This window comes from Lupinus angustifolius, chromosome LG05 (assembly GCF_001865875.1).
Source record: "Lupinus angustifolius cultivar Tanjil chromosome LG05, LupAngTanjil_v1.0, whole genome shotgun sequence".
Classification (NCBI taxonomy): Eukaryota; Viridiplantae; Streptophyta; class Magnoliopsida; order Fabales; family Fabaceae; genus Lupinus; species Lupinus angustifolius.
This window is the reverse complement of record NC_032013.1, coordinates 1,175,375-1,247,463: the sequence shown is the minus strand read 5'-3', so window position 1 is coordinate 1,247,463 and position 72,089 is coordinate 1,175,375. Positions and strand designations below refer to the sequence as shown.

General features: G+C 29.4%; 6 protein-coding genes and 1 long non-coding RNA gene across 21 annotated transcripts in view; 2 read left to right on the top strand and 5 right to left on the bottom strand.

Moving 5' to 3' along the window:
* LOC109347348 (NAC domain-containing protein 92-like) lies at nt 3,951-6,386 on the bottom strand. Of its 2 annotated transcripts, none has more exons than XM_019587132.1 (4): nt 6,368-6,386; nt 5,929-6,125; nt 5,346-5,623; nt 3,951-4,807 (listed from the first exon to the last, which is right to left on the bottom strand). In XM_019587132.1, exons 2-4 carry the CDS (start codon nt 6,122-6,124, stop codon nt 4,142-4,144), a joined length of 1,140 nt encoding a protein of 379 aa, XP_019442677.1. In that variant the 5' UTR covers nt 6,125; nt 6,368-6,386; the 3' UTR covers nt 3,951-4,141. The 2 variants fall into 2 exon arrangements, with proteins under 2 accessions (XP_019442677.1, XP_019442676.1); XM_019587131.1 differs by lacking the exon at nt 6,368-6,386 and adding an exon at nt 6,252-6,343.
* On the bottom strand, nt 21,682-44,990 carry LOC109347347. Its single transcript, XR_002107594.1, has 3 exons — nt 44,462-44,990; nt 34,440-34,447; nt 21,682-21,692 (listed from the first exon to the last, which is right to left on the bottom strand). It is a non-coding gene; the product is annotated as an uncharacterized LOC109347347 (long non-coding RNA).
* On the bottom strand, nt 37,431-42,448 carry LOC109347344 (KH domain-containing protein At4g18375-like). 8 transcript variants are annotated; one of them, XM_019587126.1, is made up of 9 exons: nt 42,329-42,415; nt 41,444-41,518; nt 40,890-41,350; nt 40,182-40,610; nt 39,799-40,056; nt 39,438-39,704; nt 39,264-39,328; nt 38,467-38,535; nt 37,431-38,291 (listed from the first exon to the last, which is right to left on the bottom strand). In XM_019587126.1, the coding sequence occupies exons 2-8, from the start codon at nt 41,466-41,468 to the stop codon at nt 38,487-38,489; spliced, it is 1,554 nt and encodes a 517-aa protein (XP_019442671.1). In that variant the 5' UTR covers nt 41,469-41,518; nt 42,329-42,415; the 3' UTR covers nt 37,431-38,291; nt 38,467-38,486. The 8 variants fall into 8 exon arrangements, with proteins under 8 accessions (XP_019442671.1, XP_019442670.1, XP_019442672.1 ...); XM_019587125.1 differs by having other exon boundaries at nt 42,259-42,329; XM_019587127.1 differs by lacking the exon at nt 42,329-42,415 and adding an exon at nt 42,259-42,307 and having other exon boundaries at nt 41,444-41,501.
* On the top strand, nt 43,993-48,792 carry LOC109347346 (reticulon-like protein B16). 2 transcript variants are annotated; one of them, XM_019587129.1, is made up of 6 exons: nt 43,993-44,130; nt 44,997-45,059; nt 46,645-46,825; nt 46,916-47,057; nt 47,758-47,827; nt 48,464-48,792. In XM_019587129.1, the coding sequence occupies exons 2-6, from the start codon at nt 45,023-45,025 to the stop codon at nt 48,628-48,630; spliced, it is 597 nt and encodes a 198-aa protein (XP_019442674.1). In that variant the 5' UTR covers nt 43,993-44,130; nt 44,997-45,022; the 3' UTR covers nt 48,631-48,792. The 2 variants fall into 2 exon arrangements, with proteins under 2 accessions (XP_019442674.1, XP_019442673.1); XM_019587128.1 differs by having other exon boundaries at nt 46,913-47,057.
* LOC109347343 (cyclic dof factor 2-like) lies at nt 49,813-53,796 on the bottom strand. The gene is made up of 2 exons (XM_019587118.1): nt 53,482-53,796; nt 49,813-51,542 (listed from the first exon to the last, which is right to left on the bottom strand). The coding sequence occupies exons 1-2, from the start codon at nt 53,665-53,667 to the stop codon at nt 50,232-50,234; spliced, it is 1,497 nt and encodes a 498-aa protein (XP_019442663.1). The 5' UTR covers nt 53,668-53,796; the 3' UTR covers nt 49,813-50,231.
* On the top strand, nt 59,469-60,740 carry LOC109347342 (uncharacterized protein At5g19025-like). Its single transcript, XM_019587117.1, has one exon. It carries the CDS (start codon nt 59,810-59,812, stop codon nt 60,512-60,514), a length of 705 nt encoding a protein of 234 aa, XP_019442662.1. The 5' UTR covers nt 59,469-59,809; the 3' UTR covers nt 60,515-60,740.
* The window catches only part of LOC109347339 (ubiquitin carboxyl-terminal hydrolase 14-like), a 9,088-nt gene continuing 2,820 nt past the window's right edge, over nt 65,822-72,089 (bottom strand). For 2 of the 6 annotated variants that reach the window (XM_019587110.1, XM_019587113.1), the window contains 15 exons: nt 71,933-72,066; nt 71,792-71,848; nt 71,620-71,697; nt 71,225-71,279; nt 71,103-71,144; nt 70,736-70,816; nt 69,237-69,435; nt 69,087-69,144; nt 68,884-69,006; nt 68,581-68,669; nt 68,391-68,480; nt 67,456-67,620; nt 67,232-67,350; nt 66,994-67,123; nt 65,822-66,346 (listed from right to left, as the gene is read on the bottom strand). In XM_019587110.1, the coding sequence (XP_019442655.1) occupies nt 66,168-66,346; nt 66,994-67,123; nt 67,232-67,350; nt 67,456-67,620; nt 68,391-68,480; nt 68,581-68,669; nt 68,884-69,006; nt 69,087-69,144; nt 69,237-69,435; nt 70,736-70,816; nt 71,103-71,144; nt 71,225-71,279; nt 71,620-71,697; nt 71,792-71,848; nt 71,933-72,066 (1,599 nt within the window). In that variant the 3' untranslated portion in view covers nt 65,822-66,167. The remainder of the gene's footprint in view (nt 66,347-66,993; nt 67,124-67,231; nt 67,351-67,455; nt 67,621-68,390; nt 68,481-68,580; nt 68,670-68,883; nt 69,007-69,086; nt 69,145-69,236; nt 69,436-70,735; nt 70,817-71,102; nt 71,145-71,224; nt 71,280-71,619; nt 71,698-71,791; nt 71,849-71,932; nt 72,067-72,089) is intronic. The other 4 variants (XM_019587111.1, XM_019587114.1, XR_002107593.1 and 1 more) reach the window with 3 other exon arrangements.

Below are 72,089 nucleotides of genomic sequence, written 5' to 3'. Positions count from 1 at the left end.
TTGTGATATTTTATAATATTTCATCATCATTATCATTTTCTTGATGGGTTTTTTTATATTTTTTTGTGGGCTATAGGCTATTAAACCCATAATGATTTAGCAAAATTTTTAGTAATAATGTTGCAAAGCTTATAAACATATTTTTTTATTGTGTCAATTCCCAATTCTTTAGTCACTGAGATTTCTTGGTTATATGATAGATTAAATATTAATTCTCTTTTTCTTCCTTTTAATGTACAATATGTCACTCTTTTTATCTGTTTTTCTATTCTTATAAGGAATATTTTTCCTACCTTATTGAACCTATGACGACTTACCCTCAAAAGATGTTTCAGTATCAATTTTTTGGGTATTTGAAAGAATAAACAATTGTATATTGTCACACTATTCATGCATTTTTATGTTTTTCTCTCTATCTACTATGCCTTGCGATTATTTTGGTAATTATTTTATGTAACTACTTTGCTTTCATAAAGTGTGAGGACCATTATCTGGTGATTCAGGTTGATATGTAATTTAATATCCATGTCAAAATTAAGTGATTCATAAATATGAGGTATTATGGGTAAAGTTGGTAAGTAGTTCTTAATATATTAGGAGATGGAGGACTTATAAATGATTATTTATATCACAAGAAAGTCATTTTTGTTATTGACTTTGAACAGTGGTGAAAATAAGATACTAAAAATAAAATAAAAATGATTGGTAAAGTAAAGAAATGTCTAATTACTAATCTAGAGTGTGTTGCAATATCAACGGTTAACAATGAGAAATTAAAATTGACTTTAAACTTGATAAAAATGACATTAGATTGCATGGTTCTACATAAGTTTATGGTTAATTATATCAAAATGTATGTTTGCTGAAAACTGCAGAGAGACATGTCTAATTTTTTTATATTTTATTTAAACTTATATATTTCTCTTAAATTTGAGTTTTTATAATTTTAAGCTTTATTTATTTGGTGTCATTACAATTTATGAGATTTGAATTTTCTTTTTAATGTTTTATGGTGGTGAACTTTGATATTTTTATATGTGTAATTGTTTATGATTTACTAAGAATATAAAATGAATTAGAAGATCATATTTTTTCTTCCATTGAATCTCATGTGAGTAAAAAGTCAGTGTTTGGTTAATGATCTCAATTGTTTGTCTTCAAGTCATAAGTACTTATATTTTAAACAAAACATGGCTCATAGGTTTTTAATAGAGGTTGCAATTGAATGAGTTTGGATAGATTTGGATCCTAATATATGGATAGAAAACTATCCATCAATTCATATAAATTCATCACATCACATTTTTAAATATCCAATCCATCCATGTATTCATTTTAATAGATTGGATGATGAATATCCAACCCACTTTTTTTAATTTGAACAAAATATTTTTAATAAAGCAATTTGAAGAAAAAAATTCTTTTAAAAATTATTATTTAATAAGCATTTTTAAATATCAGTTTTAAAAAAATAATTTTATGAACAAACACTTTTAAAAAGTGCTTTTTTTGATAAGCAATTTTAAAAATGTGAATTTGTGAAGTTTTTTATAAGCACTCTTATTGACAAGAATCTTTGATGCAACATAATTGGTAGGAGTGTAAAAGGTCGGTTTAGTTTTTGATGCAATTTAGTGACCGAACTAAACACGAAGATATGGTTCGGTTCTACTCGATTAATTGCAAATTTTATTTAGGAACCGAACTGAACCATTCATTAATATTTCAGTTCGGTTCCGCGGTTTTTCAACTTATTTAAAGAAAATCATTTAAGAAATAGTTGAACAAAATTTGTAAAGTATAGAGTCAACTAAATGAATACTAATACATTAATAATAAATTGTTTAATACTCTTTTTAGTAAAACAATAATAATTCAACATCTCAACGCACTATAAACTTGAAATTTTAGTCCACAAAATCTTCGACAATGTCCAACAAAATTGAAGAATGACAAACTTGGTACCATTCTTTAGTCCAACAGTAACACGTAATACTCCACATCATTAGTAATGTCCTCAAGTTCTTTCTTTATTTTCTTTTAGTTCCTTAATTTCTTTACTTAATTAATTTCATATCTAAATAGTGACAAAATGTACACTAATTTTTTAGTTTTCTTTCTATCTTCTCAATGAATAATAGATATTTAGGTTTATTTACTAATTTATTTTTTCTATTTGCCTCTTATTTATAGCATATATGTATTAATAATCATAAATTCTTAATCATATTTTATCTCCTAACTTTAAAGCTTAATCATCCAAATATAAAATAAAATTATTTTTTAATATGCCGTTCAGTTCGGTTCTAACGGTTCCAAAATTTACAAAACTATGAACCGAACCAAACTTAAATGGTTCCAAATAACTGAACCGAACCGCAAAACCGAACCGAACCGCATTTTATGGTTCATTTCAGTTTCATCAGTTTTATGGTTTAAACTGGAACTCGTTACACCCCTAATAATTGGGACTTCCACAAGTTGAATGCAATTGTCCATCATCCTGAAGTATTTCATTTTGTTATTATATTATCATATTAGTCAATAACCAAAATGATATATTTATAATTTGCATAAAGATGTTGTGGTAAAGGCCGAAGTCGTTTATACTTTCTTGATAAGCACTTTTTAAAATCACAATTGCAATTTTCAACTTTTGTAATGTGTGTGAGATTGTTCTTAGAAAGGTGAGAGATATTTTTTATATTAATATTGAATTAATTGGAAAAAAATTGTTTTTATTTTTATTTTTTTGGATGGATTGGATATCCATCCCAATGAATATACCCATGAATATATATTGGATATAATGAATGGATTTGAACCCATCCGTTATCAATACAATCAATTGAATTATATCCATTTAAATTCATTAGGTCTAACAGATAGATCTGGATGAATTTAATTTGGATAGATTTTGGATTATGGATAATTTTGTCACCCCTAGATTTTAATTGATATATTTGAGATATAACATGTATCAATGTTTTCTATCTGAAAGTTGCTATGATATATTGTGGAGAAACGTCCAAATAATATATGAGTCGATATTTCTTTATTATTTTTGGTTTGTTATACTATATTATAAGAGCGATTTAAACAATATTTCTTTAGAAGTGTGGATGCATTTTGTAACAAAAAATAATAAAGATACATTGATTTGTATATTATTCAGACTTGTCTACGCAATATATCATGTTTTGTTTAACTTAATTGCATTTATCACATTTTTTGTTTAAAAGATTACACTTATTTCTTATGCAAGGGCGGTCAGCGTAATGAAAGTATAAAAACTATGGGAGGTTTGTGTAGGTGTAGAAAAGTGATGGGTGGTTTGTGTAATTTCACTAAAATTCAGGGGTGTCAGTGTAATTTACTATTTAATTTTTCACATATCAAGTCTTTACCTTTTTTTTTAAAATATATTGAAAACAAGTTTTAACGTTTTGCTTTCTTATGCTTGAAGAAATAACCGTGAAACAAAGTTTCTTTACTATTTGCCTTATTTTTTTAAATTGATATTTATTTTATTCAAAAACCATACAATTTATAAATTAAAATTTATAAAACTGCAGGTATAAAATTGGAGTTGTTAAGATATTAGAAATTTAGAATAATAAAAGTGAGAAGGGCGTGGAATTGGGAAGGTGAAATAATTTAAAAGATAATATATACCTCATTGAGACATTGATCTCATAGTTAAGGGGCCAATTTTTTTATACTTATTTTTAATATAAATCTATAGTAATTCTTCTATATAAGAAAATGCTTAGATAGTGTTGTAGTACATAGCAACTCAAGCATGTACAAACCATACTTATCAGTGCATTAATCTTTGCAATTTCATATGCCAAATGAAAATAACTATTTTATTTTATAATCAACGGGCTAAGGCCCAAAATTACAATAATTTTATAACATTGCTACAATGCAACTATAGAAACTATGCATAGAAAGGGGAAATTTAATCTATAGTAAAACATCCATAACCTATAATTTCTAGTAATAATATAAAAAGGTAAACTATATATATTTACATGTAATAATACCAATGCATATACTTTCTAGTAATATAAAAAGCTGCAAATTATATATTTTATTTTTCTTACACCACATAGCATCCTATAAAACTTCTTATTATTCAGAAATTCCACTTGAACCCAGTAGAATCCACATGCCCTAAAGAAGCAGATGAACATCCCTTATTCCCAACAGAAGATGTTGGAAACATTTCATTGTTGTGAACCACAGAGGAATTGTCAGCATCAATGTCACTTTCCTTAGCTTTTTTGTTGTTATTATCGTTGTTGTTGTCGTTGGTGTTGTTGTTGTTGGTGTTGTTGTTGTTGTCGATGTTGTTGTTGTGCATTGTACTTGATCCATGGTCTTCCATCAACATACTCATCATGGATTGATCTTGGTTCATGAAATAAGCATCATCTGAGTATTGTGCATTATTCCCAACTTGATTGTTTGCAAATTGTGTAGGAAGGGTAGTGTTGGTAAAATCCCATGTAGAAGGGAAAATTTCAGAATTGTATGGAGAATATGAAGGTGGTGGCAACATAGGAGGAGTTTCAAAACTATCAACTATGATGTCATTATTTTTTGCCTTCATATCCTCACTTTGATTTGGACCAGAAAAAGTGTTCACATTGGTCACATAAGATGATTCTCCAATTGCATTTGTTGTCAATGGAGGAGGAAGAGGAGAATCAATCACTGGAGAAAGTTCTGATAACATTGGAACATGCATTCTTTTGCCAGTGGAAATCTTTTGAAAAACTCTATACACAGCCCAATCTTCCTGAAAGGAAACCAAAACATACTACCATATTAACAAATGATCAAATCAATAATGTTATATCTACACCTAAACTTCAATTATACAATGTTACCCATCTTTTAATTATTGGTCACAAATGTTTATCTTTGGTTAACCTTTATTATTAATTGTAAAAAAAAGGTTAGTGACAATGAGATAGAAGATTTTTATTTACTTGGATAAAGAAGAATAGTACTTTATTTAAGAGTGTCAAATTAAATAATTAATATTTTTTCAAAAAGTGTTTTTTACTTTAAAAAATTGAGGTAGCCATTATTATTAATTGCACAAGTGGCCGGAGGGTAAATACTCTGCAATACTGGACTATTACAAAAAATTAATGATTCAGACTTTTAATTATTTTTAAATTAAATAATTGAAAAACTTATAAATTTATCCTTGATCACATTTTAGTATTAGATAGTCCATTAATAAACACAACATTAATGTATTTCAAATTAAGCTTGTGCCATGGCAGAAAAAGAGGCAAAAGAAAAAGATAGAGAGAAGAAAGTTTGACCTTAGAGGATTTAGATAGATTGTTCATAGAGTTTTCTCCATCCAATCTATATTCATGCATGACCCAGTTAGTTTTTTCACCTTTTGGAGCTCTTCCTTTGTAGAAAACAAGAGTTTTCTTCATTCCAATCAGTGCCCTTTCCTGATATATATCTTTGTCTTTGCCTGTGGCCTTCCAGTACCCAGCATTAGTAGCCCTATTAGTCCTTTGACCAGTTGGGTATTTCTTGTCTCTCACACAGAAAAAATACCATTCTTTTTCACCCATTTTGGCCATACCTACATTCAACAATTAAAATAAGGTTAATATATACATATATATATATATATAAAAAAAAAAAAAGAAGTCTGATTAATAAGGAAGTTGTGAGTTCGAGTCTCACCCATAAATAGCAAAAGAAAACAAAAGTTGATTAGTAAAATAAAGCAAGGTTTCGGAATTGCGGCCATATATGGTTAATGCAGCCATACTTACGGTTATGATATAGTTTTGGTGATTCCGAAACCTTTTAAGGATTAATTTATTGTAGACTCAAATTTAAAACCTTATTGAAAATAATTAAGAAGAATTTTAAATGACTCACTGGGCAATTCCCATGGCTCACACTTATTGAGATCAACTTCTGCAATGGCTATAGAACTGAAGTTGTTGTCAAGAACCTTCTCAGAGAGGTAGTAAATTATGAGTTCTTGATCAGTTGGATGAAACCGAAAACCTGGTGGCAATTTAGGCACCTGATCTTCCTGCATGTATCTACAAACTTTTCTCATTGCTTCCATTCTGCAATGAAAACAAAACATTAATCATTTCTCAAGAATCAATCAAAATACTAAAAAAAACATAGACACACATGAAGGATTATTATAATTGTTTGATTATTTTTTGAGCTAGAAAATCCAACCATACTAGGATATTCAGTTGAAGAAAAGAAAGGTTCCTAGGTTACAAGTATTCTCAGAATGTATATAAGTAAAGGGTAGAGAAGGAATGAAGCTAGAAGGTAGAGAAAGGTTTTGAGGTACCTCAAGTTGTTGTTATGAGAAAACTGTGTTGTGAGAACACATATCCTTAAATAGTGAAAAAAAATGTTTTTTATTTTATTTTTTTTTATTTTTCTAGAATCAATAAGACGTTGGTCTAGTGGTACAAGAGGCCCAAGGTCGATGATTTGATTTATGTGAGTGACACTTGATAGGAAGGAACAACTAAAACCCATAAGAGATTAATTCTTTGTCCAAGAAAGTGAGGAGATAATCTTAGTAGCACCCAAAAAGATTCATAAGAACCGTGGATTCTATAACAACTTTGTGTTGTTTCATGCATTTAGCAGTGTCTTTTTTTACTTTTGTGAGATAAGTTTCAAGTTGAACTTGACTAGGAGCACCTCACCAAGTTAGCCTGCACGTAACTTTTAATGCACCGCGTTCTCTTATTAGTTCTTCGCAGTACAAATAGTTATCTCATTTTTTCACCTTAAATGTTATACCTTTGATTAACAATGAACCAATTATTGGTTAGGAAAATATTATCTCATACCCATTTTCTAACATCTTTTTTTACACACCATTTATCATCTACCAATGCTTGATTCTCAAGTTTTAAGTCTTTTTCCTAAAACCCTTTATTGCCACTTTTATTGAAGCTTTTATAATTTCTTGTACATATGGTATTATAATTAAATAAATAAATATTTTTTTGCCGACAACACTTATTGACTTTATTCTCGTTGGAAAATTTTGTTTTTCTATAAACACGCTTTTGAATTTTAGAATTGAAACAAATTAGAATTCTTAATTCTGTACGACGTTGGGGGATAAAATATTTCTCAGGAACGAGCAAATCATAATTATCTTTTCTTTCTTTTATATTATTTTGTGATCTCTTAAAATGGTTTTATCAAAAAAATTCTTATCAATAGGATCTTTTTCTGGACAGATCAATGCGGTTGTAGGGTTGGTGTGGAAAAAATTAAGGTGATAATATTATCATTTGATTTAGGACTGACAATAAATTGAACTATTCAAAATTAGTTTATGACTTAATTTGTTATTTAGTTTAATAAATTTGATTTAGTAAACAAATATATTAAGATTGAATTAAAAATAATACTAAATAAATGAGATGAACTTGGGTTAATATAAATGGATTTATTGATGATACAATAGTTAATAAATATAAATCATATGGGATAATACATTTTATATGGATAATATTTTCTGCCGTAAAGTTGCTTTTTGTGAAGAAGGTTGTCAACAGCTAAATATGAGAAATTATAAAGGCTACTACTAATTCAAAACTAAATTATAATATCTTCATAAAAAAACCTCAAATTGGTTGTAGATATATTACTGAATAAATAGTTTATCTTGAATCATTTTTTGAAATATCTAATAAGTTGAAATCATCTTTATTTTATAAAACTGAACCAGTAAAACTAAACCCCAATTGATCAATGGATAGAGGGGCAAAGCCTCAATATCTTATTCTAGGTTCTAAATCTATTAGAATGTCTTTCATAACTGTTTTGAATATGTTCTTTAATTATCGTCACACTCTAGTACTATCTTTTAATTTTTGCCGACAAAAAAAATTAAAAAAGTAAAACTAAACCGCGTATAGTTACATTTTATATATGTTACAATAAAATTATACAATAGATTTACTTTGTTCTTTTATTTATATATATGTATATATATCATTGACTGGTTTTGTTTTGTTTTTTATTTGGATATATTAAGTATTTCTAAAGTAGAAAAATTCACCATATTATATTTTTTTATAATTAAATATAAATTTAGTACATCAGCTCAAACTATTAAATCCTATTTTTTTTAAATTGAATAATAAAAAATTGAAGCACAACTCGGAGCAATTTTAGTATTAGGTTGAATTCTAACAATCCTATGCAATAAGGATTAGTTTCCAAATTCAAGTGCAACTTCTCAAGAATATTGTGTTTCATTTTAATCTTAATCCAGGCAAAAGCGTTAAATTTAAAGGGGAAAAGGTGATATTATAGTAAAAAAGACAGTTTTATGTGTCTTGAAAATATTGTTATTAACAAGAGTCTCCATAGAGATATGTTCAATAATCTAATTGCCAAATATGCTTGATTAAATGTCCTCTTCTCGTGTTTATGGTTTATGTGACACAAATTCACTCTTTTAAGTGCTTTTTTCCAATAACTAAAGAGAAATGTGTTGTGATACATAAGATGAGTACATGCAAATAGCATATACATTAACCCTAATTCATAATATTATAATGTTACTTTAAACCATGAAACCCCCATACCTTTTGGTGAACGTCATATTTATCCCAATAAAGTATTATTTTAATTAATTCGCCACATTTATGCCAAAATTCCACCTATTTTAAAGGCTTTCAAGAGGTTTCTCATTTTATTGTAACAAAAATTCGTCCATAATTTTTTCTTTTCTTTATAACTTTTTTGCATCGTCTATGTGAAGGATTCAAAATCAATTGACAATAATAAAAAGACTTTATTATTGCATTGTCCATAATTTTTATTTTAATTACCTTTTTTTTAACTTTATTTCCTTCTTATTAATCTATTTCCGTCAGTGCCTTGCATTCTCGGTTTATAAAAAAAAATCAATAGAAAATAATAAAAATAGATTGAGCATATATTAAAATCATTTCTAACACAATTAGTTAGGCAATGTGAGACTTATTGCTAAACAATGATTGGTTTTAAAGAATGAATGAGATGACTTGAAAGTGATGTAAGAACTATATGTCATGATTGCAAGTATTTCTCTTCCTTATATTACTCTCTAAAAATCAATTCGGAAATTGATTCTTACTATCTATTTATGAGTTTGGTTTAGGTGAAGAAGAAAGAAAACAAATACTTGAAAATTATAAAATACACTAACTAAGATAATTCCGAAATTTTTATTTTCTATTTCTTTCCCTCTAAAATCCAACTTATGACGATACAGAAATAGAAGCAGATAAGGTCGGAGATAGAATGATGTGTACATGACACCTCTTGAAAGAGGTTCCGCAAATCATTGTAACAGAACCTGAGATTCTGCAATTCGTTATTATGGAACATCAACTTCCACCCACGTTTCATTATGAATGCCTACGTATTTTTTCATGCATCAACTCTTTACTTTTTCAACTATTATTACATATAACGTTATCTTTTATGTTCTTATGCTTCAATAAACAACGTGAGACATTGCTTTTTTTTTCTTTCATTAAAATGCTTATTTTATTATTTTACATGCACAAAAATGTAGTCTTTAACTTCAAACACAATCTTCTACAAACTTAACTTATACAGGGAAGATTGAAAACTAACGGTCATGAAATCTCCCTTAAACTCAGGGTCTCAAAATTTAGATTATTTAATAGACCTTGCATTACCAAATGATAGCCATTTTTGTTTAATTATAGTAATTAACAGACTAATAATTAATTTATTGATCTTATTAGAATGTATAGACAAGGTGATATATAATTGGTAGACATTATAAAAAATTAAATCAATTAAAAAACATTATATTTTCAGTAAATAAGAAGTAGAGCTTTATATGGAAGATTGATATTCAATATAATCTTCCTTAAAAGAAGAAATAATAAATATGACAAAGGTAAAAGTCGCTAGTAATTAATAGGGACAGTTTTAAAAACCAGTAATAGATATTTTATTATGAGGATATGTTCACAGCTAAGTTAAGCTACACTAATTATACTCAATTTCAATTATTCATTTTTTTATATTCAACAGACCAAATGAATGAAACTTAAAAGTTATTTAAGATTTCTCTTTTTTTCTCTCATCGTTTATTTCACTTACTCGTCTAGTCCGATGGATTAAGAAAATGAATGGCTGATAATTAGTATAACTATTGTAACTTAACTTAGATGTAAACAGATCTCTTATCTTTTAATCCTAACCATTCGTGATTGGTTTTAAGGCCAAAATTTATTGTTTTCACAATTTTTATATGAAAATTGTTCTCACTTGAGTAAATCCATGTATGTATATATCCTCTAAAAGCAAGTAAAGTTGTCTAATATTGTTATTTCTTTGTTAATTTAATTAAATGATATCAAATGTCTGAATGCAAAATACATGATATAAAGTAAAAATTAATGTATATGAGCCTTTATACCTCCATCAAATGTTACAAATGTATAATTGAGGTGTTACAATAAAAAGGATAAACCGATTTTTCATTTCTAACGTGAAGGGCTAAAATATCTACTATTTTATTATACATTCAATAGGCTGATGGGAATACAAAGATAGATATTTTAAAATTTTGACATTTGGATTTAAAAGAAGTTACTTTTGTCCTCCTAAAATTAGAATGTTTTAAGTCGATCATTCAACACGTTACCCACATAATTTGAATTTAAAATATACATGTTATAGTAATCCATTAACACGTGGAAAGAAGATTTGATTTTAACACTCGATACACATGTATAGTATTACTTCCATTCTTCTTCTCAAATATACTCTCTTCACCTTTTTCTTCTTCTTTGAGACTATTTATCTTTCTCTCCAACTCTCATATTTCACTAGAAAATCAAAATCATATTTTAAAATTTTGACATATGGACTTAAAAGAGGTCATTTTTTTCCTAAACTTACAATATTTAAAGTCAGTTATTCAACACATCACCCAAATAATTTGAATTTTAAAATATACTACATGTCACAGCAATCCATTAACATGTGGAAAGGAGATTTGATTTTGATGCTGGATATACGCGTCTTATCACTTTCACTCTTCTTTTCAAACGTCACTCTTTTAACCTTTTTCTTCTTCACTAACACTATTTCTCTTTCTCTCCAAATCCCATATTTCACTAGAAAATCAAAATCATATTTTAAAATTTTGACACCTGGATTTAAAAGAGGTTATTTTTATCCTCCTAAAATTAGAATATTTAAATGCAACCATTCAACACGTCACCAACATATTTTGAATTTTGAATTTTAAAATACACTACACGTTACAAAAATCCATTAACACGTGGAAAAAGAGATTTGATTTTGACGTTGGATACACGTCTTATCACTTCCACTCTTCTTCTCAAACGTCACTCTCTTCACGTGTTTCTTCATCTCTAATGTTATTTCTCTTTCTTTCCAACTCCCATATTTCACTAAAAAATTAAAATCATATTTTAAAATTTTGACATTTGGAATTAAAAGAGGTTATTTTTGTCCTCCTAAATTTAGAATGTTTAAAGCCAATCAACATGTCACCCACATAATTTGAATTTTAAAATATATTACATGTTACAAATAAAGACATTGTATGTCAACAACTAGCACATTTGATATTTTTTAAATATATACCTCTATAAAATTTTCATCCTTTATACCTAAAAATTTGCATATTATAAATTAAAGTACATATAACTAAAAACATAAAAATATATTAAGCATAAAATTAATTGATATACAAATAATTTTACTATAATCTACATCATGAAAATACATAACCTTTAAGATATTTTAATAAGACATAAAAACTCATGGTACTTATGAACCTAGATCTTAATGTGAAATAAACAATTTCAAATAGCTTCTGCAATAATTAAGTTTTTTGAGTAAAAATAGTAATCAAATATATAAGTTTTGCCACACATGAATTTCATAATTAATTTTAAGTGATGTAAAGTTTATTCTATTTGATTAAATTTTCTATTAATCATTTCATATATTTATTTATGTTATCTTTTCTACTAGTATTTATCATGGGTGGATAAGAGACAGAGAATATTATTTCATAACCAAAATTGTGGGGAGACAAGTAAAAATTAATTTTGAAGTTTTCAAGAGCAAATGACAAGCAAAAACACATGGTGTCATGATAAGTAAAAATTAATACGTATTCTTATAAATTTAGAAAATTTTATGAGTTCGAAACATTGTTTGGGTGACTTTGCAAAAAAAAAAAATTGACTTGTGTTTCTAAGTTTTTTGTTTGGTAATGCAATTGATTACTTACCAAGAAAATTTTGTAGTCATTTATATATACTTGTTAACAATATAAAAAAAAATCATTTCATCTTCTTACACCATTAAGATTCCAAATAATTTAGTCCCTTGCAACAATAAAATCTTTAAAAACATATTTTTCAATTATTATAAAAAATTGGATAACTTTTTAACATGGAAATCCTTTTAATTAGAAGCTAATCTTATGAAAAAATTATGAAATTAACATTTAAGATACATAAATAGTTTCCAAAAATAATAAAAACAATTAAAGATGGAGTATCAAAAAGTGCAAGGATAATTATACGTGATCAATAAGAAGTAATTGAAATTATTGAGGTTTAAAAGGTAAAAAACAAAATTTAAATTTAATGAGGTCATAAGAAAATATGTTTGAAATTAAATTCAAATTAAAAAATATAAATTTGAAACATTTACCATAGTAACAACAATTGTTTTTACAAAAGATGTAGAAATCAAATGCACATGCATTGATTATAATAATGATAACTGAATTAGCATGTTAATTAATAGATTAAATTACTACGACATCCCTGAGTTTTAGTAATTATACAAATCACTCTCACCTTTTTACACCTACACAAATCTCCCTTAATTTTTATATTTTCATTACACTGACCACCCCTGCATAAGAAATAAGTGTAATCTTTTAAACAAAAAATGTGATAAATGCAATTAAGTTAAACAAAATATGATATATTGTGTAGACAAGTCTAAATAATATACAAATCAATGTATCTTTATTATTTTTTGTTACAAAATGCATCAAATGCATCAACAATTCTAAAGAAATATTGTTTAAATCACACTTATAATATATTGTAACGAACCAAAAATAATAAAGAGATATTGACTCATATATTATTTGGACTTGTCTCCACAATATATCATGTTTTGTTTAACTTAATGGCATTTATCATATTTTTTTGTTTAAAATATTACAGTTATTTCTTATGCAGGGATGGTCAGTGCAATGGAAGTATAAAAATTAGGAGAGGTTTGTGTAGGTGTAAAAAAGTGAGAGGTAATTTGTGTAATTTTACTAAAGCTCAGACGATGTCATTGTAATTTACTCTTATTAATATTTTATTCTTCCTTAAAATCACATGCTCATTGATTATAATATCAAGAACAAAATCATCTCGTTAATTAATAATTTAATCTTCCTTAAAATCCCACATGCATTGACTATAACATAAAGAAGAGAGTCTTCATGTTAATTAAGATTTTAATCTTCCTTAAAATCACATAGGTATTGATTATAATATCAAGAATAAAATCAACCATTCATTTTCTTAAATTCAACGGACCAAATGAGTGAAACTTAAAAGTTATTTAAGATTTCTATTTTTCTCTCTCATCGTTTATTTCACTTACTCATCTAGTCTGTTGGATTAAGAAAATGAATGGTTGAGATTGAGTATACTATTGTAATTTAACTTTAGATGTAAACAAATCTCTCATCTTTTAATCCTAACCATTCATGATTGGTTTTAAGGCCAAAATTTATTGTTTTCACATTTTTTATATGAAAACTGTTCTCACTTAAGTAACTTCATGTATGTACATATCCTCTAAAAGCGAGTAAAGTTTTCTAATATTGTTATTTCTTTGTTATTTAATTAAATGCCATCAAATGTCTGAATGCAAAATACATGATATAAAGTAAAAATTAATGTATATGAGCCTTTATACCTCCATCAAATGTTACAAATGTATAATTGAGGTGTTACAATAAAGAGGATAAACATATTTTTCATTTCTAACGTGAAGGGCTAAAATATCTACTATTTTATTATACATTCTATTGGGTTTATTTAAGTGTGAAGTCCCACATTGGATAGGTAGGGAGAAATGAAAGAGTTTATAAGAAGGAAAGACCCATGGAACTAATGCCTTAAGGTTTTGGTTCAAGACGTGGTTGGAGGCTTCCCGACCACAGTCTGGTCCAACAAGTGGTATCAGAGCCGATGGTTCGGCTGGGACATGGTGGACTCAAGGTCAAGGGGGAGCAGACCGAAAAGTGTGTGTTACCCACACTTGAGGGGGAGATTGTTGGGTTTTTTCAAGTGTGAATTCCCACATTGGATATGCGGGGAGGAATGAAAGGGTTTATAAGAAGGAAAGGCCCATAGAACTAATGTCTTAAGGTCTTGGTTCAAATATAGACATTTTAAAATTTTGACATTTGGATTTAAAAGAGTTACGTTTGTCCTCCTAAAATTAGAATGTTTTAAGTCAATCATTCAACACGTTACCCACATAATTTGAATTTTCAATTTACAATATACATGTTATAGTAATCCATTAACACGTAGAAAGAAGATTTGATTTCAACACGAGATATACATGTATAGTATTACTTCCACTCTTCTTCTCAAATATCACTCTCTTCACCTTTTTCTTCATCTTTGAGACTATTTCTCTTTCTCTCCAACTCTCATATTTCACTATAAAATCAAAATCATATTTTAAAATTTTGACATATAGACTTAAAAGCGGTCATTTTTATCTTCCTAAAATTATAATATTTAAAGTCAGTCATTCAACACATCACCGACATAATTTGAATTTTAAAATATACTATATGTCACAGCAATCTATTAACACGTGGAAAGGAGATTTGATTTGGATGCTGGATATACGCGTCTTATCACTTTCACTCTTCTTTTCAAACGTCACTCTTTTAACCTTTTTCTTCTTCGCTAAAACTATTTATCTTTCTCTCCAACTCCCATATTTCACTAGAAAATCAAAATCATATTTTAAGATTTTGACACCTGGATTTAAAAGAGGTTATTTTTATCCTCCTAAAATTAGAATATTTAAATGCAACCATTCAACACGTCACCAACATATTTTGAATTTTGAATTTTAAAATACACTACACGTTACAAAAATCCATTAACACGTGGAAAAAGAGATTTGATTTTGACGTTGGATACACGTCTTATCACTTCCACTCTTCTTCTCAAACGTCACTCTCTTCACGTGTTTCTTCATCTCTAATGTTATTTCTATTTCTTTCCAACTCCCATATTTCACTAAAAAATCAAAATCATATTTAAAATTTTGACATCTGGAATTAAAAGAGGTTATTTTTGTCCTCCTAAATTTAGAATGTTTAAAGCCAATCAACATGTCATCCACATAATTTGAATTTTAAAATATATTACATTTTACAAATAAAGACATTGTATGTCAACAACTAGCACATTTGATATTTTTTAAATATATACCTCTATAAAATTGTCATCCTTTATACCTAAAAATTTGCATATTATAAATTAAAGTACATATAACTAAAAACATAAGAATATATTAAGCATAAAATTAATTGATATACAAATAATTTTACTATAATCTACATCATGAAAATACATAACCTTTAAGATATTTTAATAAGACATAAAAACTCATGGTACTTATGAACCTAGATCTTAATGTGAAATAAACAATTTCAAATAGCTTCTGCAATAATTAAGTTTTTCTGAGTAAAAATAGTAATCAAATATATAATTTTGCCACACATGAATTTCATAATTAATTTTAAGTGATGTAAAGTTTATTCTATTTGATTAAATTTACTATTAATCATTTCATATATTTATTTATGTTATCTTTTCTACTAGTATTTATCATGGGTGGATAAGAGACAGAGAATATTATTTCATAACCAAAATTGTGGGGAGACAAGTAAAAATTAATTTTGAAGTTTTCAAGAGCAAATGACTAGCAAAAACACATGGTGTCATGATAAGAAAATTTTCTAGAATATTAGAGTTATAAAAAAATTAATTCTCAATTAATACGTATTCTTATAAATTTAGAAAATTTTATGAGTTCCAAACATTGTTGGGGTGACTTTGCAACAAAAAAAAATTGACTTGTGTTTCTAAGTTTTTTGTTTGGTAATGCAATTGATTACTTACCAAGAAAATTTGTAGTCATTTATATATACTTGTTAACAATATAAAAAAAATCATTTCATCTTCTTACACCATTAAGATTCCAAATAATTTACTCCCTTGCAACAATAAAATCTTTAAAAACATATTTTTCAATTATTATAAAAAATTGGATAACTTTTTAACATGGAAATCCTTTTAATTAGAAGCTAATCTTATGAAAAAATTATGAAATTAACATTTAAGATACATAAATAGTTTCCAAAAATAATAAAAACAATTAAAGATGGAGTATCAAAAAGTGCAAGGATAATTATACGTGATCAATAAGAAGTAATTGAAATTATTGAGGTTTAAAAGGTAAAAAACAAAATTTAAATTTAATGAGGTCATAAGAAAATATGTTTGAAATTAAATTCAAATTAAAAAATATAAATTTGAAACATTTACCATAGTAACAACAATTGTTTTTACAAAAGATGTAGAAATCAAATGCACATGCATTGATTATAATAATGATAACTGAATTAGCATGTTAATTAATAGATTAAATTACTACGACATCCATGAGTTTTAGTAATTATACAAACCACTCTCACCTTTCTACACCTACACAAATCTCTCTTAATTTTTATATTTTTATTACACTGATCACCCCTGCATAAGAAATAAATGTAATCTTTTAAACAAAAAATGTGATAAATACAATTAAGTTAAACAAAACATGATACATTGTGTAGACAAGTCTAAATAATATATAAATCAATGTATCTTTATTATGTTTTGTTACAAAATGCATCAACAATTCTAAAGAAATATTATTTAATCACACTTATAATATATTGTAACGAACCAAAAATAATAAAGAGATATTGACTCATATATTATTTGGACTTGTCTCCATAATATATCATGTTTTGTTTAACTTAATTGCATTTATCACATTTTTTGTTTAAAATATTACGCTTATTTCTTATGCAGGGGTGGTCAGTGCAATAGAAGTATAAAAATTAGGGGTTTGTGTAAGTGTAAAAAAGTGAGAGGTAATTTGTGTAATTTTACTAAAACTCGGAGGATGTCATTGTAATTTACTTTTATTAATATTTTACTCTTCCTTAAAATCACATGCTCATTGATTATAATATCAAGAATAAAATCATCTTGTTAATTAAAAATTTAATCTTCCTTAAAATCCCACATACATTGACTATAACATAAAGAAGAGAGTCTTAATGTTAATTAAGATTTTAATCTTCCTTAAAATCACATAGGTATTGATTATAATATCAAGAATAAAATCAACCAATCATTTTCTTAAACTCAACGGACCAAATGAGTGAAACTTAAAAGTTATTTAAGATTTCTCTTTTTTTCTCTCGTCGTTTATTTCACTTACTCATCTAGTCTGTTGGATTAAGAAAATGAATGGCTGAGATTGAGTATACTATTGTAACTTAACTTGGATGTAAACATATCTCTCATCTTTTAATCCTAATCATTCATGATTGGTTTTAAGGCCAAAATTTATTTTTTTCACATTTTTTATATGAAAACTGTTCTCACTTAAGTAACTTCATGTATGTATATATCCTCTAAAAGCGAGTAAAGTTTTCTAATATTGTTATTTCTTTGTTAATTTAATTAAATGGTATCAAATGTCTGAATGCAAAATACATGATATAAAGTAAAAATTAATGTATTGTATAATTGAGGTGTTACAATAAAAAGGATAAACCGATTTTTCATTTCTAACGTGAAGGGCTAAAATATCTACTATTTTATTATACATTCAATAGGCTGATGGGAATACAAAGATAGATATTTTAAAATTTTGACATTTGGATTTAAAAGAAGTTACTTTTGTCCTCCTAAAATTAGAATGTTTTAAGTCGATCATTCAACACGTTACCCGCATAATTTGAATTTTGAATTTACAATATACATGTTATAGTAATCCATTAACACTTGGAAAGAAGATTTGATTTTAACGCTGGATACGCATGTATAGTATTACTTCCACTCTTCTTCTCAAATATCACTATCTTCACCTTTTTCTTCTTCTTTGAGACTATTTCTCTTTCTCTCCAACTCTCATATTTCACTAAAAAATCAAAATCATATTTTAAAATTTTGACATATGGACTTAAAAGAGCTCATTTTTATCTTCCTAAAATTATAATATTTAAAGTGAGTCATTCAACACATCACCCACATAATTTGAATTTTAAAATATACTACATATCACAGCAATCTATTAACACGTGGAAAGGAAATTTGATTTGGTTGTTGGATATACGCGTCTTATCACTTTCACTCTTCTTTTCAAACGTCACTCTTTTAACCTTTTTCTTCTTCGCTAAAACTATTTCTCTTTCTCTCCAACTCCCATATTTCACTAGAAAATCAAAATCATATTTTAAAATTTGACTTCTGGATTTAAAAGAGGTTATTTTTATCCTCCTAAAATTAGAATATTTAAATGCAACCATTCAACACGTCACCAACATATTTTGAATTTTGAAATATACTACACGTTACAGCAATCCATTAACACGTGGAAAAGATATTTGATTTTGACGCTTGATACACGTCTTATCACTTCCACTCTTCTTCTCAAACGCCACTCTCTTCACGTGTTTCTTCATCTCTAATGTTATTTCTCTTTCTTTCCAACTCCCATATTTCACTAAAAAATCAAAATCATATTTTAAAATTTTGACATCTGGAATTAAAAGAGGTTATTTTTGTCCTCCTAAATTTAGAATTTTTAAAGCCAATCAACATGTCACCCACATAATTTGAATTTTAAAATATATTACATGTTACAAAAATATATTAACACGTGGAAAGAAGATTTGGTTTGGACACGTCTTATCACTTCCATTCTTTTTCTCAAATGTCACTCTCTTCACCTTTTTCTTCTTCGATCTCTATGGCTATTTATCTTTCTCTCCAACTCCCATATTTCACTAAAAAATCAAAATCATTCTAATGTGTGTTATCAATCATTCTAATATGGGTGGTAGGTTTATAACAATTACAAATTGAGGCTTAAATTAGATTTATCATGCTCAATTATTAAAAATAAATTAGTTTAGTTTGATTTGTTTGGCTTAATATAGGAAAATTTTAATTTAATACTATTGCCTCTATGTATTTTTATTCCACAAGTTTCAACAAATCCAAAACAAGGACACATATTAAAGCTTAAGATAGTTGATAGCTAACTATTTTTTTCTAAATAAATTAGTTTAGTTGAATTCATCTGGTTTAATATAATAAAATTTAAATTTAATCAAATATTATTGCAAAGTTTATATTTGGTTCCACTAATAATTGGGCAAAGTTTACATGCTCTTTCAATGTGATAAAAATTCAGTGACAATGACCTTTGTTGAGACAATGCTATTGCTCTTTGGTGGTGCTCTTAACCTCTTAGTACATATGTATTTTAAAAATAGGTGTTAGTGGTTTCTACCTAGGAACTTTAAAGATGCATTGAATTGATTGAATTTTTATAATAACATTTGACACTAAAGTAAAAGGGTACAACTAGTCCAAAAATCCTCTTGAACTTATCATAAATCCTCTAAAATAACTTATACAATAAAAACTAATTTATAAATAATTTAGATGTATGATCATGATTTTTAACATAGTTTCAACTTAAGCTTCTTAGGCACATCACATAGAAATGTCAGAAAACTCAAGCATACTAGGATAAAATCTCATTAATACTATTTTAAAAACTTTGAAATTATGATATTCCTTGTTGTCACGAGTACAAAAAGTCTCCATAAAGAATATAAGGATTGATAATCATAACGCACAATCTTATAATATAACTAATAAATTATAACTCATACGATATTAACTAGAATATATGTCACAAAATAATAACACATTCGATTTGCGTATGTGACATTAATTGTCCCTAACTTTCAGTCCATGATTAAAAGTATACATACAACATGCCTGCACTAGAGGCGCCTACCCCTCACCCATTGCCTTGGATTCATAGGAAATATCTTACTCCATTTTCAAAAAATAAGCATGTCTTAATACGACTGAGAATTCGTTTGTTTGTGTCCAAACCAATTAAAGGAACCTAAGATATAATCAGTAATCAAATTAATTAGGTCATAGACACCCCAACAATAACTGGTCAATAAAAATGGTTTATAGATCCCCTCAACAATAATCGCTCAATATAATTGGATCATAGAACTACTCAACAATCATCAACCAATATAATTCATTTTAAAAATAATAATAATATACAACTAATAAGAAGAACATTCAATATCATCCATTCATTTTCTTAGATTTAACAGACAAATGGGTGAGTGCAATAAGTGGTGAGAGAAAAAAAGAGAAATCTTAAATAACTTTTAAGTGTCACTCATTTGATTCGTTACTTCTAAGAAAATGAATCAATGAGATTGAATGTAACTAGTGTAACTTAACTTGTGTAAACGTGTCATTCCTATCTATATATATATATCATGTGAAATTTATTAAAGGACAATCGAAATTGTAATCATGTAGGGCGTTATATTATAATTATGTATGGTATTCTTTTATGTCTCTTAAGGCAATTGAACCAATAAGATTTTCCTAGTTCAACTTCTTAGAAAAAAATATATTTATACATATAAAAGTAAGTTTCTCAAGATATTAATTCTCATTAAAAACTTATTACCTATAATTGATGGAGAAGTTTTATCCCTTTTCTATATTTCATCTCCTCTCATTTTCTTTCTTCTTCCTCTTCCATATTCTATAGCTACTATACCTTTTGTAATTGGAGGCTAGAATGCTAGATTGTAATTCTTATTTTTATTAAAGACAAAATCTTTTACACTAAATAATTTCCTAATCATTGATAATAACTACCAATTTCTAAATCTTATGAAAAATCAACATTTTCAATCATATCATGACAATAATGACAATAATAAAAATATTAACTTATACTATTCTATAAACTTGGGAGAATAATATAAATCATATAAGGAAAGAAAGAGATATAATGATAACAATAAAACAAGATAAACTATATACATAGGATATCCTTTAAAATAAAATAATATCTTGACATATATAATTGAATAATTATAACATTGATAATTGACTCTATCATTGTGCTTATTTTATCATAAAATAAAACTATAATTTGTGGTTCAAAAATTAATTAATAAAATATAATAATTTTTTGGGATATAACATTCCTCCCTTCACCAACTAAAATTTTGTACTCAAAATTTGAAATCACTATTTATTTAAAACAACAGTTTTAAATAATACTCTTAGCTCTCAAGTAGTCTCCTTTTTTAGAAGATTCTTCCAAAACAACTACTACGAAAGTGATTCCCTTACTCAAATCATTAGCCACGTGTTCATCTTTCATTTGTGGTACTTTCACTAGCGTTAAAATTCTTAAGAAACTTCATCCATCTTATCTTTCTCATGTAAAACTCTTCTGATAATTAAACACCTCATATTTTACCACATTCAAAAATACTTTTGAAAGTCATTTTCTTATGACAAAAAAATATAGTTGCAAATTCCAACAATGAGTAATGTACTTTGTCCTTTATGAAGCTTAGGCTTCTTAAAAGCATGAGTTATTTCTATCTTCTTAAGCACACATACTAAAGCAAGTCTTGGTCACCATGATTCTCAAAGTCACGGGTTTGAGATATCTAATAAATGAGTGATAAATAATATTTTCATACACTCTAGAAAATTTTCATCCCATTCTAATCTTCATAACCATTTTAGGTTTTTCTTACTCTATCACCACATTATAATATTATTTGGGCATGCAGATACCTGATAAGAAATACCATATCCAAAAGGATAGTACCTAACTCTTAACCAAATTTGCCTTTTTTAGCATTACATATATTTTATCTCCTTTCATATATGCTAAACGTATGTTTCTTATGATCCTAGAGGATCATGAAGTATATCTAAACAACATCTAAAGAGCTCCAATTCCATTGATGATGGTAAAATAGTAATTTGCTTCTAATAATATGAAAGCACACATTATTTATAAATCCAACATGATTTAAAAATTCTACATTGTTCTAATAAACAAACATAAAAATGCAATTAAATAATAAAAGATACACATATCGTATAAAAATATAACATTTGTTCATTATATAATAATTATTTACATAAAATAAAGACATTGTATGTCAACAACAACTAGCACATTTGATATTTTTTAAATATATACCTCTATAAAATTGTCATCCTTTATACCTAAAAATTTGCATATATAAATTAAAGTACATATAACTAAAAACATAAGAATATATTAAGCATAAAATTAATTGATATACAAATAATTTTACTATAATCTACATCATGAAAATACATAACCTTTAAGATATTTTAATAAGACATAAAAACTCATGGTACTTATGAACCTAGATCTTAATGTGAAATAAACAATTTCAAATAGCTTCTGCAATAATTAAGTTTTTTGAGTAAAAATAGTAATCAAATATATAAGTTTGCCACACATGAATTTCATAATTAATTTTAAGTGATGTAAAGTTTATTCTATTTGATTAAATTTTCTATTAATCATTTCATATATTGATTTATGTTATCTTTTCTACTAGTATTTATCATGGGTAGGTAAGAGACATAGAATATTATTTCATAACCAAAATTGTGGGGAGACAAGTAAAAATTAATTTTGAAGTTTTCAAGAGCAAATGACTAGCAAAAACACATGGTGTCATGATAAGAAAATTTTCTAGAATATTAGAGTTATAAAAAAATTAATTCTCAATTAATAGTATTCTTATAAATTTAGAAAATTTTATGAGTTCGAAACATTGTTTGGGTGACTTTGCAAAAAAAAATTTGACTTGTGTTTCTAAGTTTTTTGTTTGGTAATGCAATTGATTACTTACCAAGAAATTTTGTAGTCATTTATATATACTTGTTAACAATATAAAAAAATCATTTCATCTTCTTACACCATTAAGATTACAAATAATTTACTCCCTTGCAACAATAAAATCTTTAAAAACATATTTTTCAATTATTATAAAAAAATTGGATAACTTTTTCACATGGAAATCCTTTCAATTAGAAGCTAATCTTATGAAAAAATTATGAAATTAACATTTAAGATACATAAATAGTTTCCAAAAATAATAAAAACAATTAAAGATGGAGTATCAAAAAGTGCAAGGATAATTATACGTGATCAATAAGAAGTAAAAAATTGAAATTATTGAGGTTTAAAAGGTAAAAAACAAAATTTAAATTTAATGAGGTCATAAGAAAATATGTTTGAAATTAAATTCAAATTAAAAAATATAAATTTGAAACATTTACCATAGTAACAACAATTGTTTTTACAAAAGATGTAGAAATCAAATGCACATGCATTAATTATAATAATGATATCTGAATTAGCATGTTAATTAATAAAGTAAATTACTATCACACCCTTGAGTTTTAGTAAAATTATAGAAACCACTCCTCACTTTTCTACACCTACACAAATCTTCTTTAATTTCTATATTTTCATTACACTGACCACCCCTGCATAAGAAATAAGTGTAATTTTTTAAACAAATAATGTGATAAATGTAATTAAGTTAAACAAAACATGAGATATTGTGTAGACAAGTCTAAATAATATATAAATCAATATATTTTTATTATTTTTTGTTACAAAATGCATCAACAATTCTAAAGAAATATTGTTTAATCACACTTATAATATATTGTAACGAACCGAAAATAATAAAGAGATATTGACTCATATATTATTTGGACTTGTCTCCACAATATATCATGTTTTGTTTAACTTAATTGTATTTACCACATTTTTTGTTTAAAATATTACATTTATTTCTTATGCAGGGGTGGTTAGTGCAATAGAAGTATAAAAATTAGGGGGTTTGTGTAGGTGTAAAAAAGTAAGAGGTAATTTGTATAATTTTACTTAGGGGTGGCAATGTGGGCCGGCCCGACCCGGCCCGACCCGGCCCAGCCTAGCACGCCATTGGCCCGCTAAAATAAGGGCTGGCCCGGCCCGATCCGTATTGTTAAAAGGGCTCAAAATGCTAGCTCGACCCATATTTTGCAGGGCTGACAGGCTGACGAGCTGGCCCGTTTTCCCTCCAAAATGTACATAATTAAAACTTTTAAATAAAAAATAATCAACAAACTTGATATATGTCTTTTAAAACAAAAAATCACAAACATAAGTCTACAATATTACAATAACAACATAACATCTTAGCTTAAAACTTGTAAATTCTAAAGAAGAAACCAGTTGCCACGCCCCTCGCACAACACAGTGTCACACAGTTTAGTTTTTTTATTTTTTAACAATGGCCCGTCGGGCCAGCCCGACCCGGCCCGTCTTGGCCGGTCTAAAAAACTGGCTACTAAAACGGGCTGAATATGGGTTTTTGGGCTAAAATCCTCAGCCCGGCCCGCTAAAAATAGCCATCCGAACGGGCTGGCCTGTCGGGCCAAGCCCATATTGCCACCCGTAATTTTACTAAAACTCAGAGGATGTCATTGTAATTTACTTTTATTAATATTTTACTCTTCCTTAAAATCACATGCTCATTGATTATAATATCAAGAATAAAATCATCTCGTTAATTAAAAATTTAATGAATCTTAATGAATCCCACATACATTGACTATAACATAAAGAAGAGAGTCTTAATGTTAATTAAGATTTTAATCTTCCTTAAAATCACATAGGTATTGATTATAATATCAAGAATAAAATCAACCAATCATTTTCTTAAATTCAACGGATCAAATGAGTGAAACTTAAAAGTTATTTAAGATTTCTCTTTTTTTCTCTCATCGTTTATTTCACTTACTCATCTAGTCTGTTCGATTAAGAAAATGAATGGCTGAGATTGATTATACTATTGTAACTTAACTTGGATGTAAACAAATCTCTCATCTTTTAATCCTAATCATTCATGATTGGTTTTAAGGCCAAAATTTATTGTTTTCACATTTTTTATATGAAAACTGTTCTCACTTAAGTAACTTCATGTATGTATATATCCTCTAAAAGCGAGTAAAGTTTTCTAATATTGTTATTTCTTTGTTAATTTAATTAAATGTTATCAAATGTGTGAATGCAAAATACATGATATAAAGTAAAAATTAATGTATATGAGCCTTTATACCTCCATCAAATGTTACAAATGTATAATTAAGGTGTTACAATAAAGAGGATAAACAAAATTTTCATTTCTAACGTGAAGGGCTAAAATATCTACTATTTTATTATACATTCAATAGGCTGATGGGAATATAAAGATAAACATTTTAAAATTTTGACATTTGGATTTAAAAGAGGTTACGTTTATCCTCCTAAAATTAGAATGTTTTAAGTCGATCATTCAACACGTTACCCGCATAATTTGAATTTTGAATTTACAATATACATGTTATAGTAATCCATTAACACGTGGAAAGAAGAATTGATTTTAACGCTGGATACACATGTATAGTATTGCTTCCACTCTTCTTCTCATATATCACTCTCTTCACCTTTTTCTTCTTCTCTGAAGCTATTTCTCTTTCTCTCCAACTCTCATATTTCACTATAAAATCAAAATTATATTTTAAAATTTTGACATATGCTCATTTTTGTCTTCCTAAAATTATAATATTTAAAGTCGGTCATTCAACACATTACCCACATAATTTGAATTTTAAAAATATACTATATGTCACAACAATCTATTAACACGTGGAAAGGAGATTTGATTTGGATACTGGATATACGCGTCTTATCACTTTCACTCTTCTTTTCAAACGTCACTCTTTTAACCAAAATCTCACATACATTGACTATAACATAAAGAAGAGAGTCTTCATGTTAATTAAGATTTTAATCTTCCTTAAAATCACATAGGTATTGATTATAATATCAATAATAAAATCAACATGTTCATTAAGATCTTAATTTTTCTTAAAATCACACATACATTGAATATAAAATAGACAGTAAAGTCGTTATTTAAGATTATAATCTTCCTTAAAATCACACATACATCGGTTATAATATCAAGAAGAAAATATTCTCGTCATTTCAGACTTTAATCCTCCTTAAAATCGTATTCGTTGGTTATAATATAAAGAAAAAATATTCATGTTAATTAAGATTTTAATCTTCATTAAATCACACATGCATTGATTATAATATTAGGAACATATTTACAAAGTTATATAATAATCTAAAAAATTTTGAGTGAAAATATCACTTAGAAGATATGTATGAAAAACAATCATTATATTCATTCTTAAAAAATAATTATTAATCTCTCTCAAAGAAGCTAATAATTTTTTGTTAATAACACAAGATGACATCATCTAATATATTCATGACAAAGTTTTAAATACTCCAATTTCACCTAAAGAAAATCATAGCTTAGTTTTCTAACATAATTAATGAGCTTAGTACACTTAACCATAATTAAAGCAATTCATAACTCAATTTTTTTTATATTTTCGTCATAATTATTAAGTTGAATTTAATTAACCATGATTGTAATAATAATATCAAAATTTTATAACAGTCATAAACAAAAATAAAAATTTAAAACTATCAACTATATATAATATCTTTAAAAAAATTGAAATGCGGTCATTTTGTTTTATCAAAATAGGTTCACAAACACCTTATCCTTATGTCATGTTTAAAGAATGTATCACACATATCAAGTCAATCAAACAATAATTATACATATATATGAAGTTATAGTATATGATTGACTCAAGTTATAATGTCATGTCTCATCATAATTTTACAATAAGATTATACCAATACTATATATTTCACTAATATCCACCAAAACAAGATTGATGGTAATCCACATATTTTTAAACTTACTCATCTTAATATTCTACTTTTTCTATCCCTAAGTGCACAATCTAGAAAAATTTTGATTCATAGGATAGTTTGAATTGAATTGAACTTCTCTAATACCAAAATGTAATACCCAAATTTTCATAACAAAATAATAATAATAATAATAATACAAGGATATTAGTTTAAACCAGAAAAATTAATAGTTAATTTAGTTTTGTAAATATGATGGTGTCATAATCTAGTTTTTTTTAAGAAACTCTTTACTATATTAGCTTATTAAAGAATACATTTTCTATCATTTTAGTCAATCAAATAATATTTGCTATCAGTTTTTCAAAGATTAAATTTGTCATCAATTTTATCTTCCAATAAAATTTTACATTCTATTAGTCTCTTAAAAATTAAATTTGCCATCAACTTCATCTATATGTTAACACATTAATAAATTAACTGATTTGATGGCAAATTTATTTTTTTTAGAGTAAATTATATTGACACTCTCGAGTTTTAGTGAAATTACATAAAGTACTCCTCATTTTTTTAAACTTACACAAACCACCTTTAATTATATACATATATTACACTAATTACCCATATATGAGAGATAAGTGTATTTTTTTAAACAAAAAATTATGACAAATGTAATTAAGTTAAACAAAATATAGTTTATATTGTGAAGAGAAGTCCAAATAATATAAGAGTCAATGTCTAATCAATATTTTTGTTGGTTATAATATAGTAAAAGAGTTATTTAAATTATTGATGCAGTTTGTAACGAATAAAAATTAATAAATAGACATGACTCTTAAACTATTTAGATTTGTTTTCATAATATAGCATATTTTGTTTGACTTAATTACATTTATCACTATTTTTTTGTTTAAAAAATTACACTTATCTCTCTCTTATAGAGGTAGTCAATATAATGCATGTATAAAATTAGGGATGGTTTTTGTAAGTTTAAGAAATGATAAATTGTTTGTATAATTTTACTAAAACTCAAGGAGAGATAGTGTTATTTACACTATTTTTTAAGAAACAAAATTGCTCACAAATTTATTTGAATGACGATATTACAAATTGGTGCCATCATTATCTTTGGATCGGAGTAAGTTTGTGATTATTAAAAACAAAGATTTAAATGACAAAGTGAAAGTCCACAATTAAAACATTAAATAACATAATTCTTTTAGTATATAATGTAGACTATTATTTGTGCATTAAATCCAACCGGAAAATGATGCAAAAAAATTTTATATTCATTATTTCTCATTTTCCCTAAAAAGGTAGGTGTTAAATTTTGATGTGCAAATAAGAATTCAAATGAGTATAAAAAATTACTCATATTTTATGAATTATGCCATATATTTATAATATAGGTTATGTAACAAAAAAATGATTTATGGACATTGATTAATGATTTGAAAATGGTGATTCTCAAACTTAATGTCAAGTAACGATTCAACTATGATAAAAGTATATAACTTCTTACCATATTGGTGTCACTAACTTAATCATATAATCTTTAAGAAGCTAATATGGTGACAAATTTGGGGACATGAAATAATTGAAAGATTATGTAATTATGTATAAAAGTAAAGCATGTGACATGGAAAAATGAAGTGGATCTTTTGCTTAATAGAACTGCTGGTCAATCAAGAAGTTGGGAAACAAGCTGGAGAAAAAAATTCAAGATCTCAATTTATATTTTTTTGGGTACTATTAAGGTAAAGAACTGATACCTTTTGGGTTGACAGTTTCCTCTTCGAATAAGTTTCACTCACAAAATCAAACTCTTACCTTTTAGCCAATTTGAGATCTAGTAGGTCCTTATATCACTAGACTAATGTCTTGATAGACCTCAACTTATACAATTGCTTTAAATGTGGATTTAAAAATAAGAAAAGAAATGTCTCACAACAAAATAGTCAATGGAAAAAAAAAGAAGGCATGATATATTGGCTACTTAAGTATTGGGCTTGTAGTTGGGTGATTGCAAATGGGTCATAACCTTTTTGGGCTAACATACTTGGATTCTCTATGTCATCAATCTACTTAATTTATGGGTACTAATAATTGATTTAATTCATGTATAATTTTCTTATCATGAATTATGAGCTAACTATAGAACAATTACCCCATCTTCTTATTATAAACCGACCTTGATCCAAGATGTTTTGAATGTAGAGGCTAGTGAGGGCACTTGCTCCATTTAAATTGCAAAATTTTATAATGTTTTTATTTTATTTTACTCATATATTTTGTATTTTCATGTTATCCTTGCCCCTTTTGTAATCATTTATACACCTCTACCAACAATGCGTCTGTCTAGTGATTGAAGGTCTCGTTAGATCCCAAAAAGACTAAAATATCAAATATTTGATTCTTGATACCAACATTTGTTATGAAGAACAGTCAAACACTACAAAAGGGATTAATTCATTACCTTATGAGATACCCTTGGTAATACAAAAAAAAATCATTTATACTACTTTATCATTTTCCACCTACTTAATTTATGGTCCATCAATGCTTACAAGAGATAAAATAATTGTAAAATAAATTAACTTAAAACAAAATAAAAACTAACTCTAATCCTAGGACAAGATAATAATTAATCACCCCACTCAAACTAGTCATTGTTAATAAAAGGCTTATTAGTCCTAATCTATAAAAGCAAAGGTAAAAGTTATTTTATTGTGTATGTTAATCCCTATCTCTTTCATATCCAAAGTCATATATCAAAATGATGTTAAAAAACGTAATCAAACATTTACTAATGTTGAAATGATCAAAACTTATTTGATGTTTCCATGTGCCATTATTGTTTCTTATTGGATAGAAAAATTGTCAAAAATGGTGCTTCAGCTATGGGTGAGTTAGGCCCAAAGCTCAAATACCCATCCATAAGATCCAAATAAAATGACCTTACCTTTTGTATTGAGATCCCACATTATATTTTAGAACATCATAGTTTTTTGTTACATATATGTGTATCTATTGTATAGTTGATTATGTGATTTTATAAATATTTAATTTCCCAATACATTAAATAATAATTTATAAACCACTATCAATAATCCTACACAAGCATTGACTTTAGAGAAAGACTTTTATATATAAGTTTCAATGAAAGTGTAGATCCCCTTTCACATAGAAGAAGAAGAGGGTATCATTGACTATAAGAAAATGAAGAACAACATAATTGCTCTTTTGATTGGATCAATTGGTGCAGCTTTCACCTTGTTTGCTTATTCACAAACCTTCATATCTTCAAGTCAAAGTATCACAATTGGTCTTATTGTCCTTATGTTGGGTTTGCTTGTAGGTGAAGGTCTTATTTCTTTCTAATCATAATACCCTTCACCTCATATTTCTCTATTTGGATTAAGGTAACTCTTTCTAGGATTTTTTGTAACTTTTTTTTGTTGTTTTTTCTCCCAATCTTTTGTATAATAAATAGATCTTAGGTTATGAAGGGTTGAAAGAAAAAAAAAATGTAATTTTCTTTTGTGAATTGCCATATATTTCTTTGTTTATTGCTCATACATATGTTTAAAAACTATATTGAGAATTTTATACCTTTCTATTAGGAGTTGTGTGCATTTAAGCAAGGCAAGGTACATGATTTTAACTTCTATTAACTAATCATAGTTTTAAGTTTTCATGTATAAAGTTATTTTTTATTAATATAAAGTATGAAGAATATGCAATTTAAACAGGGCAAGGTACATGATTTTGATTTTTAGGTAGATATATGCACCAATTTCAAGAGATAAAAAAAATGAGGGGGAAACTAAAAAATTTCACAGAGAATAGGACCCAATAAAAGTTAGTTCTAACTTCTAAGTTATTTCTCCATGTGAGAGCATTGATAGTTGATAGGACAACAAAGTAGAAACTGTTAAAATTAAATTTATGTCTGGTCTTAACTGCATAAAGTTGATAGAAGCAAAGTTGACTTTGTTTCTAAAAATAAACCCACTATTTTCCTTTTAAAAAGTTGTGGAAAAATTGCCTTTCTACTTCCAAAAAAAAATATGCATTTACAAAAAATATATGCATGGATAATGTATAAGTTTTATATATTGTTATTATTACATCATCGATTATTTATAATTAATCATCATTGTCTTTTCAAAAAAGTAGTCCAATAATATTATAGTGGTTGTATATAAATTTTTACACTAATAATATATATAGATATTTCGTTATTCATCTTCAATATGCATTCCATATATAAAATCCCTCAAATTCTGTTTGGTATCAATGGTGAAAATGTTTTATTTGCACCAAAACAGTAATACATATGTGTCCAATGTTATTTATTTAAGGGGAAAATGTACAAAATTCCTAAACTTTATCCATTTTGTATGGAGGCAATATAAAAAAAAATTCATGATTACTCTTTAAACTTTATTATTTAGTGAATTTGGTCATTGTATAAATTTATTGTAAAATTAGTCAAAGATAACAAGGAAATTCATGCAATACATTATACTTAAAAAATTAATCTTGCCTATATAATACTTGTAAAACTTAGTTATTTGAACATCTTATTTTTAAATCAATATTCATTTCACTCACATTTTTCCATAACAATCAGATAATTACAATAATAATTTCATCATGTGTTTTAATGATAAAATATTTACACATAAAAGCAAGCATTATATACGTAGCTACTTTAGAATACGTTGTATCCGACTTTGAAGGATGCTGAGAGAAATAAAGTTCCTAAGCAAACATTTCGAAATACAAACAATTTGACAAGAGTTTATGGGAAAATATAAATGAGATGAATATTGATTTAAGAATTAGATACTCAAATAATGAAGTTGTACAAGTACATATACACATGATTACTTTTAAGTATAATATATTGCAAGAATTTATTTGTTATCTATGACTAATTTAACAAAACCAATTTCATTAAATGATAAAGTTTAAGAAGTAATTAGGAAGAAGAAAAATTCATAATACCTATTTGCAAAATGCATAATTTGTGGATGTATTATAAAATCAATTGTGATTGTTTTTTTAACTATAAAAATGTGGTTTTAATAATTGATTTGAAAACTATAGTTATTTTGGAAATATACGATCATACTTTATCACAAAAAAGGCTATAATAAGTTGTCACAGATTAAATGACCCAGAAAATATATTTTTGTGCTATGATTCACTAGAAAACAAAGGCAAGAGATCAATGAGTCTAACTCTTTAACTTGATAGATATTAAAAAATTTAATAGCTAAAGAAGGAAAATGATAAGTGAAAAAAGAATATAATCATTATGTTGGAGGGAAAAAAATAAGTGCATATGGTGTCAAAAATTTGAAGTTCAAATAATGGAACTCATTAAATAATACAAAGTAACTACATGGGAAAAATATATTCTTAATAACTACATGGAAAGAATATATCATTTTTCAAATAAACACATCCCCTAAGCTAAGGATATAAATAGTGCAAAGATATATAATGGAAATGCTTGTAAAATTTTACACTACTTATTTTTGAAAGAGTAAGCAAGAGTATTTACTTCAAACAATGTACAAGCTCCGGGAAATTTCATGTTGATACCTGCAAAATTCAATAAATTAAATATAAAAAAAACCAAAGTGGAAATTGATAAGAAAAAATTATTGGCAAATAATAATAGGTAGATGATTAATGGTTATAAATCAAGTGAAAAAGAGAGTTTAAGAGCAACTAGGATGATTTGCTAAGGTTATATATGCTAAAAACATATATTTTCATTCTTCTCCAATAACATATATTTCAACTTAGTAAATAATCTATTTGGGTAAGAGTGAAAATAAATGTTTCACTAAACATGTTTAAGTGAAGCAACCTAATAGTTGGATAAAAATTCAAAATTTGGATTGATACTCTAAGAAGATTATTACTCAATACTAGAATACTCTTACCATTATATTGATCATGTGATTCAACATTGTATAGCCATTATATCATCAAAAATCTAACATGAGAGAACGAGGTTTTTACATAGCCAGAGATAACTTGTCGGCAATAGAGTTTTAGAACATGATTAATAGAAGCTTGCCGGCAAGTCATCCTTGGCTGCATTACATAACCTCATTCCCACATGCAAGAAAATTAGATGATTTTTTTTTATGAAATTACCATAACCAGCAATATTCTTCACCAACATCATTCTTACACAAAACAAGGTACAAAATCTAATCTAATTAGTATAAGTTGTAATAACCAATCAAAAAGAACCCATCATTGCCACATTTATATAGCTACAAAACTACATAAACTTTTTCATAATTTTTACCCAAATGAACAAGACAACATTCCTTAACTATAATAAACAGAAAAGACCCTTCTATTTGATAAAAACAAAGAATCAAGCAAAGTATGGATTTTCTAATAGGGTGGCTCAGTGATAACTGGTAGAGAAGAAGAAAAAAAGCCTATTGGATTTGAAAGCAATTATTCTTGGCAGGGAAATAGACGAATGGGTTTAAAGCACAGAGAGATTTTGATAAGCTTATATAAAAGAGAATGAAAAAATATATATGCACAGTAATATATGAAATTTATACACTATTATTATATTATCTACTATTCATGTTTAATTATTATTGACTATTTAAAATAATTAATACAAATAAATTATAAACAATATACTGACTGTATATTAATTTTTATATTAAAAGTGAATAAATATTACATTAAATATAAAATAAGTTGGTTATACTTATAGTACTTGGTATAGAAGTTACAAACCCAATAGCATTATGATGAGGATTTGTTGTCCCCAACTCTGTTCCTAACTAATCACAATGAAGTAAAATTGATAAAATTATAAATATTTAATTTTTTTAATTAACATGACATAATATGATTGGTTTATGATAAGTTTTGGGACAACAGATCTTTGTCGATAGCATTAATAGTGGTAGCAATTCCTGCAGAGGGGCAACCCTATAACTATGTCCAATTGTTGTCCTATATCTGAAGGAAAATGTGAAAAAGGTGAGTAATCCGGAGGATTCTTATTGCTGGATGTGACTTTGCATGGGTGAAGAAACCAAGAAATATAGTACAAATCTTAGTTGGCATAGTTTAAAATACTCAACTTAAATTATTATTTACCACTTGCTGATTTAGATTTTAGAGACACTACTTGTTAATGCTTTATTTTATTTTTTTAACTCAAGATATTAAATCTAGGCTTTTTTATCTTTTGTAATTAGTGTTGAGTATAAAATAATTAGAAATATTACCTTGAGAAATGACACTTGATTTCCTAACCCAACATCTCAAAGAGTCAACTTAGATAATAATATCTTTTATAAAGAATTGAAAAAAATATTATTAAAATGTGGAGTATGTTTTTTTCACTTACCTTATCCCCTCCGTAATTAGGAAAAACCTAATTTCAAATCCCCATATTTATCAATTTTCCTCTTGCCCTTTCATAGAGAAAAAAAGGGTCTAAAAAACTATTATACCTAGGAATGGGGATAACAATGATATAATAAGAGAAAGTTTATTATGCTATTTATTTATTTTACTTATAAGGTAAGGAAGTGAAATCAAATTTTATGCAAATAAAAAAGGATTGCATAAAAAAGGAGTGAAAGTAAAAACTATTCAAGAATTTACAAATTTATACCCTTGCCCTTTCATATTTGTAGATAAAATAAATCGCTAGCATTTTTGGAATAATGAAGTTAGACACACTATCACCTTTATTAATAGTAAAAGATAAAAGATATATTAAATTTTGGACACCATGATAAAAATGCGTTTATTGTAACAAATATTTTCCGTTTTGCAAACTAATTAGGGTGTTTTTAATAAATTAAAGAGTAATGTATTTCATTTTCCAATAAAATTTATACTCTTTAGTCTCTTACTCTCTTAGTAATGATTAGCCAAATCAAAGTATTTGTACACACATTATATTATTTTTTGAAGTACCTAAAAATAAGGTAATAATTAAAGCGTAGTCAAGAAAAGAACTAGACTTTATTCAATTCAAAGTAGTTATGTCACTTTGACCCTACTATTGATTTGAGTTGAAAAGTGTTTTGTCAATTCAGTTAGGTAGATCTAATTTACTACATTAAGAGGAAAGGGGTAAATCTATTTTCCACCAAAATATTATCACTGAATTTGTTATCATTTATTATTAATTAGAAAAATATTTAATATTTAATTTAAATATTTTTTAACCCATCATAGAATTAATATATAAAATTATACATTTTTTAGGGCAGAATATGTATTACTTAAATACATCCACTAGAGTAATGAGCTAATGGCATATCATAAAGAAAAAGAAAATTTTAAAAATCTCTTAATCAACAAAAGATTGGCAAGGTAACACATCAATTTATATAAATACTAGATAACATACATTAAATTCTTATTTTTTTGGTACTACTAATGTATTTATTGACTTTACGGATAAAGAACTAATTCATTTCTAAATGTGTAATTATCTCTCTTAACAACTTTCCCTCCCATACAATTTTTTAAGTTTTTAAAAGACCTAGCATTTTCTAACGGGTTAAGCTTAAACCCTGAAAAACAATAAGATTGTACAAAATTGTGTTTGTTAGTGGAAACTGCCTTTCAATATGATTGGATTGAATACCAAAGTAATGAAGCATCTAGCAAGTGTTTGTATATGATTAGATTGCGTACCAAAATAACTTCAACAACTTCGTTAGTTTGAATTTTAATCGATTAAAAAAATATGCAAACTTTGTTTAAATTTTAAAATTACAAATAAAATAGTGTTAGGGAATAAAGAATATTCAACATGAATTATGGAATCATTACTTTGAAACAATAAAATGCCAAGTTTCCATTTTTCATCTAATATTCTACGAAGTCCATATTTACAACACAAAAAATCACATTTTATCATTCTGATAAATAGTTCACGCTCTACAGCAATTTTTTTGTCTCCAGTTGCATGAGGCTATAAATGTATATAATAGACTAAATATTAAAAGGAGATTAATATAATTTTTCCCTTCAAACAAAAAACAATGACTAATATACTAGCAATAAAAATATTCAGTTAACTAGGAACGTTTAAGTGATTGCTAATTAACACAAAAATTTAATATACATTACCTAGTGATTTATTATCTTGATTTTTGTTCTATTCATTTTATTTTTATATTCGAGTTGAGTCAATACACTTAAAAAAAAAGCCTCAACTTCATAATCAGATAAGCTTAATTTTACATAATATAGTATAAAGACGATTACAATATGATTTTTTTGGAACACTAATTTGTTGATCAACGAACCATACCAACATGTCAAAACAAAAATAATAATAATAAAATAATAACACAATACTAAGAAAAGAAAATCACAAATCAGATTTAGTTATTCTTGCTCCAATAAGAATGAAATCATCATCAGTTCCAACACAAATTATTATACCTAATGGGTCCTGTCTGATCAGCAAAAACACAATCATAGAATAATAATATGCACAAACACAACCAACCATATTAGCCACTAAATTTCAACTCATCCAATAAGGGCATAAAAGTAATTGTAATAAAAGTTTTGTTGTCTTTTTTAATTATATTACTATTTAAAATTGTGGAAATATTTGACCTGCCTATATATGCAACCTTTTCACATCCAAAAAATAACCCCAAGACTCATCAAAGTGATATGTTCACATTTGATCTATTTTACCCAGCTAAATCGGGAATAAGGTTGCACACATCTATCCTCCTCGGACCTTATTATATGAGAGTCTCGTATATTAAGTCGTCCTTACGGGAGGAGTGCAAGACACCATACTAGTACAACAATTTTGGGTCCCAGCACACTTGAGTCATTGTCTACAGACAAGTACTTGTGAACAGTATTATAGGAGTAACACTAGACACGCTCTTACACAGAGGCCATTGAATCACCTAAACATTATATCAGAAGACTCAATATTAATGACCTCTGCAAGATTATCCAATGCCCCCACATGAACGTATTCTTTTGTCAGCCAACTTTTTTACAGTACCATTACTCCAATACAGTTGTAACCATTCAGGCAAAAAAATAAATATATCTAGTTTCTACTGATGACATTAAAAATTACAAAAAATAAAATAAACCAATGCACCTAAAATGCTGATTAAGCTAAAAACACATGTTTTGTATCAATAGTTTGATAAATCCAAAGCACATATCATATTGGCAAAGCAGAAATGAGATATGCAACAAGTTGTTATATATATTTCTGAATCACCAAATCACGTAATGCATTGCCTTCCATAACCCAAAGTTTTTGACGTCGAGCTTCAATACATTTAACAGCATAACTAAGAACAGCTTTCAAACCTTTAACTGAAAGTTTTAGTTGTGTAAAGTTCTCAAGAAAATCCAAATGTATGGATATTCAAAGACAAACAATAAAAACACACCTTTACCTGCTTATGAGATATGGGAAAATAGCGGCACCTACAATACAGATTACACCAAAACTCCACCATATTTTGATGTAAAGGTCAACATAAATAACATGAAATTTAGATATTGCATGCAATAGTAAGCCTCCGCGTAACAGTAAGGTTGTTGCTTAGAGATCAAGAGTTCAAATCCTAGAAACAACTTCTACGCATGCAGGATTGAGGTTGTGTAATACATGTATACAACTACCCAGACCCTACTAGGTAGAGCCTCGTACATTGGCTAACCCACCGCATGTGACAATGAAATATTATAAATATAAAACACAAAAAACAATAATGCAATACATGTATAGAACTACCAGATGAACATAGCTGAATGGTATTTTTCCTTCTGAAGAGAAATGAACAAGAATGATAAAAGGCAGAAACAAATGCAAGCCAGTTTTTAGTTCTGAAGACAATAAACCAGAATAATAAAAAAGCAGAAACAAAGGCAAGCCAACTTTATAGGTTCTTGGGGGAATAAGTACTCAAGCTTAGGAATTATGGTAAAATGGACATGGCCAATTTCAATAGTCTCCACATAAGTTTGGTCCTCTAAGTAGAAGCGTCAAGGTGGGCCATATGGTAGTCAAATCCAGGTTTCATCAGGTCCTCTGGTTTAGGCAGTAGGAGGCAGGCTGCGGGCTTCATAGATCTCAGCTGTTTGGATGGGAAGGGAAAGGGAACAAAGGGAAAACAAGAGCATCAGAAATTTAAACGGGCACTAGTCAGGTCAAGATATCAATCTCTAACATACTAATGTTTATGGCCTAGAATTAAGTTATGGGAAGTTGCCAGATAAAACACAAAAGAATATATGAAATTTGTAATTTACCTGCAGAACTGCCATCAAGTTTAGTAAGCATGGTTTCTCCTCCTGGAAACACCATTCGGACTAGACAACCTGGCAAAATATACTAAATATCAGAACCATAAGGAACACAACCAAATATCAGTTAGAGTGGAATCTTCACGACATGGCCAGGGAAGAACAGGTATCTTCAACAACAAACAAGCGAGCCTTTATCCCATTAGGTGGGGAAGAACAGGTATCTTCGAACATAAAAATAAGTTGCGGTATTTTCCAAGCTATGTTCAATTGGTGAAAAAATTGTCTAAAAATGCATCCTCACATAATCTTCAAGAGATTGGTTTTTTTCCCTCTTGAGGAAGGCTGTTTCCTCTTCTAATGGTAAATTGGAACAATTGGCCAGAAATTATTCTGTGGACTGGTACGCTAAACATGGAAAAGCATTTTCGCAGAACATTTCTCTCTTCCTTACAAAAGAAAACAAGTTTGCAATGAAACAAGAGATCATACAAAAAACATTTTCCAAAAATAAATAGTTCTATAAGACAAATGTACACATTAACAGCACAAATGAAACCTAAAGTAGTGTAAAATTAAGAGAGTTCCAAATAGAGTTCATAGTAGTAGTACCCAACCTAAGTATCAAGCCTTTTCGGTCCGTAAAAAAATCAAAGCAGTAATCTAACATTCATCTAGTGATCAGTTATCTTAGGAGTTAGGTCCATATACAAAATAGACTAATGGTAACATCTAAGATGGAAATTTAACAGGGGGAAAGGGAAACTTCAGCAAAAAGTCAGACGAGAGGAAAGATTGATTACCCCGCAGTACTGGTCCGTCCCAAAGAATAACTTCCATAAGCCCCATAAGGAGCACTGCTGCCAAGCTACAAATATAGTTTGAACAAAGTACGAGCATTGATTGATAAATAATTTAATTTGAAGAAATCAAGCACCTATAAATATTCACAAATACTTATGATTATAGAGAAGTACCTGTGAACCTCCATAGCTTCCATAAGCATCACCAGCTGCAAAATCACTGGAGCCTCCATATCCATTTGAATATGAAGGTCCACGTCCATGTCTTCTACCATCTCTACTGTCATAGTTTAGACCATCAGGTCCATCTCCTGGAACAGGAAGATATGGCACAACTGGAAGGAGTGCAGAGACAGCACCCTCCCTATCAAAAAGATTTGCTCTCAGTCGTGTAAGTACATGCACAAGAGCATCCTTTGCAATATCGAGGTCTCCAGAAATCTAATCAGAAACAGTGGGGGAGAGGACAGGACGTTAGGACTGTTTATCACCCCAAAAAAAGACAAGATTAAGAAAAGCATGAAAATACCCATACCTGCACCATTTCATCATCTTCAGATGCAATTTTAGGAAGGTTTTCCTTTGACAGAATGCGAATGTTAGCCTTTGTAAGCCTCCTCATCTCAGTTATGATAGATCCTCCTTTACCAATAAGGCAACCAATTCGTGAGGTTGACACCAACATCCGGGTAGTGAAAGAGATGATCCCTGAATCTCTTTCAACTTTCTCACTGCAACGGGGTTGCAAACGAACAGCTGCTTCTATTGTTGGAGAGAAAGTCTCTTCAAAGAACTGTGGTACAATTTAAAAATGTTAAAAATACAGCACAGATCATCCATTTAACTCACAGGCCCAAACTACATAAGACAATTATAGAACAAGATGAAAAATGATCCACTGGATAATAAATATTTCACCTCTTTTGTAGAAATGGTTATCAAGCATTCATCTCCTTCTTTTGCTGAACTATCAACTTTGATTGTTGCCCCGGTTTCCTGCCTGATTTGGTTTATGATCATACCACCTTTTCCAATCACACCACCAATGTTTCCAATTGGACAAACCAGTTGAACTGAAAAGTCCCTTGAAGATGCTTCATCCCTTGGAGCTGAGTACAAGGACCGCGGCCAGTCTCCAGCATCACCTTTATATCCCCCATAAGCACCCATAAGAGGAGCTATCCCCACAATTGGAGCTCCTGTGGGTGGTCCCATGAATGAACTTCGAGAAGGGTATACGCCAGGAACAGCAGAAGTAAGCAGATGCTGAGATCTTGAAGGGTTGTCATGAAGTCGAGATGCAATTTGATAGAGAGCCTTCTTCACAACTGCAGCATCCCCAGAAATCTGGAGTTCTCCAAACGAACAGAAAGAAATATTTTTATAAGCAAAGAGGGGTATGAAATAAGTTTCCATTCAGATTAAAAACCCAAGTACAAAGTTTGCCACCTGCAACTACTGCATGTATAATACTTAAATAAAATCAAGCAATTTTGATAGCAATTAAACAGCTAACCATGATAAAAAAAATGAAAAATAATGAAAGCAAAGGAAAAGAGTTGTTTAAACATAAAATAACAAGCAAATCAAAGAACGCAAACACTAAGAAAATTCCATCCAGTTTACCTGCACAAGTTCATCAGAACGCAAGGCACATGGAGGCAAATGGTCATCCTTAAGTATACGAATCTGGGCCCCAGTGTCACTTCGGATGTTCTGAACTATCTGTCCACCTTTTCCAATAATACAGCCAATCTGATCAGAGGGTACTAGCAGCGCAGCAGTAACTTGTTGACCGCCTTCATCGTCGTCCTGATCACTGTGCAAGTCTTCAGCAATCACTCTGTCATGCACCTTAAAAAGAGCATCCTGTGCAGGTGAGACATAATCACCACTGTCGCCAAAAGCATTGGTCTCATCACTGGCACTGTAGATAGTAATAACACGCTCGTCACACCCTGGCACTGTCTCGCCAACCCTAACCTTGGATTTGGTGTCTATCCTTAGTTGTTTGATAATATCACCTCCTCTACCAATAACACTGCCAATCTTTCGGGAATGGCACAGATAACGGTACACGGTATCTTCTGAATCAATCACAAACTTCTCTCTGTCACCACCTGAACTCCTCCTTTTATTTTCTCTATTATCATAGTCAGAACGAGAGGAAGGGCGCTTACCATGACTGCTCCTTTGGCCAGACATCACAGCAAACACTTTATACCAACAATCAGATACCTACAAAATATCACAAACTACAACATAAAGGTCATAACTGTACGAAAGAGAGATTAAAAAAACACCTTTTTAACCTTGAGAAATATACAATATAAACACAATACGTGAAACATAATGCCATGCTCAATGAATCTAATTTGAGGTTAAATTTTAAATAGAGAAAATATTAAATTGTTCTACAGGGCATGCTAGCTAATTTCACATATAAACTAGAATAGTTATTTTGACACGAAAAGAATTGAAAATATATCATAAATCTTAGACCCATCATCCATTTCATGAGAATACTTCACTGTCCTCCATTTTCCACAAACAAATTCCAAAGTATGAACAAAGCATTGCTTTCATTTCAGCCTTTCAACAATATCTATTTAACAGACATGATTTTAACAAAGGAGATTTTTTTTAAAGCTTAAAAAAATAGTTTCTCATAACAAACTTAAATTCCTCTTTCTAGCGGCTTCTGCTTCTGTAAAAGACGAATCAAACAAATGTACAAGCATCCGAAGTAGTTTTTAATTTTTATCCAAATAATCACTTTTTTCATAAATTAAAAAAAGCTGAACCAAACGAACCATAAGCCTATGATCAATAATCGATTCACAAAGCAACAATTGAAAATAGAATCATTACATATAAGAAAAGATCCAAAATCAATTGGTTCAATTCCATTAGGGTTTCAAAATTGAACAGGATCTCTTTTTAGGGAAATATAGCAATATAAAAACAAGTAATAAAACTAAGAGATATTAAAAACCTTTAGTGTATGGAATGAATAATATGTGTTTGGAAGAGAATCGAAAAAGAATAAGAGAAAGAGGAATTACAGTGATGAATCGAGCGATGTTCGTTGAAAGGTGAAGAGAAACGCTTCCACTGAATAAATGGGATTTGCAAAAAACACAAAATCGAAGAAAGTCGCGCACTTTAGGGTTGGGAAGGGATATTCTAAATTATACTAAGCATTCTCGATTCATCATATAATAATATTTATCTACCGACTTATTTTTATTGGTATGTATTTCTCACTTTTATTTTGATAAAGAACCAAATGAATACTTAATGATTAATGGGTATTGGTTCAAGTAAATATGCTTGATTTCCTTTAAAAAGAACTCGAGTTTGAGTCTTATGGATAGAAAAAATGTTCATTGAAAGGATTGAGTCTTAATCATATAATAATATTTATTTACCGATTTGGACAGGATTGTTTCGATTGTGAAGATACATGTGGAAACAAAAAAAATGGATTCGTAATGAATGAGGTTCAGAATGTTGGAACTATGGATAATTAGAGTGGAAGTTTTTAAAATCTGTTGTTAAAAAGGAATAGACCTTGTTGTACTCAACCTGAAATTCCTAAATCCCTTAATACATATAGTGTCACAAATCTAATTCTTATAATATCTTACTCACTATTTGTCTTTTATATTGTATCATCAATCTTAGTCTCAATTTCCTTCAATCACATGGATATTGATGGAGGAATATTAGATATTTGATATGTTTTATTATCTCTTGCTTTTTTATTTATTTATGTTTGTTTTAGATTTAATTTAATTAACAATTTTATAATTTTTTATATTATTTTTTCTTCTTTTGATTTCTAAAATGACATGTAGGATATGTGCATTGTATAAATTACATACAACTATTTCTAAATATTTAATTTTCTAAATTTACAAGTACCCTCTATTTTGTTAGGTATCTAAGTTTATTCTACACTAATCCAAATATGAATGATAGAGAAGGACGAATCTAAATATAAATGAACGGTCGAAAAGTACAAGTCCAAATATAAATAAATGAAGCGAAGTTAAATAATACACTACATGAACTCATTGCCATCTCTATCGACCAGTAATAATATATCCAAGATATGTTGTTTTGGAATCTAGCTAAATTGTTGTTAAGTGGTATTGGTGTATTTTGCTTTTTGCAAAGACTTTTATTTATAAAGCAAAGTCAATAAAGAAACTTAAAAATGTAAAAGTATTCCTTTAATATCATATTCAATTGTTTACTGGTTTTTTCCTTTAATTAATGATTTACTTTCCTTTTGTAAAAAAATCTTTAATTATGTAGCAGAAATTATATAGAATTATAAAAGTTATAGAAATAAAATAAACCAAAAATTATCCCATATCTCACAGAATAGTACCTTAATTAACTTAGAGTATAATATAATACTTCATTCATTTAGATTATTTTTTTAAATAATTGTATATAAATAGTAAATGGAGCATTTTTTTTCTCTCATTAAGTTATAAATTAGATATATAATTCTTTTTTCTAAGTATTTATCTGGTTCGATTATGAGTTAAGTTTTGAAAAAAAATAAAACACTTAACTATCCCATAAATGTATTATAATTGAAACTTTTTCATTTTTTTGTTGATTCATATCGAAAACTTAATTCACAAACATAGAATACAAAATTTATAAAATATTACCATCTTTTACTTAATCCTAATCCTAAGTTTATCAATTATGTAGAAGGTTCTACAAGCAAACGACGCCGTTTTAGAATTTGACGTTTCTAACAATTATTCTTCTTCTAACTCTTCAATTCATTCATCTACTTTCCTTCTCTCTCTCATATCCAAATCTAAATCAAATTTACACTAAGGTAACATCTTTTCTTCTTCCCCTTTGATGCCATCAAATTTCATGATTTGTCCAATTTTTTGATAAAAATTTTTAAGTTTTAATTACATGTTAATGATTGTGGTATTGGTAATTGAAATTCATTTCATCACTGTCATATTTGAATCATTTTATTATTATTATTATTATTACTTCATATTTTCAATTAAACTATGAGGGCTAGTGTATTTACTAGATACAAGTTACAACTATGAGCTGGTACAAGGTTGTTGTAGCTTAACCAAAGTTATCACATTTAAGTCTTTGCAGTTGTCATTACCCCTTATGATTTTCATATATTGAATAGTTTATACCAGTGATTTAAATTGCGGACAACATCACCTGATGCGGCTGCAATATTGCGGCTGCGGTGGCCGCTGCAACCGTATTGCATGAGACTCTTAGAAGGTAGAATCACGTGTTAGTTAGTTTAGAACTGTGTGGAGGAGACTCTTAGAAGCCTCAGTAGGGGAGTAGATGAAATGAAGGTTAGTTAAATTTCTAAAGGAATATGGAGGCCAAGAAAAAAGCCCATGTTGAACGATATAGAAAGATTTAGAGATTAATGTGTTGTCAGTGAACATGTTTTGTGATAGAGGATTATGGCGTTCGATCCATTTAGCCGACTCCATCTAGTGAGATTAAGGCATGATTATTGTTGTATATATAACAAAAAACTATGGGCAGGTGTTTGTTTTCCAAGTACATGGAGTGTAGGTCTTGTTTGTTCCTCAGTTTGTTAGTGCTGGTATATTTGCTAGCATTGGATTTGTGAACCTTGTTGTCATTGTAAATTCAACTAACTTTTTTATTATATATGTATCCTGATTTGGGTAATCTGGTTTGTAGGACTTCAATTTCGGAGAGTTAATTTCATGTCTGAATCAGAGGGTCAGCCTCCTACTGCCTTTGGTATGTCATTCGAGTTTTACTTATCTTATTTTTCGTCTGCATAATCTGCTGTTCATTTGTGATGTTATAACTTATAATTGTAATAGTCTCCATTGTTTTGCCCTAAGGGAACCAGTGTGGTTTATAAGATTTTCAGGCCGTTAGATTGTTAGAAAGGTGTTTTAATTTTCTTTTGGTGGTTGTTTAACTCTTATTTAGTTTTGTTTGGCTACTACCTTTTTATAATTTCTCTGCCTTTTTTGTACTCTTGTTTTTGTGCCTTAGAAAATAGAAAAGTTATGTGGTATTTCCTTTAGTTGCCGGCGAGTGTTTCTAGGCGAGACCACCTTGTTAATTGGGAGGATTGTTTAAAACCAATGAAGAAAGATTTGCACCCGAATGGTTGGGATGCCAGCTTTGTGAGAAGAGTCACTCATGTTACTCCTTGGAAATTTATTTCTCAGGGTTTACCTCCATTTAATTCTCCCGTCCTTCAAGTTGGTGATGACTCATGTTAAATTACGGGAAGATATGTTGGTTGGTTCCTCTCCACTTGCTGAGTCTTTTTCAAGGCTTTTGTCCTATCTTCTTTGTGCAATGCCCCTGTTTGTCAATTATATTCTCAGGATAACTCCTCTTGGAACCTTCATCTTTTTAAAAGCGAGCATGATAGAGAGGTCAATAAGTTAGAGGTTAGAGTCTCTTTTAGTTTTAGTTGACTATATTCGTCTTTCTTCTATTCCTTACTCGAGAACTTTGGTCCTTGGTTCCTGAGGAGTGTTGACTTGTAAATCCTTTTCAGTTCTTGGCTCATTATCGCAATACAAATAGATTCTCCTTATTTTGGATAAACCAATCTGGAAGTCCATATCTCTAGGAAAGTTTAAAGCTTTGTATGGATTGTATATTTTAATAGAATTAACTCTGTTGATATGCTCCAAAAGTGTAGACCTCTTAACCCTTTGTCTCCGGATATGTGTATAATGTATGGTTCAGATTCCAAACCAGGCCTCATCTTTTTTGCATTGCCCGGCTACGAAATTTCTTTGGAATACATTTTTGGGATATTTGAAGAGTCTTGGATTTGCCCTATGGATTTGAGTAATTTTCTCCTTCTAAGTCTAGACATATTGGCTCAAGCAAATATTCCAAAATTCTGCAGTAGTGCTTTTACCATTTTTTTGGCGTTTATGGTTGGAGGGGAACATTGGGCTTTTCAACAACTCTTCTTTTACCCTAGAATTCCTTTGGGATAGAGTTGCTATGTTGGTATCACTTTGGTGCTCTTCCCATAGGTTTTTAGTGGTGTTTATTTGTTAGATATGATTCCTATTCTCTTCCTTTGTGCTTTTCTCCCTCATCTAATAATATTTCTCTTATTACTAAAAATTCTAATGCTTGTTTGGAAATTGTTGAGTTGAAACTTTTGCTATATTTCTGTTTCAAACTAGCTAGTTGTTTTTTTATTTAATAAATTAAACTTCATTCATCTTTACAAACTCGGAAGGAAAAAATATTCTGGAAAAGCATATTGCTGTTTTTGGATTGAACATGGTTATACTAGTTATTAAGTCGTAACTATTTCTCTCCTTTGTCTCTGTTGTAGTTACTGATGTTCTATTGTGGAAGCGGTGGCATGTTTCCTTGGGTATCATTGTTGTGGCAACCGTAGCCTGGTTCCTACTCGAGTGGACGGATTTACCATTTTTAACAATTTGTTCAGATGTGTTGCTGATTTTGATCCTAGTGTTGTTTCTGCATGCTAACTATGCTGCCCTTAGAAATAAGTATGACCAGTAACCCTTCTTGTACATTTTTATGTTTTTCGTCATCATTAAAGTTAACATTGTCATTGGTAATCCATTTGTTTCAAGCAGACAACCACCAACATTACCTGAGCTAGTAGTGACAGAAGAGCTGGTTAATACTGTAGCAGCTTCATTTCGGGTCAAAATCAATAATGCTCTCCTTATAGCCCACGACATCACTATCGGCAAGGACTTCAGAATTTTTTTCAAGGTTAGTTTTTTCCCAAGTTGCAGCATTTTGGGGATTATGGCTTGGGGAAGTGTGATCCAAACTTATAGTGATTCTTTTGTCTAGAGATATATTTTGGTTGACACTAATTAAATTTAACGAGGATGTTAAGGGTTTGTTTGCGAGTTTGAATTTGGAGGGGAAGGAAAGGAAAGGGAAGGCTTGAGAGCCATCTCATAAGTGTATTTCATGCCTTCTAAGCCTTCCCCTTCCCTCCATTGTCCTCCAAAAACCAACTCGCAAACAGACCCTAATAGAACTGGACCCGATTTGTCTAATTTTAGTGTTTATTGATAGAACAAGCAATCTCTGAGACTGATACTGAGATCAAGAAACAATATAGAACAATAGGAAAATAGAACTCTCCTACTAGAGAGTCCTGGACTATACTCTCCTTTCTTTCTTCCTTCCAATCAATAAATGCTCTCACTCACTCTCTGCAACTGATTTATAACTACATAAAGCTGTCAAATTACTAAAAATAGCTTTCCGATCTAAACAAAGCTATGCTGCCAAGTTTATCATTTGCTTTTCAACAATATATGTTTTTATGTCCAACTTTCAAAGTTTACATTTTGCTATAAATTTTTTGCATTTTGATATTGTGGTAGTTCTAATATTGTGTTTATGACTTGATGGAAAATAAACAGAGGTAATTCACTTTCTATTGTCTACTTGATAGGTGGTGGTTTGTTTGTGGCTCTTGTCTGTCATCGGCAGTGTTTTCTCATTCTTCACACTTGCATATATCGGTATGATTGCATCATTAGTCTATTTTTTAAAGGCATTTTATGACACCTTTAATTGAGACCCTCCTTTCTCATTATTATAAATTCCGCAATTACTATTAAGTTATTTTTAGGTGTTGCACTTTAACCTTTTAGCACTTCCTCCTTTCTTCTATTCTTTGTTTTTTGGTGGGTGGTGATGGTGGTCATTTGTGTCCAACTTTATGCATTGTAATCCTTCTAAAACTTTCATTTCATTCACATGGTTTCTCCTTACTTGATTTGATAGTTGCACAAACTTGATTTTGCGCTTTCAAATTAGGTTGCCTGCATTGTTCTTAATTGCGGTCGCAGTTACGTTGTGTTTACTGCAATTACAGAAAATTGTGGTAAAATGCTGCTGCAATTGTGGTCGCAAAGACACCCAAAACTGCAATATTACAACCGCAACTGCGGTTGTGGAGCGCAATTTAAAACATTTAATCTAGTATGTTTGGTGCTGTGCACAGTCATTTTGAGAGCTAGTTTTCTTAATCAACATATGTAAATCTTATAAGTCTCAACTTAAGTTGGGTATATATATATATATATATATCTAAATTACAAACTCCTCAAACTTTGTAAATAACTTATTTATTTTTTCTTCTTTAATTGTGACAGGAACCCTCATGATGATTACTATCCCTGCCTTGTACAGAAAATATGGAACTTATGTAGATAAATGTTGTGGTGTTATACAAGACCAATTTTCAAAACATTACAGAATAGTAGATGAGAATGTTTTCAACACACTGCCTCGTAATGTATCCAAGGACAAAGAGTCTTAACTATTTCATCTTACTGTTGTATTGTTTCAAATCTTGCCACAACTTGGCCTTTATGTTGGGACAATATTGTAAAATTTATGCAAGTTGCTCTGATGACAAAATTTGATGGCAATCAGCAAAAGTGATTATTTGAATACTTCATAATTAGTGGGTTTGAGGTCAGCTTGGCATAATGGTAAGATTGTTACTTAGTAACCATGATGTCACATATTCGAAAACATTCTCTTTGTTTGCTTTTCTGTAGATACCACTAAGTGAAAGACTCGTGTACTAGATCGTCTATTGTAACAAAACCACATGCATACAATAAAAAAGTGTGTAAAAACAAAACCACAATCCCACATGCACATAATAAACAATGTCCAGAAACATATCCACAACCCCACATGCTCATAATAAACAATGTGCTAAAACCAAATCACAACCCCACATGTGTACAATAAAAAATACAAGACCCTCTTCCCATGAAACAAAACCATGTTCCAAAATAGCCACAAATCAAAATCCCTACAAAGTACAAACCCTCATGTAGAAAAACCAAAAGAGAGGAGAACCCTCAGGGAGATCATGATGAAAACTTTGGCTTTGGTAAGAATGATGAAATTATATATGGTCTTTTTTCACTTTTCTAGTAATTTTAGATACAATGTTGCTACACCAATTCTAATGGTACGTGGTAGTTTTGGTGTCAAACGAATATTATCCGAGGTCCCTTTTAAGGTGTACAACCTTTCATTAATAATGTAATAATGTAATGCTCGAACAAGCTGATAGGCTGAGTAAATTCATGGGACTAAAAGGGTCGCATGTCAAGACTGAGGTGTTACATGAAACACAATCAAGTGAGGAGTAGCTCCAACCAAAGCTACAATACAGATTACCTTATCTCATTTGCCTAGAATATATGATTGTTGTATGTAAGAAAATGCAAGCAAATGTAGCTCCCCCTTATAAGTGGTTGCTAATGACATAATTGAAGGCTCTAAGGGACCTAAGATAACAACTATCTACGTAAATGGCTAGCTTGGTATATATGATTCTTGCATGAAATTTTTTATGACCCAAATGTTGATATACTAAATGGTAAAACACCATGAAACACATTATAAATGAAGTGGATGAGATTAAAAGGTTGATTGTTGCTTCCTAGTTTAAGACTTAGATTGTGAAAAGTAAAGGGTCACATTCTGAAAGAAAGATAGCACAGAAAAAGCTCAGTTTGAACTTTGATTCTTATTTACATACATCTAGGATCTTGGAAGACAAATACACTATGTCTTACTATGTCACATAAACTTACATATATAAATGAACTAAGAAAACCATCTGAATGAAAAATTGTCTAGCTGCCACCACCAAAGGGGACATAGTTTTCAAAGAGAAGGTCACCTTTTTCCTCTAAAGCAAATGCAGGAAGAACCATTTTCTGATATACTATTTGCTGACAAGGAGAACCAACTCTTACACGCACGGAAAAAAAAGGCCGATGAACTGACGGGTCTTTAAGATTCGTAACTTCCTCAAGAACAGTTGAACACTGCCATGTCTATCTGCTCATTTGCTGCACTCAAGAAATAATTACAAACTTATAGGCTACAAGACTATGAGGACTCATGAAAGTTAATCGACCTAGACAATGCTGCTGGATTGGCCTGCAAGACCGGCGAGTTTTGCATTACACGATTTTTCTCATCACGCTTTGATGGGAAAGCTTTAAAGATTCCTCTCCTAGAAAATGAGCCTGCCTTATCATTTTCAATCCCAAGAGTTGTCCATATAGAGCTTTTTGCTGCTTCTCCTAGATCATCAATCCTTAACGTTTTCGGAACCCAAAGGTTTTTTTCTTTATTAATTCCTCCTTTACTATGTTCATCCGATTCTGCAGCATCATTTGGTTTTACCATGTTTTCCTCCCTTGAATGTTTACCCAAGGTGGGGGAGTTAGGACCAGAGTTAGTGGCTGTAGCTGTACTATTTGGTGATGATGGTTGTGCTAGCCATGGGATGTTCATATTCCACGCACCCGGCGGCACTGTACAACCCCAATAAGCAGCTGCCGGATAGAATGGCATCGCAAATCCTGGTGGGAAAAAGGAAGGTGGTGGTACAGGAGAGCTCCATTGAGCCGGATTCCACGGGACAGGCCAAGGGGAACCAGTTATGTAGGGAACTTGAGGTGGGAAACCGGGAAAGTTCTGCATAACTTGTTCTTGGGACTTATCAATGGTTGAACCTTCCGATGGCTTTGTTGAAGTGACAGATGATTTATCAGAGTTATTGTTCCCTTTTTCTTCACCGGAATACGGAACATGAATTATTGGTTCTTCTGGTCCACTGAATCCATTTCTCAAGCAATTGTTCATTGTTTTATCAGCAAGGTTCAAAACAGATGCCATAGATTCACACAAGGGTGTATCAGATCCAAATGTAAGGACTGTGCCATTAGATTTCAAGGAAGGATAATGAACACCATTTGACTGAGGATTCTGGAGTGCTGCTTCGGGAACAGTTATCTGACGAAAGTGAGAGATGGAGTTCTTATTCTTCCGTCGACCAGCACCAACAGGCACATTCCTCATGGACCCACCAGCAGTCCAGTATCTCTGGCAATTCTTGCAGAAATGGCGCGGTTGATTGACGTTGTAATTGTTGAAGTAGCAGAACTTGGTGTCCATGCTATTACAACGGGGGCAAGGTAGTATTTTGTCTGGCTTTTTCAGCGTCATTTCTTGTGAATTCTCACCATACTCTTCTTCAGCCCTTGAAGTTTCCAACGTAGTAGCCTCCTTCTCAGTGGCGGGGGTTACAGATGCTTCACCTGATCTTGAAGCCGTATCAAAATTGGTGACCTCTTCCGATGATTGGGTAACATCTTCCATCTTATCCTCCGTTGGTTTCTCTCCCATTGTGTCCTGAATTCACAAAAATTCCAGCTGAGTATATTGCTCTAGACTAAAAGTTTAGTATATGGCGATAAGCAACACATTTAACCGTTTATATTGTGAAAAAGGATGGCTCAAGCATAAATTCACTGTGCTAAATTTTGCCTTCTGAAATTATAGATCCTTTCTGAAACAAAACAAGTATAAAAACAACACTTTGCCACAGATTTTATAAATTGAAAGTAAACGTTGAAACATGGAAAAATTGACAATACTGCATAGAAAGCTCATTAGAAGAAGAAAAATCGGTAGCATATAATCAAAAGTGTAAGGGGGTGTTTGGTTAGTTCTATATTCCTTTTCAGTTGTTGTTTAACATTAAAAGATACAACTAGAACATTATTTTGATTATATTTCATGCTTCAAGATTTTGTGAAGGAAATGGTGAAAACAAGAAAATATTGTTTTCACATTTCATTCACAAAATTATAGAAGTAAGAAAATGAAAACAAAGTAGCATTCTTGTAGTTGTTAATGAAAACATATCAACTGCAAACGAAAACAGAAAACAAACCATAACACTCTATTTTCCTTCACTAATTTAAGATCCAAAAGTTAACTGTAAAAATCCCGAATTTGATGTTTCATCCGTAAACATGATAATGCGATATTTCCTCAAAAGGATGAGGCTAGAAATGTTACCACCGAACTAAGCTCAAACTAAAGGAAACAAGCATAAAAAAAAGACAGTAAAAGTGGAATTTTTAATCAGCTGAATATTATTGAATTTCTTGAAGAACCATGAGTTGAGTAGCAGCAACTCATGATTCTTCTCTCACAGTCAACAAATATCAAACCAAATCAGAAAGTATAGCAAATTGAGATCAAACTCTTAAGATGGCAGTTCCCAAATTTTATCTTTCTAGATTTGGCAAAAGACACATAAAACTCAAAAGTTAAATAGCAGAAAGCACTTTTCCATAAGCAAATTACCACAATCTAAGAAAATGGGCAAGAAGAATTCTGAACAATGAATAATCCATTGTAAAAAAGGTTAGAGATTTTTTATTTTTTTAAAAGGCAAAAGGAGATTAATGTTTGTAGCTATCCTTGTTAAAAACAGTAATAAGGATTCAAAGAGATCTCACTAGAAGCATGTGAACCTTCTTCAAATACATAAATTACATAGACAACAACAACAACCAAGCCTTAGTCACATTAGAACTAGATGAGGTAATGTCTGGATCGAACGACCCAGTAATACTCTATCGTAAATCATGTCTATTGATAAATCATTAATCTCTAAACATTTCCAACTCATTTTGCTTATGGTTTCTCTTGCCTTCCCCTGCTTCTAGAAACTGGACTAAACTTCACTTGATCTACTATCTTCACTGGTCAAAAATACATAAATCACCTAAGGCGTGATTCAACGAACTTTTTTATAATAGTAGTTATCCAACTATCTCCCTAATGCATTCATTCATACTCTTATCTTTTCTAATATGTCCACTCATCTAACACAATATTATATCCGAGTTTATTCTCTTGGTGACATTTTTCGGTACATATAAACCACTGCAATTTTAGAAACCTTGCAAACTAACAAAGTAGCTGAAGATTTAATTCAAATACTCATTCCATCACAATAAGATAACTCTTTCAAACAATTAAAAACTCAAGCAACAGTTAGTAAAAAAATAGCATGAAAAACTCTTACAACTTAATATCAATTGGAAAACTAGAAATAAATCCATAAAATGAACACCCTAGATTGAACAAACCCCAAATTCACAACTGAAGATTGAAAACTTCCAAATCAAATAAATAAAAAGTAAAAAAAGGAAAATTCACCACATCAAGTCAACAGAATTTCCAATGTCTATAATCCACTAAACTAACACCAACCCACTATTTTTATTTGCATTTCCAATAATGGGTCACTCTCAAAATCAAATTTTTTTAATACCTGCTCAATCTCAAGCTCTTCTTCTCCTCTATCAGAAGAGTTGCTAGAAGAAGCATGATTCTGATCAAAAACATCACCGGAAGATAAAGGTGGGTCTTTGTTAGAGTCACCGGATCCGGCAGGTATCTCCGGCACCGGAATTGTCTTCCCAAAGAGCTTGATCGCAGGGTCTTTTGCTTCCGACATATCTGGTTTTTCCTTTTTAGGATAAAACCTTAAAACCTGTGTTTTTTGTTTTTTTTTATTTGTTTATGTAAAGTTGTAGAGAGAGAAAAAGGATGAGAGAGAGTGTGACACGTGGGAAGAGTTTCTTGGTGATTGTGTGTTCTTTTTGTTGATACGTTGATGCTAGTAAAGATGGAATAATGAGAAAGAATCGTACGAAGACGTATTTATGTAGAGATAATAACTAATAAATTCTTGATAATGTATTAAAAATTTAATTCTAACTAAAATTTATTCATAAATGATAACAATAAATAAAACATAAATATTGTCATTGAATATATCATGTTGGATATATATTTATACAAGTTTTATCTCATACATGTGTCCTTTGAATGTATTGGTTGAAAAATATTTTTATGAAAAATTTAATAATTAATTATTTTTTGACCAATCATAAATGATAACAAATAAAGTGATGATTTCGGTCAAGATTGAGTGCTGCCACATCATATGCAAGAAGGATTCTGAGCCACAAGTTTTATTTGTGGCTTTCAAAACATCTTTCTTTTTTGCTCTTTTTAACTATTATTTTTTATTTTCTTTTTCTTATAAGTTGACAACTCATGTTTCATGACAAGTTGCACTTCCATAGTCTCTTTCAATCCAACTCACCACTTTTAGCATCCTCAACTTTTTTCTAAAACTTTATTTTTATTTTTATAGATTTTCTTATATTTTGATTTGTTGGAAGAAAGGAAAAAGTATAAAAAAAGTGGGTAAAAAAACAACATATAGAAAAAGTATAGGAATCCATGACCTTTCCTTTTAAACAAGATTCCCAACCATTTTCTCTTTTAACATATTTTTCTTTTCCCATATCATTTATAATAAATAAAGGCATAGAATTGATAATTAATAAGGAATTGTTTTAATCTTGTAAAGACTGGATAATCATGTATATAATGTTAATGTTCAATATCCATGAACAATACTTGATGAGAGAAATAATCACACTCAAACAAACTTAATTTCTTATCATGATTAGCATAATATTTAAAATTGGTAAAGGAATACTAATCTTTTTGAAATATAGAAATTAATGAATTAGGATATTTTTTAATTTGCTACTTAAAAATAAATTCTATGAACCAATGCACCCGTGTACAATTTCATCTTTACCATACATTCTAATGCATTTTACTATATAAAAAGATTAGTCTAAGAATTATTAAGAATGTGATTGGAATCACAAGTTAAAAAATGTTATAATTTGATGTGTGTTGTCAATGAATTTGCATGCCTACTAGGAATTTTTATTTCTAAGAATTTTTAGTGATTCCCCACTCACTTGTTGTTGCTCTAATGAATAGCATATTTGGGCTACATGTCCTTCATGGATTGTTTTTATTTCCCCTCCAAACAATTACACGATCTAAACAAATGTCGTTTATATGGATTGAATTTTTTATCTTTAAAATAGTACGATACTTGCAGATCTAGTGAGACATTACACCACATGATGAATCAATGCTTTCGTTGGATGATCAAAATGTCAAAAGTTCGATTTTTGTGAGCAATATTTGTTGAGAGGACAACCATACACACCAAAAGATATTAGTTCCTTACCCAATAAGTAAGATGATGCACTTGGCAGTACCAAAAAAATCAATGTGTTCCTTGGTTAGTCCACAAAGCTTTGAAAATGGCTATGATTTATAGACTTAATCGAATGAGTGATTAGACCGCTTTAAAGTGAAGAAATTCCAGTCCAAGTGTATTAAATTCAGTTAAACCAGAATACTTGAAAAGTGAACTAGAAGGTTCCCTTAGAATTTAAAAAAACGAAAATCTACTCTAATATTTTGTTTTACTCGGACATAATAAAAATAAATATATATTACTTCAATATAATTATATATATTATTAATTATATAGAGTTGTGCATTTATATATAATTATTAATTATATGCAATCACTCAGTCTAACCAAATAGTTTAATCGTTTAAATTGATTAAACCTAATACAAAATCTCTTTTGATTTAATGTTTGAGTCTAGTTTCATAATAATTCTTCACTCCTGATGTTGCAAATGATTTTTATACATACTAATATTATACTAGGATGAATATTGAATACTAAAGTAAATATATATTACATTACATATAAACATACATAAAGTTTGACCCAAATGTTGAAATGAGAATAGGATTGGAGTAGAAATAAAGTTTTGTAGTGATTATGATTAACCTAATCCATCTTGACTCTCTTGGCCACTAATTTATGATGGGTAACTATCTGATACATGCTTCGAAGTTGCTGAATTCATGTTGGTGCTGTAAAAGCAAAAGTCATTTCCTTAACAACATTTTATAAGCACTTTTAGCAAAAGTTGAGATTGATTGTCATTGTATTTATTTGCATAGACCAAGACTTGCGTGGTGGGTTGAAAGCTTAAAAGTCAAGTCCATGATACACAAATGCTTACTATTAATGTTCTTTTAAAAATAAGTATAAGTGTATGTTTTAGAAAAAGATAGTAGAGGGAAAAAGATATGTTATTATTAAATGTGATAAGATTTTGTACTTTCTCGACCTCAGTCTGACAGTAATCTAGATCTGAATTACTTTTATTGTGTAGGTAATATGTGTCTGCACTATTCAGGTGGGAGTAACCTTGCCTTTGGTATCTTGTCGTTGTCGTCTTATCCCTATTTAGGTTGGCCAATAGTCATGTTGGTCAGATCTTTCTTACTTGATTATTGACCTAATTCTCAATAGCCAGTTGATGTTGACCAATCTCACTACTAAGATAGAACAATAGGTAATAATTTTAAAGTCATAAGTAATTATTAAAAGGTTTTGTTAACCAAGGTAAAGAGATTTTTTAGTTTAAATAGGTTAACATTGTGTACCAAAACTTTTACGCAAAATTAGCCCTTCTATCTTATTTGTAATATGTTTAGTAATAAGACCCATAAGACCATAGACCCTCCTGATTTTTCAATTATAGCATGAACACAAAATCACACATTTACATAAACTTTTTATATGCATTTCTCTCTTGCTTTTGTTTCTTAACAACAACTTATTCATTTTGTTTCCTTAAAAAAATCAATTATTCAAAACTTGTGGATTCTTATGTTGAAAAATATTGATTGATTTACTTATTTTTGTTTTATACCATAACAAATGCATTAGAAAAATGGAGATGGAAAGAGGAAGGAATGAGTGGGGTTGATTTTTTTTGTAAAATGGAAATTATGAAAATACTCTTATTACTAAATATATTACAAATAAAATAAGAAGGTTAATTTTGTCCAAATATTTTGGAGCGCATTACTAACATACTTCAATTAAAAGACTTCTTTACCTTTTGCATTTTTTTCTCTAATAATTAACATGTATGGTATATTTCTTATTTTTGTAAAAAAAAAAATTTCCTTGACTTAAGCAAGTAACATTCATTGTGAATATACTGTCACATCTTAAACTAAGAACATCTTTTTCGTTTCTTTTGATCACTATATAGTAAAAAAAGAACATGACTTTATTGACCTCGACAAAATTAAATAACCTTTAGTTTGCAAAATACATTCATCCATTTTATCTCTCACCCTTTTAGATAATAAATTAATTCTTTTCGGATATTCTATTTCTTCTATCAAGTATCAGTCATATGAATTGAATTATTAATATTTTAATGATCCTGAGAATCTAGAGACTTTATACTAATAGACCAACAAGTTATTTCGTAAAAAAAAAAACACATTCATCTTTCATGGTCAATGGATGAGAATAGAGATCCTCTTTTACACGGCAAAATAAAAACATGGAAAAGCAATGCAACATGCTATTTTCTAAAAATAGAAGTGGGCCAAGCCCATAGGCATACTCCACCAAATAATTCACAAATCATTTCAACATTGTTGATAAATAGGTGAAGTCAAGCCCATAGTCTATAATAGGTATGTCATGTACTTTGATACTTTGGTGGGTTAAAAAATATATCACGTTTTATTAATTTTTATTATTAAAAAATATGCATTTATCAGATGAAAAATATTGGATATTTAAACTTATTTATCATGACACAATATTGTGATATGCTTTATAAGAAAAGGAGGAATGGGAAGAATAGTTGAAATACACTAAAGTTCCCGAATAGAATTAGATCTGTCAAAATATACGGACATGGTAGGACCCACTTATCAAAACCAAAAAATTTATAGGGATTGTGTTTTATATTATATTTTTTTATTGAATCTAAGTTTTTTTAGTCTGGACTGACCAATCTATATTAAAATTGAGTTCGGATTGGGCTTACTCAGATTAGTTCGGACAGCTCGTTTTTCTTATTTTGGAACATTTAACTTAGTAATAAACCTTAGGTGAAAATTATTTTATAACATTACTTATAGAAAATAGATAATAAATATTGAATAAAAATTAGAATGACATTATAAAGTTAAACATTATATTATTTGTCTTATTTACACAATATCCTTTCAAGCACAATAACAAAGTAGTGTATCAAATTAAATGAGAAAAAATGTTAAATCATATAGATTTTACCTTTTCTTTGTTAATTATGTGTATCTAATTAGATTTAACCTTTATAGCAACAACATAATAAAAAACAATAATTTTTACAAAAAAAACTAAAAGGCAACATAATTGTTTATCATTGAGAACTTCACATAACCGAATTTAACATATTGTTCATAATAAAGGTGTTGATAAAGGGATACAGGACATTCATACATAAAGTAAAGAATGATGATCATATATTACATGGTGTGATTATACTTTAACGTATATAGTTCATTCTTAACTTGAGTATATACTACAATTATTATAAACCAACATAATATTATTTTTTATAGGGTCTAGAAGTTTATATATATAAGTGAAGTCACAAATGATATTGTGTTCGAAACTAAGAATCTAATAGAAATAAGAGAGATTTTATAGACGAGTTATGTTAAAACATCATTCTGAACTCAACACACAAGACATTAGGTTAAATATGTTTAAATTTAAATAAATATTTTTTAATATTATAGGAGTCGGACTGCTACACCACGCAACCCGCTTACGACGAATTTTAGCTACAATTTTATATAGATAAATTGTATCTAAACTTTTTAGTCACTCCAATTTAGCCCAAACATAATATGAGCTAATTCGAACCTGTCTAGATAGTTCATTTTGATATCTCTAAATGAAACACAAATATCTAATAGTTAAGTACCTTAAGGTACTTTTTGTTAACTTCTTAATAATTTCTTTTTTATCAATTTCCTAACTTTTAATTGAAATTGAAAGTATAAATTATAAAAAGCGTAAGGAAAAAGTTTCCACTTTAATATTTTTCAAGATCATTTTAGTTCCATATATGTTAAGAAAATATCCCTTATATGTTAAGAAAATCTTTTTTTGTACCCTTATTTATACCAAGAAAATATATTTTTTATTTTAAATTTCATGAATTCATCTTAGCCATAATTTTATTTTTAATTAAGATGAAGAGACTTTTTATTTTTTGGTATGGGTATTCCATCATATTTTTTTTGTAATGAACTAATATCTTTTAGGGTATGTGAGTACCCCTACTATTAAATATCGTTTTTAATAATCAAATTCTCTTACATTTTGATTGTCGTAAGATCTAATAAAACTTTATACTACTAAACTAATATTTTGTTGTTAGAAGAAGAGACTTTTACTATCATACGTTACATAACATGAGCCTTTATTAAGAAACAAACAACACATCTTGTGATGAAAAATATTAAAAAATAAGTATTTTCTTTTTCCTTTTTTGATTTGATTTTGATGATAATGAAGCAGTGAATGATGACTTTTCTTCTTCTCCAACTCTTCAATCCCTAAAACCCATTTCCCCTTTTCCCTTTTCATTCAATCCACATATTTTATTTCATTTCACCTAACAAATTTCCCAATCAAAAAAATCTATTTTTTATTTGTTTTTTGAATTTTGATTCATCTGGGTACCCACCAAACAATCTTCGATCTTTCTGCTTGGATCACTTCAAAGTTCTTATCTTTCTCGATTTTTCAGAGGTGGGTCGATCTGATTTTGATATGAAAATCTGAAAATTTGAAGAAAAAAATTTCCGGTTTTTTCTCTGTTTGTGAAATGGTATATTTCCATAGCTCAATCTCTCTCTGCAACAAATCTGTTGACAAAAATTCAACCATGGCGAATTCTATTCCTTCTTCGGATTTGGTTTCGAAATCAAGGAATCGAAAGACACAAACTTGTTCATCATCATCCTCAAATTCCCTTCAGATTCCACTATGTGATCGATCTCAATCTGCTATGGTTGATGTTGTGATTTTCATTGCTGTTATCTTTGCAATTGGGTTCTTGTTCTTTCCTTCAATTGAGTTTTTGATCACAGGTTCAATTAGGATCGGAAAATTGGTTTTTTGTGTTATGAAAGAAGAGTTTGAGGTTGCACCTACAATCTATATATTTATAGGACTCAGTATTACTTGTGCTGCATTGGCAACATGGGGTGTTGTTGTTTGCACTAGTAGGAAGTGTGGGAATCCAAATTGTAACGGTCTTAAGAAAGCCGCCGAGTTTGATATTCAATTAGAGACTGAGGATTGTGTTAAGAGCTCAAATTCAATTGCTAAAGATGGTGCTGTTGGTATTGTTAAGAAGGGATTGTTTGAATTGCCACGCGATCATCATCGGGAACTTGAAGCTGAACTCAAGAAGATGGCACCACCTAACGGAAGAGCTATTCTTGTGCTGAGAGCAAGATGTGGTTGTTCTGTTGGTAGATTAGAAGTTCCGGGACTGAAGAAGCAAAATCGAAAGGTCAAAAAGTAGTTTGAGGATTTTGATTTATAGGCCGGCAGGAAGGACGGGTGGACTGGAGTTTAATCGAATGGATACAGAATTACGTGTAGTGATTTCTATGATCATTCATTCTATTAGGAACTATGATGTTTTTAAATAAGCCCATTGGTAATAAGTTTGTAAGGAACTAAGTCATATCACACACAGTTCAGTTGGTTATACTTGGATTATACAGAAACAATTTATTTGAATTTACCACAGTTCTTATAAGTTATAACTTTACCGTTTCGCATGATTATTCTTATGTCGTAAATGTTCTGATAATTGCACAGGGTTTAAGTTAGAGTGTTGTTATAAGCCGCAGGCTTACGGAAACAATAGAGTAAGTTTATTGTTCTGATCTTATGAACAAACTTCTAAACCTTGTCAATGCTGTTATAAGTTGCATTGTTATGTCATATTTTTGTGATAACTGCACATGATTCAAGTTGCAATGTTGTTATAAGCTGTAAGTTTGTTCTGTTCTTATAAACATACATCAAGTTTCAAACTTCGAAAAGTCATTTAAAACTAAAACATTTTTATTAAAGTTGATTTTTTGTTTTGTTATTTGATTCTACAGTCAAACAATGATGTATACTTTCTTCTTTAACTACGCGAATTGTTTCATCGCAGGGATTGTCGTTGTAGGCGGACTCTTGTAGGAGAGGTGGCCTCGGATGTTAACCACGGAATTCGACCATTCAATTACCGGACTTCTTTTTATACAGGTACCATAAGCTCTGATTCTCTGTTTGAATTCTTTTGTGAGACAATTGGTTTCTAACATTCTCTATCTGAATTTAAATTTTCTGATAATCTGAACATAATACTTCATTGCCAATTTGAATAACTAGATTGCATAGTAACCATGTTGTTTCACTTTTTAGTCTATAACTTGATTGAATAATCTTTTCTTCTGTATTCAAGTTATTTTGCATAAAACTTGACATGACTTATTTTAGAACAATTTTTACTTACTTTTGGTTCATCACTCTTCAATTCAGATTACTTCAAAAATTTAATCTCCCAATCCATATATAGTTGTTATTTTTTTTTATTGGATAGTGGTTAAACTGTCCAAGGTCTTAAAAAGGGTCAATATTTTTTTGTATAACCGAACGCATCCCCACAGCTGATATGGATAAAAAAATTGATCTCTTTTGGAGTATTCCCAGTAAGTGTCATTCTCAGCTCCGAGGAATCGAATCTTTAACCTTTTGACTTATAAGGATATTCAACGAAACTTTACACCATGAGACCAACAATTTGTTAGTCAATAGAAAAATTGCTATAAACACTCTTTTAAGGGAATATAGCAAAGTCATCATTATTTTTAATTCTTTCTTTTATGAATTTGGATTTAGTGACTTTAAACAACAATAACTTTAGCCAATTTGGTAAATTTTATAACAGTGTAACAGCTTAGATTTCAAATTGTGTTTATGAATCAAATATTAATATTAATGTAGGTCGTTCAATCTTCCACCAATGAATTAGATATGCTAAAACCAACATTTTTAAAGTCTCTTAATCCAATCTCAATTATTACATATATTGGATGTATTTCACTTGATAACGTTACATTGTTAGTGTAAAAATTTATATATTATTAATGTATAACTTGTTAATATAAAGTGTCAACAATGATAAAACATAAATAATAGATAATACAGTAACAATGTATAAAATACATACACTATTAGTGTATATATTTTTCCCTCTAAATCAAAATGGTTCCGGGTCTCACATGAAATCTACTCAATAATAGTGTTTAAAATGTCTTCAAAGCTTGTGTTGATGATATTGCTTGTTAAGGGTATTTTATGTCTATGTCCATCACCCCAAAAAAATTAAACATACTTTTGAGAAGATAATATATTAACTTATTTTTAGTAACACTTCAAAAATATGTTACCCTATTTGAAATGACGAATCTTTTGGTGTAAATATGAAATTATGGATTAATCAAGGTCGTGATTGATTAGTGTTAAAGTTATTATAAAAAATGTATACAATGATAATGTATACGATTCATGTGATTCAACATTAACTTTTAAAAAAAGTAATATAAATAAATGGTACATAATATATTGACTTTGTATAAATCTTTCTATTGACAGTGTACAAATATTAGACTATCAAATTATTTTAGAATATTTATGAGTGTAGGGTAGGGCTTGCTTGGGTTGTAAGAATTTGTCATATCAATCACTAATTTTTTAAGTTTAGTTATATTTTAAAATAAAATATTTATTTAAATTAAATAACAATTAATTTGAAATATTTCAATGTCAATTTGCTCTATAAATTAAATTTTGAAAGAGAAAAAAAATGTTTACACTTACGGTATAAAAAATTTTATACATTGTCATTTCATTTACAATTTATTTTTAATAATTATTGACTTTTCAAAAAAGTAATACAAATAAATAATATATAATATTTAATTATATATACTTCTTTATACTGATAAAAGATAAATATTACACTCATTTTGAAATTAAGATTTCATACTAATTTCTGTAAGGATAAGAAAACAGAATGGAGACAAGAAAGCAAAGGATTAGTGGAGTATGGATAAGGATATGTTGTCCCAAACCTGTTACAGACCAATCATATTATGTCACGTCAGTTAAAAAATTAAATTTTCATAACTTATCAGTTTTACTTCAATGTGATTGGTCAGAGACGTGGTTAGGGACATGGTTGAAATAGCAGATCCTCATCAAGTAGAGTAGGGTCCACCTTGAAACTAGTAAAAACTCATTATACTTATTGGTTGTGTATCCTTTTCTTGCTTAGACATTCTAATGGACCAAAAAGTGAGGGTTGTGTAAGCCTTAAAAGCATTGGTTTGAGTATATTCTTATTCGACGTGATATTTATCTTATTTCTCATGCCTAGAATTAGGCATATGGAGTATGAAGCTTGCAGAACTAGACATTTACATGTGACTTATTGGGAGAGTTAGATTCTGATAATATTAGAATGATTAGACCTAATTAAATTAAAAAACCAACTTATAGATGCTTGTATAAGAACTTTTAGTGTAAAGGGAGCATAAAAGAAGATACCAATGAAATGAGTTTTGTAACTTATATCATCAACTCAATTATCATTATTAAGAAACTTTAGAACTTCATACTCCTTGAACCCACACATAATTCCTTAACTTTCAAAAAAATCATTTGCTTATTCACCAACATGAGCATATACACACATTTTGAGTACTAGAACTAAAAAATCCTAATATTTGGGTTGCATGCATGAACATTTTGTTTTATTTTTTAATTTAAAAAATAACAAAAGTAAGTGAAAGCCTCTCATCTATTTGTCATTTATTTAACTTTGAATTTGAGCTATCTATTGTAATCACATATGAGGAGAAAAAAAAACCCAACAATGTGTTGATTTAGTGGTGTAAGGTCCTACTGGATTCTCAATGTCGATGATTCGATTCCTGAGAGCAACACTTGTTGGGATGAACAACCATGAACCCCGAAAGAAATTAGTTCCTTATCCAAAAAAAGGTGAGGGAATACCCATAATAATATCCCAAAAAATATGAGAAGAAAAAACTCCTCTCAAAACAAGTTTGTCTCTAAAATAAGAAAGTAAAGATGTATCAATCCTTAATTTTAAGGGGACACGAGTTTTTGTTCTATGTTTGATTATGAATAAAACTAAACTTAAAACGTGGGTTATTTCGTTGAACCAAAAAAAACATAACACTATATTATATCCTATTCTATCCACCTACTGAGTTACTTATATATGTTCTTACTTTCTTAATTTAAAGACATTGTTACAACATGAGTGATTAACTTTATCTTGGAAACTAAGCAAGCAATTAATTAAAAGATAACTATACTTATTATTAGCCATTGATTTATCTACTTAGTACCTACTTTTCCAATAGGGAAAAAATATGCATATTTAAAGGCATAAATCTAATTTCCACAAAAAATCAACTCATTAAAACTTTTTTTGTGTCTCAACCTAAACATATTTTAGAACAACTTTTAAAAAAATAAAACATATTCATCAGAAATATATTTGAACAAGGGAACACATCTTTTGTCATACAATTTGTGTGTCATTAATTGTAATTGACCCAAAAAATGTTTAAAAATTAAATTTTTAACTTAAATATATTTTCTTCAACCAATAACAGTTGATGGAATGTAAAGTAACACAAATTGTGGGACAATAGATATGTTTCGTTGAATAAGATTCCTATACAAAACAAGAATCGTTTTGCTCTTTTCTATGGTGCCCTTAACACATGTTATTTTCAATGATATATGAATTATAAATAAATCATTAATAAATAAATTATCACTCTATAACACATATTATTTTTCTTATAGTGTAGGAGGATTTGTAAAAGTATATATCATTTCTTTTTTTAATGAGAAAACCCATATGGTGAAATTGAGGAAGAGAAAAGGTGAATCAAAGGTGAGGGATTTCTTTGGAATATATGTGTTTGGGTTGGTATTTTCTCCAATACCTAACCATTCAATCCTGGAATATGAATGTGAAAAAATAATTTGATCATTTTAATATTATTTTATTAAAAAATAATTAAAATATGTACCATCCAAAAAGATCTCTACTCATGTGGTTTGACGTGGGAGATGTACGAGGATTAGAGAGTGATGTTACCCTCAGAAATGATGACAATTATGGTTTTTGGATCAGAATTTAAGGAGACCCTAACATGTGGTTGAAATGTCGAGTACTATTCACTAATCTCTTTAGTATTTTTGCCATCCCTACCCTAATTATATGAGCACATAGAGATATAGTTAAAGTTTGCCTACCACCAACAAACAATTTCTTATGAACTGGACATGGCCATTTCATCAAATTTATATTACCTTATGTACCATTTTTAAAGTAATTATAAGATTAACAAATTTAATAGATGATTGATTAATAGTATAAAAATTTCTTACTCTAATAATGCATTACAAGTAAACTCGTATTGCAACCAATAAGAATATCATGCTAGATTTTTAAAGAGATTAATCTTTCGGAAGCCTGAGAATTGATCTTATTAGTTGCTAAATTTTCATTGCTAATAGTCAACAAGTATATGTATTGCTAGTGATGTTATACTGCTAGGGACAATTTCTAGACCTCAACCAAATGAAAACAATTAGAACTACCAAATGTATCCGACATCAAGTATATGCATCATTTCCCAATATCAACTTTTACCATTTTTTTACTTGCCCGTCCTCAACCTAAGGGCCAAGGATAACAAAATTTGGAAATGTAATGCATTAGTGAAGAGTTAAGACATTTATCAAGTCCTGAAATGTATCATTTTGGAACTTGTATTCATTTAAAATAACAACTCTGGGAGAAAATGAAACAATGAACTCAGTTTCTAAAAGATCAAAGAAGGGTCTATATATGTGTACTAGTTCCAAGAATGGTGCACTCTTACAGGTTTACACAAAATAATGCTGAAGTCAATGAGGACTTACCATGCATGCCACCAAGCACCAAGACAGAGGGAAAAAAACCATCAGCACAATGTCGTTGATTGCGCCATTCTACAATGCACTCTGCCTTTCTTTACATTTGAAATGTTCATTGGTGTTCAATAGTTTTTAACACAGTATCTAATTCAACCACTAAGCCTCTCAAAGAAATAAAGATACCCCATGTCCTTTGGAGGGTTAATGGATACCCCAACCTTGTTGTCGTTAAAAATAACCCATCTACCATCTTTCAAGATGTGAGCAACATAGTGACCACACTGCGTAGAGGTTCCGATGTGGCTAACAATTCCAATAAGTCGGTATTCTGAGGAAAGCCAAAAGCAAGGGATAAATCATTAATGCCGAATTGTCAAAATAATAGGCCAATATTAATAGTTAATCCATGCTAGGGATTATGAATAGAGAAGTATGATAACATGTTTGGAGTAGCTGCAAAAATATATTATTTTAATATTGGATTAACGTATAATCAATTATTTCTAATTGATTATAATAGAATTAATTTTATGCTTGATGAAAAGCGATGTTAAGATAATTTGTTTCATTCGGGTTATGCAAAAGTCACTCTATAACAGTAAAAGAAAGTATGCAGTTATTTTGTATAGATAAATAATGTATGTACAGTAGGTAGTTTTGCACGGGTGAAATAGAAACAAACATGTATGATTTCAAAATAATATCATAACTATATAAAATAGCTTCCAACTTCCAACTTCTCTAAACCACATTTTTTTCCCACATAAACCATTTTTCATAATTTAATCTGGTTTGCCAAACATGTCAAGTTAAACCCAAAACAGTTTTTTATGATAAAACAGATTTATTTTGCACCAAACAAGCTCTATATCATGACATTGAATAACACAAGTATCAGTAATTTTTTTTGCAAGATTAAAATATTAGCAATAAACTAATAATCAACAGAAAAATATCTAAGTAAAAGCAACTTACTTCCTCCTCCATCAGGTAAGTCATCACCATTTGGAACAGATGCATTGTTTGATGAGGTAGCATCCATACTAGAAACTGTTGCATCAGGGTTGCTGAATATCCAATCTGTTGCTTTCTCGATGTCACCATTCTGCGAGGTAGTTATTTCCATTTAGGCAGTCAAAGACATTTCAATACAATTACCCAAGCTAATCCCAGTCATGATTAAAAAGGGGGAAATATTAGAAGAGGAAATTACCGATGCCTTCAGTGCCTTTCGAGCAACATCTTCTTGAAATCCAAAAGAAATTAGAGTATCAACTTTTGATTGGTCAACAGTCTCAGTGCCTTGCCCTTTTGAAATAGGAGCATCAATATCTAAGAATTGAAAAAATATCCATCATCATCTCATGTGTTATGAGGTAATTGACTAAAAGAATTTGTTTCACATAATAAAGAAAATCAATAATAATAGACAAATACCTGGATCATCCATGTGGGATAGTAACCAATTCATGGCCTCTTCTACACCAGCATTTGAGGTATTTATTACAGCTTTCTGACAATGAATATGGTTAAAGCCCATGGAAACCAGCTGCGACACAATTTCTTCATTGACCCAAGGTTCGTCTGAATCTTCCTCAGGTACTGTGACACACAAATAACAAATGCCAAGACATTTTCAAATTTCAGCTTAACTCCAGATAAAATAGTAACTAGGTTATTTAGATTAAAGAGGCATAAGTCCATATAAGGCAATAATAGTTGCAAAAACAAAAACAAATAGAGAAGCAAAAAAAGCTAGTTAACTAAAATACACTCACAAAAACAAATAGAGAAGCAAAAAAAGCTAGTTAACTAAAATACACTCACAAAAACAAATATCAGCAATGCTCTTAATTGAACACTATGTATATTTATTCATGAAAATAGAGAATGAAAACTGAACATTTTTGCAAACCAAACACAATGTTACGCTGGACTAAAAGTATATATTGAGTCATGAGTAATGGAAAATGATATTATCAATGTAAGATACTAAGCCTGTAAACTTGACTTCTTGCATCATACAAATTCCACTTAGAGTCCGTTTGTGAGTTGGTTTTGGAAGGGAAGAGAGGGGAAAGGAGGGGAGGGGATGGCTTCAGATCCATCACACAAGTGTATTTCATGGCCCTAAAGCCTTCCATTTCCCTTATTTCCCCTCCAAAACCCAACTCACAAATGAACCTTAAGAGAAAGTAGAGAGACCTTAAACATTAAAAAGTGAAAAATAAAAATAAATGTTATATTCATTGACTCAATATACCAAAGTGCATTAGTTTGACACGAATTTTATTTGGATTTCTTTGAACCAAATTATCTTGTTTACTCTATTTGAATCTACATTGTCTCCTGAACAAATAAAACATACATACCCCCATCTGGCAACAGCTCTTCCCCAGGTTGATGACCTTTGCTACGCATATGACTAATATCTATAATATCAGGAACATCTATATACACATCTGAAAGAAGAGAAGTTCTCAATAAGATAAAGAGTGAGAGAAAAAGTACTAAAAAATAGCAGTTAAGTAAAAAAAGACAAAATAGTGACTTAAAATGTACCAAGCTTTTTGGGTACCCATCCCGCTTCCATAACAAATTTCCTCATGTGTAACACCAGGTAATCAGGGAATGATGTCAGACCAGCCGTCCTGAAAATTCAATATTGTTTCAACATAAACTTGATTTCCATGAGAACAACATCATTACATTAGCTTAGCAAAGTAACACCTAACGACATTAATAGGCTAAACTTCTCATGAAACTAAAGAGCCAGGAGATAAGGTACCAGTGTACCTTCTGTCAAATACAAAGCAACATGCATGGAATTGTAATTTAACATATTTAGAAAATCCAGGTGCTTACTTTACAGCTGTTGTCTTTGTTTTCAAGGCGGTGCTGTAAAAATCATGTATCTCCTCAGGAGCTGCAAAATTTGCAAGGCAAGCTTCTAAAGGCACCCTGGGACGTACAATCTCATCACCGGACCTATAAGAATAAATATGATCAGTATTAGCCAGGGTATGCAAGTAAAGAAGATAGTGAGGTTCCTAAACATATGAGCTTACACTTCCTTTCCTTCAGAAAGTTTCTCAGCTTTCAGTTTGTGAAAGGATTCCAATTCCTCTGAAATTTAAAAAAAAAACAAAAGTACGATCATTAGATACAAGACCCCAAGATTTCTCAGTTGAGTCAAGCATGGTAACTTAAAAACCCACCTTTGTTAGTTGCTTCATGCAATGGGATATTAAGGGAAAGTATGTAATCGTTCCTTCTATTATATGCAACTTTTCCAGAGGAACACAAAATTCGATCTTCAATACCAAACTTGAAACTCCTCGAAGGATCCAGTTCAGTTTTCCCACTATTAGCTCGTTCAACTTGGTCAATAAAATGAAGGAAATATTCTAAAGCATCCTAACATGAAGTTGGAATCAAACGGTTACAAGATAGCAAAGTAAAGTTTCTAAACAGAGCAAATAAACAATAACAGGTTAAACATGGTTGTCCAAATCACATTTCAAAACTGAAAAATAAAATATGATTTTACAATTTGATAACTAAAAATGGTGTTAGATGTTCCACGATAAAGGGGAGAAATTTTATTTCGACTAAAAATTGGCAGCCTAGTGCACGAGGCTCCCATCGAGTCGGGTTTGGAGAAGGTAGCTGTACGCACCTTACCCCGCAAGCAAAATTTTTATTTCAACTACAAAAATGAACACAGGTCAAGAATTTTACACATCTATGTTCAATGAATAGTTATGCTTTGGTTATATAGGTAATTAATCTTAAATTGGACTGGGCAATGCTCAACCAGGTTTGCCAATTATTTGAGGTAACCTCAACATCCACGACATATGTCAAATCTTCTCTTACCCAAGCAGTCTATGAGTGCGTCTGACTTAGAAGTTGTGACAATGGACTTTATATGGTTTATTTTCACAAAGTTTGACATCAACGATTCCAAATTGGTTCTGAACTTATACAACAGTCATTGGTGGAGCTTACTGCCTTGACAGAAACACAGTTTGGGTTCTTTAACTTTCCATCAGTCCAGATTTCGAGGTTTTACTAGTTTTGCAATCTGTTCATAGTTCATTCTTCACTCCTTAGTTCTTATATTATTTAACTGATTTAGTCTATATTCATATGATTTATTTTAGTTTGTGTTTTATGAAAGTTATGCACTTGTGTTGATTTAGTACTTCAATTCAACGATAGAATTTTGAACATAAGTATTTATTCAAAATGCACTATTTACAAATTATATTTCATAAAGTGTCTAACATTTGTGCTTTTATGTTTTGCTTTTTCTTAACTCCTCAATTTTTGTATGATTAGTTGAAAACTCATATTGACAACCCTGACAATAGAGTTGGATGGGAACAACTTCCATTGAATTTGAAACACCAAAGTTAACTCCTTTAAGGCTTATTGGAATCAAAATTAAATACAAGGCCTAAATTTTATGAAAAGAATTGTTATAAAGCAAAATGAAATCAAGCAGCTCCAACTTCAACTGATATTTTCTCGCGTCTTCTATATGTATAGCTACAAACTAAGGTTCAAGTACAAATAGATACATTGCCCTAAATGCTTATGCTTAAAGTTACGTTTCCACATGATTTTATAAATGAGGACACACCAAGTGAAACAATATCCAACACTTCCACCATTAATTCATGTTCAGAAAATAAAAAGTTGCTAAATATACCTGTTGCCGCATAGATGAAAATTCAGGATGGCTAGCAGCAATTACAGCTTTAAACATACGTGGGGGTATTCCTTCTTGTTTCTTATGTTAGGAGACAAGGTAAACAGAAAAAATAAGCAAATAAAATTCATCAAAATTAGAAACAATAAAATGAAAGGACTAGAATTTCAGAATATTCATTAACATGAATCTTTTACTTTTAAATTGATTCTTTGATACTTCAAATAAAATCATAGCAACATGTTAAATCCACTCTTACCAAAGCTCATTTAAAAAACCATTTCATTTCTGGGACTAGAACAGTATATAATCCCACACACACACAAAAAAGAAGAAAAATTGCTTGCAAAAGGGTTAGAAAGCTTACATCAGTGATAGTTGAAGAAGCAACACTTGCATTATCATCATTCTAGATGAAAAAAGATAACATAAGAATAATGAAGACTCCAAAGAAGTTTCTGAGAGAAAAACACAGATACAGGTACATACCTGAGAAGCTGGGGTAGAATATTTACCAGACAGAAGACCATGAGCCAGCTTTGTCCTGAAGTAAAACCAGAATCATTATTATATTTCTCTTTTGACAGTTTTTATCTGTGACAGAAATATATAAGCTTTGATGCACCTCTTTTTTACATTTTCTTTTATGGACGAAGCAGAATGCTCTATTAGAAAATGCAACTACTGTCCAGATATTGATTATTTGCATTAGCAACCAAAACCATCTTTGCCATGCCAAAAGTATAGTAGTAGATTATAACAAAAGATCTAAATGTCTAGTGGCACATATATGATACAAAAAATACGCATTAATAACAAAACATGACTAAGAAAAAAGAGATAGCAGTAGGATTCTTATAAATTGAAACAATCTAGTTACTTACAACTGCATATTTAGGTCCACAGTTGGATCAGCAGGAGCAGCCTCAAATGCCTTCTTCAAATTTTGGTTTATATAGTACCTAGAATACAGTCATAACAGAAAGTCAGAAACTGAAGCACAAACTGAAAAAAGGGTTCAAACAGTTTGTAAGAAAATTAGAGGCATGAACAGACCTTGAAGAGAAGGATCCTGTTGAAAACACAACTTGCATAGTTGCTGCCAAGTAACAACTGAGAGAAAGAAAAACGATGATGCAAATAACCATCAAAGAAGTACATTATAACAAAGCAGAAATCAACAGTGATTAATTTTACCTGTTTCCAAGATTGACCAATCCAGTATATCCAGGTCCAAATATCGGTTCCACTACCTGTCCACTTTCTTGGATTCGATTCCAATCAAAATTGGTATTTTGGTCAAGTTCCCTTTCAGCAGTCGTCATTTCAGTCTGAAGATAAGAATGTGATAATT

Bases quoted from the DNA above. Each gene is read 5' to 3' on its own strand.
- LOC109347348 (XM_019587132.1), bottom strand. From the start codon at position 6,124: ATGGAAGCAATGAGAAAAGTTTGTAGATACATGCAGGAAGATCAGGTG. The intron at 5,624-5,928 runs GTGAGTCATTTA...TGTTGAATGTAG, and splicing joins TGAGCCATGGGAATTGCCCA to GTATGGCCAAAATGGGTGAA. The intron at 4,808-5,345 runs GTCAAACTTTCT...GTTTCCTTTCAG, and splicing joins ATCTATCTAAATCCTCTAAG to GAAGATTGGGCTGTGTATAG.
- LOC109347344 (XM_019587123.1), bottom strand. From the start codon at position 41,468: ATGTCTGGCCAAAGGAGCAGTCATGGTAAGCGCCCTTCCTCTCGTTCT. The intron at 40,611-40,889 runs GTAAACTGGATG...GGAGAACTCCAG, and splicing joins GTTCTGATGAACTTGTGCAG to ATTTCTGGGGATGCTGCAGT. The intron at 39,329-39,437 runs GTACTTCTCTAT...CTATATTTGTAG, and splicing joins GAAGCTATGGAGGTTCACAG to CTTGGCAGCAGTGCTCCTTA.
- LOC109347346 (XM_019587128.1), top strand. From the start codon at position 45,023: ATGTCTGAATCAGAGGGTCAGCCTCCTACTGCCTTTG. The intron at 45,060-46,644 runs GTATGTCATTCG...TCTCTGTTGTAG, and splicing joins TCAGCCTCCTACTGCCTTTG to TTACTGATGTTCTATTGTGG. The intron at 46,826-46,912 runs GTATGACCAGTA...ATTTGTTTCAAG, and splicing joins TATGCTGCCCTTAGAAATAA to CAGACAACCACCAACATTAC.
- LOC109347343 (XM_019587118.1), bottom strand. From the start codon at position 53,667: ATGTCGGAAGCAAAAGACCCTGCGATCAAGCTCTTTGGGAAGACAATT. The intron at 51,543-53,481 runs GTATTAAAAAAA...TTGTGAATTCAG, and splicing joins AAGAGCTTGAGATTGAGCAG to GACACAATGGGAGAGAAACC.
- LOC109347342 (XM_019587117.1), top strand. From the start codon at position 59,810: ATGGTATATTTCCATAGCTCAATCTCTCTCTGCAACAAATCTGTTGAC.